This window comes from Poecilia reticulata, chromosome 5 (genome assembly GCF_904066995.2).
Source record: "Poecilia reticulata chromosome 5, P_reticulata-male-v2, whole genome shotgun sequence".
In the NCBI taxonomy this organism is placed as follows: domain Eukaryota; kingdom Metazoa; phylum Chordata; class Actinopteri; order Cyprinodontiformes; family Poeciliidae; genus Poecilia; species Poecilia reticulata.
Window position 1 is genome coordinate 31,114,621 of NC_088834.1, and position 72,089 is coordinate 31,186,709.

General features: G+C 39.3%; 1 non-coding gene and 1 pseudogene across 1 annotated transcript; both read right to left on the minus strand.

The window, feature by feature from the left end:
* Positions 1-16,827: 16,827 nt before the first annotated feature.
* Positions 16,828-16,946, minus strand: LOC145551783 (5S ribosomal RNA; annotated as a pseudogene).
* Positions 16,947-18,851: 1,905 nt separating this feature from the next.
* Positions 18,852-18,923, minus strand: trnaq-uug (transfer RNA glutamine (anticodon UUG)). The gene has a single exon. It is a non-coding gene; the product is annotated as a tRNA-Gln (tRNA).
* Between the last annotated feature and the right edge of the window lie 53,166 nt (positions 18,924-72,089).

A 72,089-nucleotide genomic window follows, 5' to 3' on the forward strand; every position in this document is an offset into this window, starting at 1 on the left:
TGCTTCCAGCAATACAATGTCTTCATCATTCCTCTTGTGCAGACTTCAATTGCTCTACATTTGGAGGCATGGCCAAAACGGACTGAATGGCTTCGTTCACTTCCAGTAAGTCCAATACATAATTTTCTACTAAAGTTTAATCTTTCAACAAATTTATGAGAATCATTCACAAGGGAAATTATCTTTTTTGTCTATATCAAATAGTATTTAACTAATAGCAAATAAATATCTTATGCCTCCTATTGTTGCTAACACACATTACCAATAATAAAAAATAATTTCTTATAGCACATCCATACATGAGCTAATAATACGGATTGTTTGTTCAGGCTTTATTGTTCAGTCACAAGGGTCAAGACACCTCCAAATGGTTGCCATGGGAGATTGACTGATTTCTTAAACATACATGAATGAGTCAACACTCCTGGTATGTTTTTGAAATGACATAACATGATATAAAACTCAAAAAAGTTGATTTTACGCTAGCACTCTTGACCTTAGCATTAGCACGGTTGCTAAACTAATTTAAACTCGTTACGAGCTTGAATCGAGTTTAAATTATGTAAAATGATTTTCCATCTTTAGCAGCTTTCTGAACCAACATCTTCAGTAAATTTCTAAATAAGGATTTTTAGTTTATTTTACATAATGTAAATGTATTGATATTCAATACATTCCACTTCCGTTTAGAATGGGGAAAGCAAGATGATTAAGCATGCTAACAATGTTTACAGCTCCACTAAGCTTGTTTGTTCAAAGAATTTATCCAAAAATTATGTATTGTGACATTTATTTCTGTGCCATTAATTTGAGGACTCTTCCACATGACCTTTACACCCTAAATAGTGTGAGGTCTTCAAGCTCTTTCAGTCTTGTAATTTATGACCTGTTCCTGACTTGCATGCTTTAAATTTCTCTCAAAACAGAAAAGAGAGACATGAATCAATCCTGTGAATGAACAAAATAATAAAGAATGATAACTAAGAGTAGAAGGAGTATTTGTGGATATGCTTTTGAAAATAATATATCATTAAGCAGTACACCTGCTGAAGCTGTGTTTGGGGTGGGAGTTCCACCACATGAGGCTAGATGGTGTAGTGCTTTCAGTAGCTTGTTTTCAGTATGTTGTGCCAAACCACAGCAGAACGTCTGAGGTAGCAATAAAAGCTGTTTGCATTCCTCCGGCCAAAGACTGTGGATCCTTCACTGTAGAAAAACAATTGAAACAGCAGGAGCAATATGTATATGATTTTTTTTTTTTCCCATTTGTCCTAGTTCAGATTCAGATTATGTCATCCATGTAATCGTGGTAAAAGAATAAAATGTGTCACATGTAAAAAGAAGCTAATTCTGCTGACCTGATCTCACTTAATAGACAATAAAGGTTTACTTAATTCTACATAATTTAGAACTTCTTCTCCATAGTGTAAAGCAGAGGTGTCCAAAACTTTTTTTTTGACTTGGGACAAAATTGTATAATGTGAAACACTTGAGCTAAAACATATTTAAAGAAATAAATGACCAACAATTATGTCATTTTTTTTTAACCTGCATAACAATAAACCAAGCATGCAATATTTAAATTAGCCACATTTAAATATAGTATTTTTTTGTGGGAAAGCATTGTATAAATCATTGCTTATGACACTTGTAATACAGGAATATGACTGGTTTTCAAGTGCTCACAGCTCACAGACATAAAGTATAAATATATGAAGTTTAGATTAAGTTCATCGCTTCCCTGAACACCAGTAAATGGAAGACTGCAATTTACCCAGCCGGGTCACTCTCCAGAGGATGCCGAGGTCCATGTCAGCTGCAGAAAAACATTGGAGGGCCACTGTCACGGAACCAGCAGTGACCCGGCCACCACATGAGGAGTCACGCCGCTGTGAGGCTCTGGAAGCAGTCGAATGGTTACATGAAACTTTTAACAGAAAACTGGAAATGTTGCAGATCAACCACGAAGATCAACCACGTGCAGAGATTACACAGACTCCCACAAAAATAAAAACGGTTGTATAATATAAAATGTTTTTTTTTTTTCTATGTATGGAAACTTATGGCCCACCCTGTATATACATTCGTATTTTCACCTTTTGTTTAAAATTCACACATCCTCCATTCTTACGGTCTGTGAGGCGGTTAGCGGCTTTTATATTGTGACTATAAAAAATTCTTCAAAACGTTTTTTAACCAACACCATTATAGTAAAGAAATAAAAGAAACCTGCAGGGTGGTTTCACCATTGTGAAATTTCTCCTAAAAGATTTTTTGCCATTGTTAGAGTCCAAGAATGTAGTGCATGACTTTAATGTCACCGTGGAAACCAAAATACAAAGACGCTGCTGATCGTATAAATGTGCATATGTTTGTAAAAAAAAAAAAAAGCCACCCGCGCAGTACATTAATGTGTGGCTAATGTGTCATGGACCTGAACAAAAAATCTGTCCCTGTAGTGTTTCTGCAAGTGTTAGCCAAAGAAAAGAGGTGAAACCTAAGGAGGTACTTGAACACAGTCACATAAATGCCAGTGATAAGCTTACACAGACGCACACACAAACAGGGGAGTGAAAGTCATTAAGGAGGTCATAAATCACAGGAAGCAGTTCCAGAGAGAGATCACTCTCCCACTGTCTAAACACTGCTTTTACTCAGCTTTATTAGCAGGAGTTCTGCTCTCACCCAGGCTGCAGACACTGTCCTCCTCACTGCAGATGACCACAAAGATTGCACTGCACTAGAGAGAAGTGGTGGGGGAAACCAAATGAAAACAGCTCCACTATCTTGAGTTATTATTCTGCACCAATTGTTTTTCAAATGTATCTGCATATTCAGAAATCTCCAGCTCTATGAGACTGTCTGCTTGCATGACGCTGAATTTGGTTTCAGTGCAGAATTCTGAGAAATATTTCTGCCAAAAAAGTCGCGTCTGGGACATTTCAGCAACAAAGCAGTTCAAGGTGCTTTGCACCATAAAAACATTATACAGTCATCAATTAGGAAACAGCGATAAATAGTTCATTTTGCCAAATGTCATCATCAAAATTACCAAGCAAATACTCACCAATTGTTTGGATCAGCGTTTCATTTACTCCTAATCGGACGTAACTCTTAACAGGTGGGTCTTTCGCCTTGATTTAAGTGAGCTCTAGCTGTGTTTCCATTTACTCTACAATTGTGAAATTTGATATATAGAAAATAAATCTGATTTATAAAATTGCAAAAATTTTGATAAAACTCCTTTTTTAATGAATAGTTTTGGATGCGGTTGTTTTTCGGCTGGACCAAAATCGGTTTACTTCACAAAACTGCAATGGAAACACTTTTTTCCACAATAGTTACATGATCAAGTCCCCACATCTGGATGTTGCCAGTGGCGCAAACCACGAAAAAGACAACAGGAAGTAGTTGATGGATCATGGCGTGGCATGTTTCTTTATGATTTATTGCATGGACAAACTTATTTACTTATGATTTTAACTGCATTCCTTACTTGAAACACCTCAATTGCAAAATAGTTTTTTTCACCATTACCAGAATATTGACAAAGTTTTGCGCACATTTCTAATGGAAAAACAGCTAGTGTTTTAGCTGTTTTGCAGTTTCCTGGAAGCTTATTACAAATTTGTGGTGCATAGAAGCCCAATCTGACTTGACTGATTAGGCTCTGGTCTGTCATTAAAGTTAAAGTAAACCCAACATATTTTAAAAGAGAGCCTACCGATTCTGTTTTTAGGCAATAATTTCAGTAAGTAGTGTACCTTCACCCATTTTTAGTTTTTATTTAACATCTTTCTGCTCCATCTCTCCTTGTTATAACTGCAGGATGAGTCAGATGCATATCGTCTGGGATGTGTGATTGATAGAAGCGGAGCGGGGCGGGGCGGGGCGGGGCGGGGCTGGGTGTGCATTTATTAACAGTGTGCTGTCCTTGTTGCAACTTCTACACCTTATTGTTTTGTTCCTTTCTTCAACAGGGTAAATGACAAATTCTGTATTTAGACTACTAATTAGATTAATGCAACTTTGTGTTGCAAATTCTCATATGGGTTTCTCTGTGCTTTATCTACCTCAACACACCACACCCAAATTTTGGGTCGGGTTCTGGTCAGGCTATAAATTTAAACTAACTTGGAGACAAGTAAGACTGAGACAACAGTGTAGAAGAAGTAAGAAATATTGCCCCCTGCAGGTGAGCAATAGTAGTCACAGAGACCTGATATTTTTGAGTTTTTTCAGAAAATTTGCAACAAACTGACAATTATGCATAAGTACAAAACAAAAAAAGCAGGGATCTGTTGAGTCTGCGTGACTTAGCTTGAATTTCGGAGATTGTGAAATCATAAAAAACTGGATAGACTGACTAATGTAAGTTGGCACTACACAAATAAAAACTGCTTTGGTTTGATTGATAAAACAATATTTAAGCACACAACTGTTATCTTGAAGGGTGTCCCTCGGGAGTCTAGAGAGACGCATTTAAATGGCGTGCTGGATTTGGCCCCTGGGCCTTGAGTTTGACACACGGTGTAGAGGGAATCCCATCATCTCTCTGTAAACTACAGCAATAGGAACACTTCTACTATCCTGATGCATGTGTTGGCACAAGAAGAGCCGTCTTGAGGTCCGACAGCATGGTGCTGCCCCTTGACCTCGGTGACACCATACTAGCATCAACCAGTAACCAGCCTGCACTGAGAGCCTGGGAACGGGAATGAAAAGCTGTATAAATAGCCTCAGAGGGGCACAAAGGCAACAGCCACCCAACCCAGTGATAAAACCACACACACACCCACACACACACGCACACACATGCACACACATTTGCGTGGTTATCTTTGTGGGACCTTCCATTGATTTCCATTCATTTCTACAGCTTAGACCTTACCCTTATACTACCCCTAACCATTGCATACCTAACCCTAAACAAAACCCAATTTACACCTTAGTCCTAAATCTAACCCCTTACCCAAAAATAGTGTTTCCCCTTATGGGGACCAGGCTTCAGTCCCCACAAGGAGCAGTGGGTCCCCACAATGTAGTATGTATCAGGAAAATGGTCCCCACAAGGTATTACAAACAAACACAGACATGCAGACTCCTACCGTATGGGAAACTATTACAGTTTAGTGCATACAATAAAACAGTCAACACTATCAGGGAAGAAATCAGTCAGGACTTCTGACATTTTGGAAACTGGCTGTGTGAGAAAGGTTTACTCAAGTAAGGAACGGCCTTTATGGACACTGAGGTTCACAGCAACTCTCATTATGTCGGCTGTCAGGAGGAGGATCATTTAAAATGGGAGGAATATTAAAAAAGCTTCCCCCTTTTGTGTTCAGCAGCAGAATCTGAGGTAATTATTTACTCAAAAATCCAATAGTCAACTCTGCTGCCTTGTTTGGACCTTTGGTATGTCTTCTATATAGAGTGACTTAGTGTCCAGGTCTGGATTCAACTCTTTCTGTGTTTACATTAATAATAAACTCATGTTTCTTTTCATTGCATTTACTGTTACATTCTCTCTAACTTATGCTTTTTACACGTTACATTAGTAGAAAAGACAAAATGCTTTATCTTTATATTAAAAAATTTAAAGTTTCTCCACTGCAAAAATACAAAATGTTACCAAATGTTTGTCTTGTTTCTAGTGAAAATACCTAAGTACTTTAGAAATAAGACAAAACTAACAACTTACATCTCAGCAAGATACAAGAGTTTGTTTTAAGTCAATAATTCCTTTACATTACAGAAAAGTACTATCTACAAGTGTAATCTGCCTAAATGATCTATTAGTAAGAAGGAAGTGGTGACTTATTATTAATGCCTAAATTGTTCTACTGGGACATTAGTACTTGTACTTTTTCATCAATATTAAGGAATTATTGGCTTAAAACAAGCTCCTATATCTTGCTGAAAAGCTACTTGTGAGTTAGTTTTGTGTGATTTGAAATTGACTTAAGATATTTGCACTAGCAACTAGACCAAAATACTTGGTAAGATTTTGTGTTTTTGCAGACAAAAAGAAAAGAATCAATCATGTTCCGCAAATATTTGAACCAAGAAGGCCACACTTTTTACAGAATGTTTATTTATTTATTTATTTTTTGTCTTTTACAGATTTCCTAACACTTTCAGTGACAGTACAGCATGAGACGGGTAACATGGAAAAACTCAAGTGAGGGATTTGAACAAACCTCGGTCACTCTTACAGAAAATCTAAGCTTAGAGTGGTCAAACTTGTACTAAATGACTACATCAGTTTTCATTTTGACATTTATTTTTTTTTATCACAATTGTTAGGTAAAACAGCAACAAAAAACGTAAAACATCCAACGGGGTAAATACCTTAGCCACCGTATAGTTCAAGGTCTGCCTCATACAATCTTTACATGTCGTCATGTTGATTTATTTTTAGCATAGGAACAGACATTAGCTGTGTGCATAAAACTCAATATTCTGAGTATATCGAAAAAGCACAATTTTGCAATTGTGGCATTTTCGATAAATAAACACAATTAAAATTATATGTGAATAAGTTTGTGTACGCGATAAGTCATTATAACCATGCTGCACCATGATCCTCCAACTATTTCCACTGGCACAAACCATGAAGAAGAGGACCGTCTTCATGGTTTGTGCCAGTGGAAACATCCGGTCACTGATCGTGTGCAGGGTTTCCCCCAGAAAACTTATTAAGCCGGGTGGTCAAGGTGCAAAGGCGGTCCACCGGCGGTACACCGTATTTTTGTATTAAAAGATGTTCAGGTGACAGGAAATTAAAAAAAATATCACTCTGTAATTATACGTTACAGGAAAACATCGCCAGTGAAACATTACTTAAACCCACAATTAATCTTAAAAACAACAAATCAAAATATACAATTAAAATGAATATCAATTATTTGCACTTTTGTTTAATCCAAATTAAGTCAGCAGCTCCATCAGGCCCCCCAAGGCTTCATGGGCCCCATAAATGCTAATATTTTAACACAGACCACAGATACATTAATGTAACACTTGTTTATTGAGATGATCAATGCTGCTAAATTTCATTCAATTTCAACGTACATAAATTAAAAGATTTTAAATTGTTTAACATTTAAATGTAAGATTTTAAGGAGCTGGCAAGTTTACTTTGTAAAAGTTCAAAGAACAATATTCATAGTTAGATTGTTTTGTTACCCTAGCTACAATCTGATACTGTGAGTTTAATCTTTAAGTTTGAGCTGTTTGTTCACAAATAAAATTTAGTAAACTGCATTTATAACAGATTGCTTTTTAGGTTGGCCAATTAAACTACTCCCCCTCTCTCAGATTAAATCCATCACATCTGTTAGAGGTGCTGATGTTTTTAGCAACAAAAGGGGCCCCTACATCAAATTCTGCTCAAGGCCTTTTACCGGCCCTGCATGATGAGGTAATCTGCTGCACTACACAGAGATGCGCAACTACACATTATTCAGGTGGCACCGGCTTTAAATGCATAAACTATAAACCTATCTTCTATAAACATATCGCCAGTGAAGCGCTCAGAGCAACAGAGAAGCTTGCAATCCGGCTTAAACCCCCACCCCCACCAAAACAATGTAAAAAAAATTATTATTTTCCTAAAAACATAAACAAGAATGACTTAGCCTGGCGGTGGTGTTAGTAAAGGATGGCGGGCCGCCAGGCCTATAATACACTGGGGGAAACCCTGGTGTGTGATTTAGAAAAAAAACTATTTCCATAGCAGTTTTGTGAAATAAACCAATTTGGATACAGCCAAAAACAACACCTCATACAAGCGTGAAAACAGATTTTTTTTTTTTCAAAATTGCTGTGAATCCATTAAACAAAATAATTTTCGAAATGTCAAATATGTGGTCAATGGAAACATACACCTGTTGTATCTGTTGATACAACAGATGTAAGAAGCCATGTTCTTAAGGTGCCAGGTTAAAGAAACTGAATCTTTTCCTTCATCAGTACTTTAGTCATTATACCTTTCCATTCCGCTATAAGGATACTTCAGTTCTGTTTCTTCAGGTATTTAATTTGCAAAAGACAAACACGATTTTATCATTCTAAACTACTGACATGTTTCTGTATGATTTTCACATGATATGGCAGATTTTATCATGCATCAATTCAATCCATGTAACTTTTTTTGTCCCCAAGGAACAAGTACAAGACACATGAGTAGTATAAAATAGACTGAAAAGTGATAGCTTCAGTTGCCATGTGAAACTTTAAAGAGAAAAATCAGAGAATAAACAGAAAGTTTGCTGGATTTAAAAAACAAAATCTCTGTTGTTTATCATGGCCTAACTTATGTGTGAAATTCCACACATAGTTCAGCACCAGCGATGGACCAGCATGAACTTTCAAAAGCCACACCTCAGTTTGATTTGTTGCACGGCTTGCGGGTTAAAGCATAGAAACCGAGGAGCTTTATGTGATTTTGCTTTTCCTGTCTCCACTTTCACCTCGTCCATCATGCTCTAACTGCCTGTCTTCTCCTCACTGACTTTCAGAAACAATAGGATCCAGCTGGGAGGTTGGAAAGCCCTCTGGAACAGCACTAAAGAGGCAGCACGGCCTCCGAATGGCTTCCATTAACCTGCCACATGGTACTGAAGCTGGCTAAGATGGGGACAATTAGCCAAGTCACACACTCATACACACACACTTACAAAGTTCAAGTAACTGAATTAGAATTAGCATGACAATCTGAAATGAGTGTAATGCAGATTTTTCAAAAAATATTCATTACCCTTGAAGTTTTCTACTATTTGTCACATTACTACTGTAGTGATTTGAGTTCTCTGTGTGTTTATTTTAGGTTATGTTTCTTGTGAGTCTCTGTGCTGTCTTGTCTTCCCCCTGATTGTCCCCAGGTGTCTCTCGTTCCTGGAATTACCCCATGTGTATTTAGGTCACCTGCTGTCTCCGTCTCTTGTTGGATCCTTGTCGTTTGTTTGTTAGTGTCTGCCCTGTCTTCTATGGGTTGTCGTCACAGTAGAACTGTATAGTCCTGTGTTGGCTTGACTCTCGTATACAGTTGTCTCGTCAGTTGCTACCAGTGTTGGTGCTTGCCTATGCTCAACTGTGCTGCCTGTATCTTGGACTGTTTCAAGCTGCATTTTCAATATTAAATTCATCATTCATCTTTCAACCTGGGTCCTTGGCGTCCTCTCTCACCACCATCACCCACAACTCATGACAACTACTCAATGTTTTTCATTGGCATGTATTTGTGTTCACTCCTCTACTGTAATTCCTCTAAATGAAATCCAAAGCAACTACAAAATAAATCAAAAGATAATACGTACTTCAAGTCCAACTGTGAAGGCCTCCGAGGTTTTTGTTTGTTTTTTCTAAACTTCAGTGATCAAACATCACAAAAACCTAGAAAGAAAACAGAGATGTCAGGGATAAAGTTTAAAGGTTTTAAATAATCAAAACTTTTTTTTTTTCATACAAAAGCTCAGGCCGGACATTGTATTGGCATGTTTCTGGTATGCTCGTAACTCTGGCGCATAACCGTTGTTCGTAAGAGTGATGGACAACAAAGCACCATCTCTTGGCTCACTGGGGATTTATTTTTGCTGCAAAAACTGATCTGATGGGACACTACAAAAGACTGTTGTGTTCAAGTTGTGCTAAAAGTAGTCAACCTATTCAAGCGTGAAATAACATCTCAATCCTAAACAGCAGCAGCACAGACGTCCCCGATACTGAACCCACAACTTTCAGAGTACCCACAGACAATGTTGAAGTACTCAAGACCGGTCTTGGGCTCAAGACCGGTCTCGAGACCATGTTTTGATGATCTCGTCTCGGACTCGACCCTATTTGGTCTCGGGCGCTGAGGACTCAGGATTTTATTTCAAGACCGCAACAGTGGAAATATCACTAAACTTACAGCATACTGTCCAGTTTATTTGTTTATTTGTTTTCAGTGGCTGCAAAACGCACTGATTAAAATCAAAGCAATAACGTGACTTACCAATTACGTGTTTGTTACTCACCCCTCCCCCTCGCCACCATTCACTCGCACGCGGTGTTCCAAGACAGATGTCTGTCTAACCCTCAGTAATAAAATTGCGCTGCATAAAACATAAGAAATATGATGACAGCTAAATCAGCAGCGCTTTGCTTTCACAGACAGCATTGACTGCGTCAAACTTTTTTCGTCACTTAGAAAAAAAGCTCAAAGAAAGGTAAGCTCAATAGACTGATGTTAGCAATGCTAGCTGTACAGAGACACATAAGCATTTGTGATGAATGAAAGTTGTCACTCACTGCGCTGAATTATTGTGAGGAGGTGTTGACTATAACGTGTCACATATATGGGACAACGCTGTGTCCAAAAGTCTGCAATATAGTGATGTGACATTCACGAACGATCCGATTCTTCTGAACAGCTCTTTACTAAGAAAATAGACTGGAGCCTCACTTAGAGACGTTCTTTGTTCTTGTAATGCTCTGCGTACACTGCAGTAGCTATTATTTTATTTTATTAGCAAATAAATAAATTATCTCGGACCCTAAAAGTCTTGGTCTTGTCTCGGTCTTGATACACTCTGGTCTTGGTCTTGTCTTGGTCTCGGATTAGTTGGTCTTGACTACAACACTGCCCACAGAGTCACAGTTGCCGGGGCAATGGACAAAGGCAATCTACATCACCTATCTGCCTACCTTAACATATACACCTGAAATGTACTTATTTTTTATATTTCATACAATACTGTTTCAGTATTTTTATATTCACTTGTATTTTTTGTATATAGAGATTTTTAAATTGGTTCTGCTCTGTCCTCTGTACTGCTCTAACAATGTAAATGTCCTCACTGCGGGATTAATAAAGGAACATTTTATATTACAGGTACTTTTCCAGACAAATCGATCTAGTTTGTATAGAGAAATATAGACACAATAACATACAGTTAATGACATAAAAGACCATCTGTGAGGATACTACTTGAGGTCTGATCTTTTCTGTGGACAGACATAAACGCACTTCAGATAAATTGAAGTAACTGGGACTATACAAAAAGGCTTTTGATAAGATCAGCTGTTTGAAAAGCCAGTCTTTATTAGACTAGAGAGACAGTGAAGCAATTTTCAAGTTTGGACAGAGTAGACTTCTGATCACCCGAGGACATCCTTTCTATCTACACACATCAGTATCTACAAGGAACCTTTTGAAGAAACTTCAACAACAGGAAGAAATAAAATAGAATTTGGTGCTGATTGTTCTACCAGCCTTCAACACAGTCAAATAAAAACAAATCTTATGGTCTCATTGCATGCATGCATGAAGGATTATGTAGCAAGCAAAAAAAAAAACGTCATTGTTTTTTCTGGGTATTTATGGATACATTTATAACTCTTAACATATGGTATTTAGTCTTTCCCCAAAGAAAGTGATGGTATCCTCTAAGTAAATAACTTGAAGCCAGGAAAAAATCTTAGTGTCTTATGTTTTTGTTTTTGCACTATCTAACAGGAAACAGGAATCAAAGAGTATCCTGCTGTCTTCCCTCGGCCGATTGGTTGGCACCGTCATGACTTTGACATCAGAGGAAAACCGCTCTTATGGACAGCTGACAGTGTTAGGTTGAACATGAATTACACGAGTACAGCACCATTGTTTTACGTGTCATGGGAATAAGCCTGGTGGTTATTTATTATCCCGTTTTCCATTCCCAGGGATGTCATGTCGGAGTATGCGACTGGTTAACACAGTGATTCTCAACCCTGGTCCTCACCGCCCCCTGCTTTGCATGTTTTAGATGTGCCTCTATTCCAGAACAGCTGATTCAAATGATTGCATGACCATCAAGTACTGTGGAAGCCTGTTAATCACCCAGAGATACAATTCAGGTGTGTGGCAGAAGGGAAATACCTAAAACATGCAGGACAGGGGGGTGGTGAGGACCAGGGTTGAGAAACACTGGGTTAACACATCCTGGATTTTTGTTTTGAGAACAAAGGGGTACTATTTTGAAAATACATTACTTTTACGTACATAACTGAAATGATATAGCAAATAGACTTACTGAAAGATGATCCTTCTCTTTACTAATTATCAAGCCAATATTCTTACATGATGCATTGTCCGTGTCAATTACAGGATCCTTTTCTGTTATTCCCCATTCAGTGAGAGCCTTCCTCAGATCTTCTGCCAGGTTTTGTCCATTGTGGCTCTAAGGCATGTCCCGGGTTTGTAAGACTTGGGTAACAAGCTCCCATTCCTCATTGATAAAGTGAGCCATGATGGTCACATAAACTTCTGTTGTTTGTGAGGTTCACCCGTCGCACGTCAGAGCAACCCTCTCCGTACTGGCAAGGGAGGCTTTGACGTGCCTTTGTCTAGGCATACAGCCTGGGAACGCATACTTTGGTGAGGTGTTCATGGGGCAAGTCCTGACAGTGGGGCTCCATCGCGTTCACCATGCGCCTGAAACCTGCATTAACAACCACCAGGTAGCTTCTCAAATCCTGACAAATCATCTCAGTAATCTTTTGTGACCTCGGAGATGGTAACTTATGGAAGCACCCGCCATCGCTGCCCAACATAGTTTGTTTTGGGTCATAGTGTAGCTTCCTTGGCTAGTGTGACGTTTCAGGTGGGCTCGTAGGGTTGGTGGTATTTCCCCGAGTATTAAACATTTGTGTGACACAGCTTGCAGACCGCCAGTTTTATTCAGAAAGTTGCTTTATTTCTTTTCGAAGCCAATGTGCTCCCACACATCTGCTTTTAAGCAAGAAGGTGCTGGAGTGATGTTCGCCACTATTATATTAAATCTCCTTGCTCACATTTCTTCTGTGTAAATCAAGTATCTAGGCGGGTAACTTGATAGAAATGCTCTACAGCTGACTCGAGTGGCTGGATGACCTAATCGCTCTCCCTACAAAGTGAACAGAGGTGAGGATGGGCAGTGAGGAGAGTGACAGTTGGAACACCAGGGATTTGAGTAGGATTTAATGTATCGATACTCGCGGATGAAAATTCAATACTTTCGGAGGAAAAAATATCAATAAATGTCATAGAATCAATAAAATTACACAGCCGTACTGCAGAGGAGGATCCGAAATAAGAGCCACTTCAATGTCCTTCCATCGAGCAGCATAGTTTTTATTACAAAGGTTTATCCGAGGTTTAATTTGTGCAGAATAGAAATAATTCTTTACATGTGTACATCCCTGGAAATGCTTATGCCTTAGATGTTGTCAGTTTGCCTTATTAACTGGGCTAACAGTTCTATATAAAGAGCTAAAAGTAAAGGACAGAGTACCAGTGGCAGGTACTGCAGTTCTGCCGTTTCCCCCTGAACCTTTCTGGACTGATTTATGGTAACACTAAAAGAGGAAAAGATGCATTACTTTACAAGATTACGAATCATTTGGCACTGTTGGCTTATCAACCACATTAACAGCTCATCATTCATGCACGGTAGCAGCATGTGTGTGTGTGTGTGTGTGTTTACCTGAACAGCAAAGGAAGTCCTGAATACATTAACAAGATATATGATTTAAACAAATGTCCTGGGAAACACACACGGAAGCATTTGCAAATGTCCATCTCTTTTGCTCTTTTGTCTGAATCCTTCGCCAACTGAGTCCAAGGAGATCTGGAAACCATTCAGACTTGTGCTCACAAGACAGCAGTAGGCTTTTCTCCTACAGTGTTTGTCAATGGCCTTTTCAACAACTCACCAGGACCAGGCGCCAAAGGGTCAGACTGCCCAGCGTAGCTGCACAGATGGCCTGGCCTAGTGTCCAGCAACAGACACAAGCTAGGATTGGCTTTGTGCAGGTAATGATCCAGATCCAACAGGGCTGACAGACTGCTGAGCAGAATGAGTGCTCGGGATCAGCAGTGAAATGGGGTTCAAGTAGGAAGAGCAATGAGGAGGAACTGCCAAGAAAGGAGACTTTCATGTGGTGGGACCGACAAGCTGGGCCGACTCTTTTAATCCAAAACAACACCAAGAATCTAGCCAAAAGACGCGACTTTCATGTTTCACAAAGTAGTTTGATGAAAATAAGTTTTGTGTCATTCCAACATGTTGAATCTGTAGCCGTTCCCAAGTAGGCCAAAACAGAAGCTGATCACCTTTAAATTACACAGATGACCATATCTCCTCATCAGGTGGTTTCTTTAGGCAGTTGTTTGCAGTGGACTTCATTAACGGCATCCAAGTAAAGAGGACAGAGTAAAATGCCATAGTATATTTAGGTTTCCTTTGACTTCACAATTATCTGAAAAATCAGAAAATACTTCATCAATCCCTAAGAATATTTAAATATTCTAACTCAATATTGTCCAGGTTTCTCTGATGAATGATTCATCATTGTTCACAACTTCTCCTTCTGTTCGCTGATCGATTTAAATTCTAGGGGAGAAATCAAAATCAATGGGAGAAATCCCAACTGGAGCACTGAAGGAAGATGAAAATCGAACAGGATTACACAAGAAGGCGAAGGGCAGGCTAGACATATTCCTGTTCCTCATAAAATCCGTAATCACTGACCCACAGACCAAAGATAAACATTTTTGGGTCATTTGAGATTTTCAATTGCCTAAAGCTGAGTAACTGAGCATGGTGTTACATACATTTAGTCTTTCTAGGAATCTGGAACAGGTGAATCCCAAAGGTTAAAATCCACTTCGACATCTTTTGCTCTCTTCATAATGAGCCAAAGACTTCCAGTTGTTAAAGCCGTTTGAGGCTCTGGTGTGTAAGGTTAAATGACTTCAAGGATTTGCATGTTGAATAAAAGGTTATATTGTGTCCATCTCCTGAGCCAACACTTTTCCCACAGAGCTAAAAAACACACAAAGACACACTCTTGGTTATGGTTTTCCCACAGAGCTCGGCGCTCCAGGGAGAGTAAATTGCCGTAATCCGGGGCAGCAAATTCAGACACAGCAATTATACCTCCGTGAACGGCCTGAGAACCTGCACACACAAATGCACGAGCGCCATGTTGCAGTGGCACCTTGCGCCATAATTCACATTTTAAACAGATAAACAAATGGCACCAAACAAAAGCATAATACACTCTGTGTCTGTGTTGTACATGACCAGAGGTTCTCCAACATGCTCATGCTGACATGCACAGAAGCAATGTTATGAAACTGCATATGTAACTACACACACACAAATTGTCATTCACCTCTCAACACTGGAGCAAATTAACTGACATCAAACACCAGGACACACAGGCTTTAACATGTAAGGGACACTGGCTTGCTGGGAGAAAAGGAGCTATGGGAAGACAAACGGGAAGATGGAGGAAGTGGAGGTGGAGAAAAATGCCTAAGAGGGTTACGTATAGTAAGAAAAAGAGAAAAAAGGGTTACAAAAGGTTTATTCTTTAAAATTATAAAAAGTTGAACATATATGAATTTCTCATTGAAATATGTACGTATGAGCGTGGCAGTGGCATAGGGAGTGTACAAGTCTTTTCCCCCTCTCTACATGTACATAGTTCCAATATAAAGGACCGCATAATAATGTTTTTCATACACATTGCAGTATCTCCAACTCCTAGCTCTATTTTTTAAAATGCATCTAGAGCATACAGACGACTAAACGTTGAAAATAAATTTTACACCACATATGAAGAGCCATTTTTACTGCATCCATGTTTGGCTTCTTAGACTGTTCAAAAGTTGCAGATGAGCATATGGAAATGTACCTACGTAGACCTGTGTTAGCTCTTTGTTTTGCTAATTTGGAAAAAGTGCAAACTGAGCAAATAAGAAAATAAACAAAAATAACATCGTTCTACAAGAAACCCCCCCAGAAAAACACATTTGAAATGATGTTTGAAATAAAAAAAATTATAATAAATAAAACAAATGATCAGACTAAAACTTGTCCTTTAACTTGGAATTTATGTATAACATTTTGTTTATGTTGCCAGGTGACTATCACATTACCTATCAAAGTAATCAAAATCCATAATAATCTAGATTGGCTTGAAATTCAACATTTTATGTCACCAATTAACATTTTATCAGTGAAATTTTAGTTTTAGATTGATGTGAGTTTTTGTATATATAAAAAATATATAATCACAATGACATAAATTATTTTCTGAATGAGCAATTTTGTACATTTAAGTTGGTTTATTTCTCCTGCAGCCACCTGCCACCTACAAATACATCACCTTTACTCTGAACTGAAGATATGCACATAGCTTAATAAGTGAACTATGATACTTTGTCAGTTAACATGACAGCAAACACCAATACCGATCACCAATGATCTCTGCCGATCGCCTGGATGGACTGTTAATATTTTGCTTATAGACTAATCTCTTTCCTCCTTGAAGTAAAAAAAACCCTACAGCACCGGGAATTCCAAGGTTACGGAAAACGGAAAAGTTTGGCTGTGGGTGAAATTGTTTCAAGAATAAGTCTATCTTATAGATTAAGCTGATTGTTTGACAAAGTAAATTAACGTACAGCACCTGGAATTCCAAGGTGGTCTCCCATACAAGTACTGACCAGGCCAGACACCGTTTTGCTTCTGTGTTCAGACGAGAACAGCCTTAACCAGCGGAGGTTGACTGTAGATGACAATGTCTCAAGAGTAACTGCATTTTCAAGACTAACCTCTGTCCTAAGTAAAGTACAAAACCATAGAGCACCTGGATTTCCAAGGTGGTCTCCCATCCAAGTACTGACCAGGCCTGACACCGCTTTGCTTCTGTGATCGGACGAGAACAGGCTGAAACTGAGGAGTTTAGCTGTGGGTGAATTTGATTCAAGACTAAGTCTATCTTATAGATTAAGCTGATTGTTTGACAAAGTAAAGTAACCTACAGCACCTGGAATTCCAAGGTGGTGTCCCATTCAAGTACTGACCAGGCCTGACACCGTTTTGCTTCTGTGATCGGACGAGAACAGGCTTAACCAGCGGAGTTTGGCTGTAGATGACAATACATCAAAAGTAACTGTATTTTAAAGACTAACATTGGTCCTATGTAAAGTAGAAAACCCTACAACACCTTGAATTCCAAGGTGGTCTCCCATCCAAGTACTGACCAGGCCTGCCACAGCTTTGCTTCTGTGATTGGATGTGAACAGGCTTAACCAGTGGAGTTTGACTGTAGGTGACAATGGTTCAAGAGTAACTGTATTTTATAGACTAACCTTTGTCATACAGTATGTAAACATATCTTATGTAAAGTACTGACATCGCTTTGCTTCTGTGATCGGACGAGAACAGGCTTAAACGGAGAAGTTTGGCTGTGGGTGAAATTGTTTCAGGACTAACTGTGTCTTATAGATTTTGCTGATTGTTTGACAAACTAAATAAACCTACAGCACCTGGAAATCCAAGGTGGTTTCCCATCCAAGTACTGACCATGCCTGACACCGCTTTACTTCTGTGATCGGACGAGAACAGGTTTAGTCAGTGGAATTTGGCTTTAGTTGACAATACCTCAAGATGAACTGTATTTTAATGACTAACTTCTGTCCTATGTAAAGTAGAAAACCCTGCAGCACCTGGAATTCCATGGTGGTCTCCTATTCAAGCACTGACCAGGCCTGATACCGCTTTGCTTCTGTGATCGGACGAGAACAGGCTTAACCAGTGGAGTGTGACTGTAGATGACAATGTCTCAAGAGTAACTGCATTTTCAAGATTAACCTCTGTCCTAAGTAAAGTACAAAACTGTACAGCACCTGGAATTCCAAGATGGTCTCCCATCCAAGTACTGACCAGGCCTGATACTGTTTTTCTTCTGTGAACGGACGAGAACAGGTTTAGTCAGTGGAATTTGGCTGTAGTTGACAATACCTCAAGATGAACTGTATTTTAATGACTAACTTCTGTCCTATGTAAAGTAGAAAACCCTTCTGTCCTATGTAAAGTAGAAAACCCTGCAGCACCTGGAATTCCATGGTGGTCTCCTATTCAAGTACTGACCAGGCCTGATACCGCTTTGCTTCTGTTATCGGACAAGAACAGGCTTTATCGGATTAGTTTGCCTGTAGGTGACGATGTTTCAAGTGCAACATGTTTTTCTGCTAGAAAAGTTACCTGTGACAAGCATAACCTACAACATCTGTTTAGAGACCTTTTGCGTGTTAAGCAACCGTGATAACCTCTATAATACAGGTACTCATGCACCTTTAAGTGCTCCTGGTAGACGATCCACAATTTTTTTAAAGACTAATGTCAACAAGTGGCATGCAACAATGTCAAATAGTTATACCACATATCCTATCAGAAAGCACAGTAATTTGGTCAACAAACTGCTTCTGATATCTTCATAACATTTTTTGATCTCAGGTTTAGTTTATGGACTGTAAACTGAAATTAAGCACAAGTTTAAGTCTGGCAGAGACAAAATGTTCTACTCAAACTTGAACTCAGATTCAGAGTCTTGAGTGCTAACCATTACAACATAGAACATAAAAATTATGTAGCCTTGATTTAAAAAACGTCTGCATTAAAGTTGATTGGCATATGAAACATCACTAAGGAGTTTAATTCTTATTGTCTCACTACACCCTGTGACAAGTATAATCCTACAAAAATTGATTCAGTCTAGTTTCAATCCAGGGACCTTTTGTGTGTTAAACAAATGTGATAACCACTACACCACAGAAACTCATCCACTTCTAAGTGTTCCTGGGTAGATGATCCAAAATTTGTTAAAGACTAATGTCTGCATGCAACGTCAAATAGCTATACCACAGATCCTCTCAGAAAGCACAGTGACTTGGTGAAGAAACTGTCAGACTTTTACTTGTGCCTAATTTCACCCAATAGTCCATAAATTAAACCTGACATCAAAAAATGTATTGAAGAGGTCAGGAAAGAGACAAATGGTTCTACTAAGACTTGAACTCAGATCACTGGATTCAAAGTCCAGAGTGCTAACCATTACACCATAGAACCTACAAGTGTCAATGAAAGTGACGTAGCCTTCATTTCAATGAGGCCTTCATTAAAGTTGATTGGGATGTGAAACATCACTAAGGCGTTCGAGTCTTGTTGTCTTACTTACACCCTGTAACAAGCATAACCCACAAAATCTGTTTTTGTCTGGTTCAGAACCAGAGATCTTTTGCATATTAAGCAAACGTGATAACAACTACACTACAGAAACTGAACTTCTATGCTATGGTTCAGTTTGAGATTCCAAAATTGAAAATGTCAGACTCGACAATACCTCATCAGGACACACTGCACATCTGGTGACACCATGGAGGAGAACCTTTGGAGTATATACTCCCATTTACAGTACAGACCAAAAGTTTGGACACACCTACTCATTCAATGAGTTTCCTTTATTTTTATGACTATTGACATTGTAGATTCACACTGAAGGCATCAAAACTATGACTTAACACATGTGGAAATATGTACTAAACAAGAAAGTGTAAAACACCTGATAATATGTCTTATATTCTAGTTTCTTCAAATTAGCAACCTTTTGCTATTATTACTGCTTTGCACACACTCTGCATTCTCTTGATGAGCTTCAAGAGGTCGTCACCTGGAATGGTTTTCACTTCACAGGTTGTGCCTTGTCAGGTTAATAAGTGGGATTTCTTGTCTTATAAATGGGGTTGGGACCATCAGTTGTGTTATGCAGAAGTCAGGTGGACACACAGCTGATAGTCCAACTGAACAGAGTTTTAGAATTTGTATTATGGCAAGACAAAAGCAGCTAAGTAAAGAAAGACAAGTGGCCATCATTATTTTAAGAAATGAAGGTCAGTCAGTCCGAAAAATTGGGAAAACTTTGAAAGTGTCCCCAAGTGCAGTCGCAAAAACCATCAAGCGCTACAAAGAAACTGGCTCACATGAGGACCGCCCCAGGAAAGGAAGACCAAGAGTCACCTTTGCTGCAGACAATAAGTTCATCCGAGTCACCAGCCTCAGAAATCGCAGGTTAACAGCAGCTCAGATTAGAGACCAGGTCAATGCCACAGAGTTCTAGCAGCAGACACATCTCTGCAACAGCTGTTTAGAGGAGACTGTGTGAATCAGGCCTTCATGGTAGAATAGCTGCTAGAAAACCACTGCTAAGGACAGGCAACAAGCAGAAGAGACCTGTTTGGGCTAAAGAACACAAGGAATGGACATTAGACCAGTGGAAATCTGTGCTTTGGTCTGATGAGTTCAAATTTGTGATCTTTGGTTCCAACCACCATGTCTTTGTGCGACGTAGAAAAGGTGAACGGATGGACTCTACATGCCTGGTTCCCACCGTGAAGCATGGAGGAGGAGGTGTGATGATGTGGGGTTGCTTTGCTGGTGACACTGTTGGGGATTTATTCAAAATTGAAGGCATACTGAACTAGCATGGCTACCACAGCATCTTGCAGTGGCAGGCTATTCCATCCCGTTTGCATTTAGTTGGACCATCATTTATTTTTCAACAGGACAATGACCCCAAACACACTTCCAGGCTGTGTAAGGGCTATTTGACCAAGAAGGAGAGTGATGGGATGCTGCGTCAGATGACCTGGCCTCCAGTCACCGGACCTGAACCCAATCGAGATGGTTTGGGGTGAGCTGGACCGCAGAGTGAAGGCAAAAGGGCCAACAAGTGCTAAGCATCTCTGGGAACTCCTTCAAGACTGTTGGAAGACCATTTTAGGTGACGACCTCTTGAAGCTCATCAAGAGAATGCCAAGAGTGTGCGAAGCAGTAATCACAGCAAAAGGTGGCTACTTTGAAGAACCTAGAATATAAGACATATTTTCAGTTGTTTCACACATTTTTGTTAAGTATATAATTCCACATGTGTTAATTCATAGTTTTGATGCCTTAAGTGTGAATCTACAATTTTCCTAGTCATGAAACATTTTACAGACCAAAAGTGTCCAAACTTTTGGTCTGTACTTTATATTGGAGTTTGAAAGATCAACTCCAATTTTATATCAGAGAAGATCTTTCAAAATAACTAAAGTAATGATTTTCTCATAAAATCCTTTTTTAATTTTTTTATTTATTAACAAATCTAGTTTTGGAACTCTGACATAATCCAGAATAGTTTATGTTAGCAATGCTTGTTTTTTAGACAAGTCTTTAAAAAAGATAACACGTATTAATCTACTTCACTTCAAAATAATACTCTGTTAGGTCTTGTAACTAATGTGAAGTCCCTGCAGTCTTTACCTTTCCTAGCTTAAAATGTTGAAATGATTTCTTTAAATATTATAAAACAAACAATGTATCAGTTAAGGTTGTCACTGTTCCTCAAATAATTCAAGTACCTCAATTATTCAAATTCGAGGCATATTATCTGCCTCGAAGCTTTGTTAAATTATGTTTTACTCGTTAAATGCACCATGTTTCAGACAGGTGCTTATTTAAGTTGTGCGATGCTCTTGCTTCCGCCAATAAGTGCTGGCAACATAACGTCCAATTTTCACGTTTGATCCGGGGGATATCACTGATTGATGATAACATCCAGGTTTTTAATCATTCTTTGGGGGACCCATAGGAATCCTTAAAATGACTGACGCATTGTGTAGAATATCACAGCCTTTCTTCTCCCAAAGCTTCTGTCTAATAGCTTGTTCACAGTTAATCAGTGGCGGAGCTAGAATTTTAAAGTTGGGGGGGCCAGGACTACTCCTGGCCCCCCCAACTCTCGGGGGGGCAAAATTTTAGGAAGCTCTGTTTGGACAGGTAACAATAGTTCGGGTCGGACCAGAATTATTTGCCTGATGGTGGTTCGGGCTTCTGATGAGTTTACATTAATGAGTTTGGAGCACACAGAGAAAAACTAAAGAGAATTTTATGATCTACTTATTATAGTTTAAGTAGAGGAATAACAGCTGACTGTTGAGAGAGGAAAGAAATTAAAGTGCAGATCCGTTAGGCAGAAACAAGCGCAGAGCGCTGGGCAATAAATGCGCATAAATGCTCCAATTAATCACACATGAGATGACAAACGCCAAATATACAATATATAGTTACACTGCTTACGTTAATGATGTTTTAAAAATAAAACCAGTAAAAACTTAACTGAGTTAATATGTCAGATTCCCTCCTCAGCCTCATTTTGATAAGAACAGAGAGCAGTTCGCTGGTTTCTGTCCAGACTGTGATCAGCTGACCACTTGGTGCTCAGACAGTTTCAACTTTACGCACAGAGAACATCGTGGAGCTCATTATTAATCAGACTAAGAACAATATCTGTCACAGAATCATCTCTGATCTGGACGCTTTAACGGACCAGAGGCTTTGAAGCGCCTAGCGCAGCTGATCCGCTTCTGCTGGGTTTTCTCCTGCAGAGGGAAGTGATGCGGGATCAGGAAACGATCAGAGTTCTGCCGTCTTCTAATCACGTCATTTCGGGAAATGTTACCTGATTTCAAAAACGTTCTCACAGAGAAATATCAAACTTTAAGGTGGAACTGCGGAACAAAGAAAAAAACAAAAGCAAAAATTGAATTGTTAATGCATGTCACCATGAGAAAAGCCTACTAAGTTTTGCTTAAAAAAACTTTTTTAAACATTTAAATCACACATTTGTCTCATGAACAGCCGTCTCATGTCTCATGTCTCTGTGATTGTTTTTGTTAAGCAAACTTATTTGTGCATGTCATAAATCTTTTCTTGATATTCTAAGTTTTTGTTTGACTCAAAGTTTTGCTTGTGATTCTCACATGACGTTGTGAGCAGTGGCGTAGCCAGAGAGGGGGGCCAGGGGGGCCATTGCTCCCCCTGTCATCTGATTGGCCCCCCCTGATGATTGACATGTAACGGCACCAGGTTATTCCTGTATATTATTTGGAATCATTCTAATTCAATATATCTAAAGAAGAAAATAATAAATATATGAAAAGAAAATGTATAAAACTTTATATAAGTCCATGTGATGACATAAATAAAAAGATTTTTATCAGGCGCGATACCAACCTCCTTTATACTCATAACAACAAGCTGATATTCTCCTGGATGTTTCAGTTGTGCTGCGCTGTGGTGCAACTCAAAGGCTAAAGCACTTCATACCTGGTGGTTGTAAAACACCAATAAGTTATTTATTGATCCTCCGCAAAAAAGAGAAAAAATCGAAGAGGGGCCGACAATGTTCGTAGTTTGGAGCAGAGGTGGCGCTAGAGTTTTTTTTTTGTCCGTCAAAGAAAAAAATCATTTTATTTCCAAGTTGTAGTCATCAAACAAAACATTTATTATTTCTCTGCGAGAACGTTTTAGAAATCAGGTAACATTTCACGAAATGACGTGATTAGAAGACGGCAGAACTCTGATCGTTTCCTGATCCCGCATCACTTCCCTCTGCGGGAGAAAAACCAGCAGAAGCGGATCAGCTGCGCTGTACACAAAAGTGGGCACTGTACACAAAAATGCAGCTCTTTATGCTAGTACTTTAAACATTCAAGTTAGGCTGAGATTTAATCTTTTATGCTAAAACTCATTGTCATACATAAAATCAACTACTGAAAAGTCACAGTAGAGTTCAGGAAAATGTTTTCTGTATGACATTCTTACAGAAAACCAGTTCTTACAGTTCTGCACAGTAGCGCAGGGCTGCACAGTGGTGAAGTTGGTAGAGCTGTTGCCCTGCAGCAAGAAGATTCTGGGTTCTGGGTGCATGGAGTTTGCATGATCTCCCTGTGCATGCGTGGTTTTCATCGGGTTTCCTCCCACAGTCCAAACACATGACTCTCAGGTTAATTGGTTTCTCTAAATTCTCCCTTGGTGTGTGTGTGAGTGTGTGCATGGTTGTGTGTCCTGTCTGTCTTTCTGTGTTGACCTGTCCAGGGTGATCCCGCCTCTCGCCCGGAACGTTAGCTGGAGATGGGCACCAGCAACCCACCCGACCCCATTAAGGGACAAGGGTGTAAGAAAATAGATGGATGGATGGATGGATTACAATTACTAATTATTCACATGTTGTATTCAATAATTTACACATGAACATGAAAGGTACAACACAACATGTCAAAGAACATTACTAATAAATTGTCAAACAAAAACTTAGAATATGAAGAAAAGATTTATGACATGCACAAATAAGTTTGTTTAACAAAAACAATCACTGAGACATGAGACGGCTGTTCATGAGACAAATGTGTGATTTAAATGTTTAAAAAAGTTTTTTAAGCAAAACTCAGTAGGCTTTTCTCATGGTGACATGCATTAACAATTCAATTTTTGCTTTTGTTTTTTTCTTTTTTCTGCAGTTCCACCTTAAAGTTTGATGCAGCTCTGCTTTCCTGATTGGACCGTCTTCATCTCCACTGCAGCAAACAGGAAGCTCTTTTTATAGATTACAGTCCACTAATCTGTAATCTATAAAAAGATTACAAGGGCATAAAGGTTGCTTTGTGCCCTTGTTCATATTTTAATAGTGTAATTCTGTAAAGACAAAATATGTAAACCAGAGCTAGACCACCAGCTCTGATTTACAAAATAGATCTGCAGAAAGAAATTACTAATAAAATATCTTACATATGCATAGTGTTAAGGAAGAATTTTTATATTACTGGTAAATTTAGCAAAACTCTGGCTCTGATACTTCCTTTTGATCCCGGGTTTTCTCGCGTGGCCACGTGCGGGAACAAAAACACAACAATGCGTGTTGACGTCACAGAATTACAGGATTTAATCCAATCAGAAGTAAATATAAGATAGTACAGGAAACTAAAGAAAGACAGATACAAACATTGTTACCTGAGACAAGAAGACAAAGAAATATCAAGGACGTCCTTGGAGAAAGAGCTGGTGCAGAAGTAAAATAAATCAGCTTTTTTCTAAAATGTTTCCCTTGTGCACAAACTTTTATACCCTGTAGGTGTGTTTTCCTCTTTAATGTATTCAAATAAGGCGTATCTCTACTTGACCAATTGGAAGACATCTCTGGCCCTGTTAAATTTTAGAAAAAGTCCCGCAGTTTGGTCGCAAGATCAAACACCTTTTGTTAAATAAGGTAGAAGCAGACTCTCCGAATTCATGGTGGTTTATGGCTTTCACAGATCAGTGTGAAAAGCTAGAACTTCCTACTGATTGTTTCCCGACAGACAAAGAGCAGATCAGAAGATCTTGGCAAACAATCTGCTTTAACTACAGTAAAATATATCAATAGGTCAGAATATGTTATAAATTTTAAAACTATAATTATGGTATTTCAATCAAGTCATGATAAATTCTAAAACTAACTTATTTTAAATTTATTTTCTTAACAGTATCCGGCCTCCTGTGGCTCTACAGCCATCTGGGCAAAGAGAAACAGATGCAGGAACCTCACAGGTAGCTGTGAAATTCTGGTTTCTCTTCTGCTCTGCCAGGAACAAACCTTTAATTCTGTATTTTAATTCAATGAAAAGTTCTCCAAAAACCCAATTTGTTATTCTGCACTCAGCATCTCCAAAGTTTAGTTCTGATATCAAACCAAAAGCAATAGATAATAAACAGAAAATAATGAAGTACAATTCCTGTTTCTAATTAGGAATTAGAAACAAATAAGAATTAAGACATTCATTCACCATAAACCTAAGTATTTTCTAATACTAAACAAATCATTTTCATGTGATTCTAATATAGTCAGAAATAATACAATTTCAAATACATTCATCATTAACTAAATTAATTCTAAAACAAGATAATAGAATTTTTAGTCAAAACATATTATTAATAACTAAGAAAAATGTCTTACAAATTAAATGTTAGTGATTTAAAACATTTTATGTTATATTCAGTTTTTGCACCATGTCAGATGTTAGTTCTGGAAGATTTCTCATCCTGGTTACGTGAACCGACCAAAGTTCCCCTTCTCAGAGTAATTCAAGTGATACTGTCCTCCACCTTCCTGCATATGTTAATTTATGACCTCCTGTCTTTAATGATAAGACCCCAGGGGTCTGAGCCGAGGCTCTCCTGCAGATCTATTTCAATACTTACCCAGCAATAGTATTTGTTTCAAATCACTAACAGAAACCTGTTCAAACTTAAGAAATTGGTTCTAAAAGGTTTAAACTGTGTTAAACACTCAAAATAATAATTTTTCTCAACAATAGTGTTATGCTCTATGTAGAGATTTCCTTTAGCTCTGATTGTATGTCTCACAATTTTGTAATTTATCATTGTTTATTAAACTCTGAAAGCTGAGAGGCTGTTAATATTCTGTCCTAGAAGGCGGTTAGATGGGCCCTTTTTTGTTGTTGCCCCTGTAGTGGTCTCTGTACGGCCCTGGCCATATATCTGCCGTAGCTAATACTAGGGACATTCTGTCATATGTGCATGGTTGTAAGTGAGGAAGACGCCGGTAAACCCAGGTAGTAATGAGGAAATTATGTATTTAATAAAGAATCAGGAACAAACTCAGAAAGACATGCGGCACTGGAAACGGACAGACGAACGATGAACTAATGACGAGGACCCGACGAAGGACAGAGACAACAGGTGGGGATAAATACACAGGGAAGCTAATCAGAAAGACATGGACACGCTGGAGGGACTACGTCTCTCGGCTGGCATGGGAACGCCTTGGGATTCCCTCGGAGGAGCTGGAAGGAGTGGCTGGGGAGAGGGAAGTCTGGGCCTCCCTTCTGAAGCTGAAAACCTATTAATCGTTTTTGTAGGGAAACTGGAGCACCCAGAGAAAACCTATCCATCTATCTATCCATCTTCTATCTATCTATCGATCAATCGATCGTTTTTTAAATGAAACTGGAGCACCCAGAGAAAACCTATCCATCTATCTATCCATCTATCTATCGACAAATCGATCGTTTTTGAAGGGAAACTGGAGCACCCAGAGAAAACCTATCCATCTATCCATCTATCTATCCATCTATCGATCAATCGATTGTTTTCGAAGGGAAACTGGAGCACCCAGAGAAAACCTATCCATCTATCTATCCATCTATCGATCAATCGATCGTTTTTGAAGGGAAACTGGAGCACCCAGAGAAAACCTATCCATCTATCTATACATCTATCCATCGATCGATTGATCGTTTTTGAAGGGAAACTGGAGCACCCAGAGAAAACCTATCTATCTATCCATGTATCCGTCCATCCATTTTCTTCAGGTCATGGGGGCAGCAGCCTAAGTAGGGAGGCACAAACTTCCCTCTCCTAAGCCACTTGGGTCAGCTCCTCCGGGGGATTCCCATCACATTCCTTGGCCAGCTGAGAAACAGACATTTATCTGGGACTGGAAATGGACGGGAATTTCACTCTTTTATTTTGCTGTTGGTGATCCTCAGCAAAGTGCACAGAGGTGGATCTGAGTAAAGGAAGTGTGACAGGCTTCCTAACTTTCTGACTACTCAGTATAGGTCTGTTCTTTGTGTCGTCATGTTTGTCAGCAGTTCCCACCGATCTTCTTGCAGATCTTCTTGCAGACTCTGCCAGGGAGGTAGTTCTCCCTGGCAGAAGTACCTCCCTGGCAGCTCCACACACTCTGTCTAATTCCATCAAGGTCTGCATGTTTTTCCTTTCAATCTCACACTGTTCCTTTTTCTCCTGCCGTTTGAGTTGAATTCGGGAATCCCAAGAATTGGTCAGACTTTTTATAGCTGCAGCTTTTTTCTCTTTCTCCAGTTTTTCACGCTTTTGCTCAGCAAATTCCCGCTCTTTCCTTTCTTTCAGTAACTTTTCCTCCATAAAAGCCCGTTTTTTAGCTTCTTCCTTCTTTGTAAGTGACAGTTGGTCGTACACTATTTTTTTACGTATTTCACGACTTCTATCCTTATCAGGAATGTCGCAGTCCATCAAGGAATCAGACCCTTTATTTATGATCTTGTCCATTTCAATCTGCTTTTGCCGTTTGTATTCAACTTGATCATCCCATGCATCAGTCAAATACTTTTGCATTTTGACTTTCTTTTCTTTCTCCTGTTTGTCAAGTAACTTTTGGGCAAACTCCTGCTTAGCTTTTTCTTGATTAAGCTTTTTCTCCTCAACAGCTTCTTTGACATATTCTTTTCTCCTTATATTCTCTATATTTTTATAGGCCGTCTTCTTACATTTCTCTTGAAATTTTACCTGCTCGTGAACATTTTTCTCCCTCTCGTCATGAACATATTCTGACCGTTTGCCTTCACTAACTCTGGGTGTTTGCCTTGGCTTTACCAATCGTTCCTCTGCCTTCTCACTAACCTGTTTGATGAATTTTTGTTCATTTCCACGTGACAAAGACTTTTTAAACTGTATGCCATGTTTGTCCTTTCCAGAATCCTCATTGGAAAGGACAATGAGTTTTGGACAAGCTCTCAACTTGTCAGCTTTAAACTTGTCCACATCCGTGGACAAGTTGAGAAGTTTTTGCCCATCTCTGTCAATTTGCAGCAACGTTTTTGAAGGAGTTTTCTCCCGCTTGTCTCTCCAGTTTTGCACATCCCGTGCGTAGGCATTTGTTGGTCTTGGCTTCTTCTCTTGTAATTTACGAAGAGCAGCTTCGTGTCTTTCTTTCATCTCCTGTACTTTTCGAAATTTATTATGCTGGTTAATGCGTGCCTGAATATCAATTCCGTCTACCAAACTTAGAAGGAAACCGGAGCTTGTGCTAGAGTTGGAATCACTTGTGGCGGAATTCTCCTGAATATCTACGCAATCCTCCCGAATCTCTACTTTTCGTTGCGGTATGGGGGTAGGATGGATATCTTTTTTAATTTTAGGTAATTTTAAAATCGAGTTCCTTAAAGCATGGTCCTGATCCTCAATTTTGACGCTCTTCTTGAATCCAAAATCACATGGGAGGTCTGGGTCAAATATCTTTCTCATCATAGGCATAGGTGTATCAGGCCTCCTGGGGAATCGACGGGGCTCCATCTTGCGTTACAGTCTCTGGGTGAAAAATTGCACTTCTCTATAAATCCGTTGAGTTCTGCGCATCTGGCTTTAGAACACACGTAACAAGATATTCAAAGGGTTCAGAGCTGATGTCATAGAATCTATGACACAAAGCCTGGGTTCCTAGTGACATCATCAGTTGGGTAGAAGTATAACAGTTGCTATGGTAACCAGGAAAAGCTCTGAAGTGATTCACACTTCTTAGTGAAGGAGATGTTTCAACCCATCAAAACATTTCCAAATAAACTCATTCATATTAACACAAATGTAACTTTTTCCAACAATTTAGACAAGATTCAGCCAATGTGGCTGTAACTGATTTAGGCTTTACAATGTGCAAAACACAATAACCTGGTTTCCCATTAAATCTGCTCAACAGTGTTTTCCTCATCAATACATTTTTTGATGAGGAACCTAACAATAGTTTCTAATTTCTTTTGCTGGCCGCTATCTAAGCTACGGCCTAAAGACGGCGTTCCCAGCGTGTCATTTCGTTCAACCTTAGCTTCGAGCGCATGGGCGTGTGAAAACCACCACGTATGTACGAGCATGCAAAGAGCTGAGAGAGGTAGAGGAAAACAGAATGATTTATTCCTGACGCTCTCTTCCAAGTGACCTGCACAAGTTTTGACTCTCCACTGAAGACTCCATCAACAGTCTTCATGCATTTTCATGTGGTTTTGTACGTTTTCCTCCCACAAATAGCTTAATACAGAAAACTTTTCATCAGAAACAACTGATGGTCAAGCAGGTGATGAGCTTTTTCAACCAAGTTCCATTGAACAAGTGGGTAGTTTAAGTATTTCCAATTTATTAGTAATGTTCTTTGACATGTTGTGTTGTACCTTTCATGTTCATGTGTAAATTATTGAATACAACATGTGAATAATTAGTAATTGTAATCCATCCATCCATCCATCCATTTTCTTACACCCTTGTCCCTTAATGGGGTCGGGTGGGTTGCTGGTGCCCATCTCCAGCTAACGTTCCGGGCGAGAGGCGGGATCACCCTGGACAGGTCAACACAGAAAGACAGACAGGACACACAACCATGCACACACTCACACATAATAATAATCCCAATAATCCCTGCAGACCTGATGCATGAGTCAGCAGTTTGGAGTGCCAACACCTTTTGGCATGTCAAATACAAATCCCAGTGTCTTCCTGGAACATCCTCTCTGCCTTGTCCTCTGTTCTCACGAAGAATCGCAGCTTCTGATGATTCATCAGTTTGAACATCTCTTCAGGCCATCAAACCTGTTCGATGCTCTACCGCTATATATATATATATATATATATATATATATATATATATATAGGCCCCTCTGTCATTTGACATGTTATAATTAACACCTTTGACTGGCGCACATGGAGACATGATAGACCTTACGCTAAGAGTTCATTGCAGAGGAAACTAAAATCAATCAAATAAAAGATCCTTTCTGAATATCATCTCATGGACACTGAACTAAATGCGTCTTTCTGACCGGGAGCTGACAGCGTGTTGAAGAGTTATGGACACCTTGGTTAGGAAGCTCTGTTTTGACAGGTAATTTGACAGGTAAAAATAGTTCGGGTCGGACCAGAATTATTTGCCTGATGGTGCTCGGGCTTCTCATGAGTTTACATTTAATGAGTTTGCAGCACACAGAGAAAACCTAAAGAGAATGTGATCTACTTATTGTAGTTCAAGTAGAGGAATAACAGCTGACTGTTGAGAAAGGAAAGAAATTAAAGTGCAGATCCGTTAGAAACAAGCGCAGAGCGCTGGGCGATAAATGCTCCACCGTTACGCTCCAATTAATCACACATGAGATGACAAACGCCAAATATACAATATATAGTTACACTGCTTACGTTAATGGTGTTTTAAAAACAAAACCAGTAAAAACTTAACTGAGTTAATATGTCAGATTCCCTCCTCACCTTGTCTTGATGAGAACAGAGAGCAGTCCGCTGGTTTCTGTCCAGACTGTGATCAGCTGACCACTTGGTGCTCAGACAGTTTCAACTTTACGCACAGAGAACATCGTGGAGCTCATTATTAATCAGACTAAGAACAATATCTGTCAGAGAATCATCTCTGATCTGGACTCTTTAACGGACCAGAGGCTTTGGAGCTTCTAGCTCAGCTGATCCGCTTCTGCTGGTTTTTCTCCCGCTGAAGGAAGTCAGTGCGGGATCAGGAAACGATCAGAGTTCTGTCGTCTTCTAATCACGTCATTTCGTGAAATGTTACCTGATTTCAAAAACGTTCTCGCAGAGAAATAATAAATGTTTCATTTGATGACTACAAATTGGAAATAAAATGATTTTTTCTTTGACGGTCAACGAATAAACTCCAGCGCAACCTCTGCTCTGAACTATGAACATTGTCGGCCCCTCTTCGGTTTTTTCTTTTTTTTTTTGCGGAGGATCAATAAATAACTTATTGGTGTTTTACCATCACCACCAGGTATGAAGTGCTTTAGCCTTTGAGTTGCACCACAGCGCAGCACAACTGAAACACCCAGGAGAGGAATATCAGCTTGTTGTTATGAGTATAAAGGAGGCTGGTATCGTGCCTGATCTAAATCTATTTATTTATGTCATCACATGGACTTATATAAAGTTTTATACATTTTCTTTTAATATATTTATTATTGTTTTTCTTCTTTAGATATTAGGTTGACTTAGAATGATTCCAAATAATGTGCAGGAATAACCTGGCGCTGTTACATGTCAATCATCTGGGGGGGCCACTAGGGGGGCCAATCAGATGACTGGGGGGGCACTGGCCCCCCTGGCCCCCCCTCTAGCTCCGCCACTGCAGTTAATGCTGGCGCAAATGCAGAGTATAGATTGACCACAGCGGGCTGCTGAAGCTGGTGCTCAGTGTAGCTTTACAGACGAACCGGAAAATAAATGTCCTACCATCCACAACCAATGGGTTGCAGATTGCACTGCGTCACTATGTGTTTTGTGTGATGAAGGAGTCAAATGCGGTCGTGCTCCGCTGATTCCAGGGTTTCAAGTGTAGATAGGACATTGCATGTGTTTCACTAATGCCTTGATACTTTTATTCTGTTGCACCACCGTTGGACAAGATATGTCACACAACCAATTAAGAACTTGGATAAGAAACGTTTCAAGTTACACCACTGTCACGTTCTTAAAAAACTGAATGTGATAAACTTAGATCTTTTTTTTTTTCCAAAATAAAGAAAAAATCTGAAAATATTTTTCAGATTTTGCATGGTGCACCGTACAAATGGTGATTTTTCACTTGCATGATGAAAAATCACCATGCAAGATTCCTTATGAGCTCAATTGTTTGTTTGTTTTTTTGCTTATTCTATATCTTAAAACTTTTTACGCAGACACTCCTGGAGCATCCAGCATGTACGAACAACCTTTTTTTGTTTTAGCAGAATAAAAATATGCATCATGTCTGATGCTTGATCTCATCACATGCGATCAAGCAGTTTTTAAACAAGGACAAACTTTACAGTTATGTCTGATTGCCACAATTTGTCTTTAGCAGTGTGGTGGTTTTGTGCTTTTTGTTGTGCTTTTAGACATCTTAATTAGTGTTATGTTTTTCCTTTGTTTGTACTTGCATTTTAGAGCTTGTCTTTTTTCCATTTATATAATCTTAAGCCCAATAAGAAACATATCTCATTAAAAAACCCCAAAATAAAAAACTTAATATTGTTCCTTATGAAAGCAACATTATTCTGCCAAGTTGAACTCAAGACTGAAAGGTAGTGAATTTCCTTTTCACTATGACTAACATATGGGTTTGGAAAAAAGAATCAAAACTATTCAAAGAAGCTATTTTAACATTTGAAAGGTTTTTTTTTGTTTGTTTGTTTTTTTTACCTCTAGATACCTGTTTTTGTAGGCCAGAGCTTCTGTATACAGTGTAGATAAAAACACACCGACATGCAGAGTATTCTGCACGATTTGTAACGGGGTACTTTTGCTCCTCTGTAATATTGCAGATGCAATCATTCTACTGAAGTTTGGCAGATTTGGTTGATATTGTCACATTAGTTATTTAATCTTTGAAAATAATAAGAGGGAGAGAACATTTTTAGCACCAACATAATTGTTGCCCTTTAAAACATATCGCATTGCCTAAGAAAGCACTTTGAACAAACAAACCGAATAACTGATATCCAATAAATCACCATTAATGCATCTTCCAAATGTAATTATGACTGACATTTACTGTAAATTAACACCATAATAATAATAACGATTTTACCACAATGTGAAAGGTAAAATATTTTTTGTGAAACTGAAGCCTGTGGGTAAGCCCCACAGAGTGGGTTCATTGGACCTGCTGAAATAGTAAATTCTGAGTCTGTTTAACATCCAGAGTTTGGAAACAGAACTGCTGAAGTTATTAATTCCAACCCAGCAGGTTCTGATCACAGAGCAACACAGCCTGGTACCATAGCAGCATCTCTGCATGAGGCTGCTGCTCCCACTTACAGGACGTCCCAAGACAGCACTACTCTTACAACTGATGATTTCTTGAGCCAACAGAAAGCAATGAAAGCAAAGATATGTGTATATGTGTGCATAGGTCTACCAGTGTGTGTGTGTGTGCGGGGGGGGGTAGGGGGGACTTAGGAGGGGCAGCAATTAGACCTTTTGACAGGTACATGTTGGTTCTGTAACTGATCTCAGGGGTGTGGGGGTGTTCTCCTGTCAGTTAGGGTTGGACGTTCACAGAGAGTTCAGTCTATCATAGCACCACTGCTTTAACCATGAAATGTATTTGACTTTTTCTGGTGTGGTTAAAATAAAGAGTGCCTGTTTAAAATAATGATGGAGTTCATCCAGTGTTTTAATATCCAAGTTACCAAACTATGTATACTCCAAAGGTTACTGCAAAATAAATTTTAAAAATTTTGTTACATTTTAATTACCTAATGACTATTTGTAATGTTACTGACTTCCTAGTTTGAAGGGCACATTTTATAATATAATTGAGTAACTAAGTTACTTTCAGTTCTTATAGAAATGCCATATATGTCAAATGAATTTAAATAAATTTGACTGCGTGAATTAATGCCTTGAAATTGGGTTTCTGTTATTTTAAAACTCCTGCTCTTTTTGAAACATTGCCTTCAGGAAGTTATTAAAACATTCACCCTTTAACAATGTTTTTACCTGCATTTCACTGAGAAGTAGCTCCTATTATGAGCTTAGCTGATGCACAGTTCCATCAGATATTTCCTAATTGCTGCTGGCTGGTCTGAAGAAGCTGAGTTGGGGAGTCACGGGGAAACAGGTGCTTAGTCAACTGGAAGGTTGGAAGCTTGTAAATTACATCTCCAAGGAGAAGCTCTGCCTCATAGGTGGAGTTAGGTCCACCCAGGCACTTTGTACGGCTGAATGATTGCCACAGGAGATTAAAGGATTTATCAAACATGCATGAAAGAATCAAGGAAGCACTACAGGTAAGATTTGATGAGGGAATAACATAACATGATTACATAATACTGCCCCTTTAAATCAAATATTTCCGATGTAATAGTTGTACTGCTGGACAAACTGCTAAAACAGTTAGTGATGTAACACTTTTGGTGTGATATACCATCTTGTCTCATTTTATTTTATTTCATTAGTTAAGTAGGCTAATGCCCAAATAATTTTGGGCATGTCAAAAAATTCTGCAAGTGTTACAAAAATAATCACTACTGCAATATTGACACATGCTGTGCTATACAAACACTCTGTCTGCACTGCTGAAGATTCACTCACCTCAAACATGCTAAGCTCTCGAAGTTGCTCAATCTAATTAACAATCATCTTCTGTTATAGATCATAATTACTGGGTCATTAAAGGAGGCTAATGGATGAAGCACAGTAGATTAAGCGTTTACATCAAGTAATACTTAACTAATGAAATAAAATGAGACAAGATGGTACATCACACCAAAAGTGTTACATGACTAACTGTTTTAGCAGTTTGTGATGTAACTGCTAAAACGCTAGGCAGTGTAACATGAGAACAATAATCTGTAAAAAGATCGGTCAGGGAGGTATATCGATCGTATGTACCTCCCGGAACTGTTATTGCCGTTTGAATAAATGCACCGTTTTGACTCAAAAATAACCAATCAGAGTCAGGAGGAGGGTCTTAGTATTGACAATCAATTTCATGTACTTACTGCTGAAAGTGCTGATGGTGGAGAAATGACTCACTGATCCAGGAAAACTGTTTATCCGCCATCATTGTTACTAACTATACTAACTGGCCTTAGTGGAAAGCTGCGTTTTGGTGAACCAGCTGTAGTGTAGCAAAGAGCAAGGGTCTTAGTATTGTGATAGGACTCTTGTCTTGGCTCTGATTGGTTGTTTCTGACTCGGCGACGTATATCTGCTGGGAGCACTGGGAGAAGGAAGTGGAGCTTGAATTTTTTTCACAGATTATGTTTTATGTTATAATGCCATGAAATTATGATAATTTTAACAAATATGTTAAAAAGCATATGCCTTTATAAAGGCTACATACCGCAGCTTAAGAAAGTTGTTTATTTCTTTTCACCATGTAATAAATGGCTGGAGTACACACTCAGACTCTCTCTCTCCTCTCTCTGCTGGGTGTGAGTTAGACTTGTATAGTGAAAACACTTGATCTGGACCAAACCTTCGCCTGCAGCTGGGTCCTGTCTACTCCCCTGTCCTTCCTTCACTGAACAGCTGCTTCACTGTCTGGGCTTTCTCCTCAGCATCCATCTTTGAGTATAAATTAGGCATCATCTAGTGTTAGTGTCTCTTCTTTAACACTAGATGATCAGTCATGTAATAGGACTGCAAATAAAAGTACAACTTACTGTTTTACTTAATTACACAAACCTGGAAATTTCCCTCTGCCACTTATATTAGGATATAATTCCCACAATAAATTCCTGTATTTTTACAGGCCTCCTATTGGGCAGCTTCTACAAACAACCTGCCACAGGCACATTAGAAGCTGTTGCAATCAGGATTAAAGTAGTTTTGGGTGTTTCATTTTATGTTGGTTTTATTTCGTTGTCACTTTTTGTTAGTCTAATTGATTTAGTTTTTATTTTAATCTAGAGTGTGTTTGCTAGTATTTATTAGTTAGATATTGTTTAATTTTAGTTTGGTTTTCATTAGTAGTTTTTGTTTTTTTATAATTTTGTTCATCTCTAGGTGCAGAATTAAAAAAGCCATTATTTAATTTATTGTCATTATTTATGCATTTGGGCAATTAATACTCAACAGAAGACGCTATTTCAACAAATGTATTCAATTATTATTGAACAATCAACTGACTCTGGAGCTTTTTTTGAACTTTTGCTATCTCAATTTTTTAGACTAGCATAAGAGCTGCCAAAAAGATTATGTAGTAATGCAATTTGCTGAACTACTTGTGCATGTACTTTAAATCAGTGTGTGTGTGTGTGTGCGTGCGTGCGTGTGTGTGTGTGTGCGTGTGTGTGTTGTGTGTGGGAGGGAGGACAATTTCACATCAGTTCAAACGACTATTAAATATATTAATTTATAATACAAAAATGAAGGAAATTATTATTTTTTTCAGTATGTTTGCTTTATAATCACACAATATAGTTCAAATTAGTTGTAGTTTCCCCCCCAATAATTACTTTTTATTTATTTCAGTGAATAAAAATGTATTCTGAATTTCACTTTTTGTTATTTCATTAGTCTTAGTTAACTGTAACAACCTTAGTTGCGAAACTGTGAAGAAAATGCTCTGCAGGATAACCTGCTGCTTCAAAAGCTTTACTGATCTGAAGACACCTCAGCTGAGTGGCCAGATGGCCAACGTGGTAGTTGGCATGGTTACCTTGCATTATGTTGCCATGGCCTTTCTGCAGAGACCTGTCACATCTTTTCTATGCATGGGTTATCCCTTGTGTCTCTGTTCTCTCCTGTGATTGATTGGTGGAGATCAAAGAGACAAATGGTAAAGTCAAGTCTTATAGTAAATATTGTGTGTAGTTTATGTATGTTTTTATGTGCATGATAGTATGTGTTATTTTCATCTAGGGGTCTAGGAGTACCTTAACGTTTCAGATTTTGAGCCCCAAAATAACTTGTGATCTCAACAGTCAGGCACATTCCACAAGTCATACCAGTAAGTGTAATAACACAAAACAGCATCAGCTGCCAGTGAATTGTTTTTTAACATTTATATGTACTGCTTATGGGTTTTTTTGCAAGACAGTAACATAAATATGCATTAAAATTGTATTTTTGTTAAAGGGACTGAAACCAGCACGCTCATGCGCCTTGACGCTGCTGTCTACAACACTTATTCATGGCTTAACACTTTCAGAAAATGAACTGGTTAGATCAACACGCCCACATAGCCACCCGAGAGCAGCAGGAGGGTGTTTACTCTGTAACAGAAGCTGAACAGTTTTAAATGACAGATTACAAACCAATGTTGTCAAACACTTTCTCTTTCAAACCCTACCACAATCACACTACCATCATGTGAGGAGCCACTTGTCTCTCAGGGTTGGAGAAAAAACTTTTCCATGTACCCAGATTACCAGGGGGCTCATGCATAAAAGAGTGTGCAGTTTTCACAATAAAACTTTTCATACGGACAAATTCAGAAAAGTGCCGGATAATCTGGACGTATAAAGCCGCACGTGGCTGCGCACTTTCCTTTATACATCCCAATTTGCGGGAAATAGAGAGCAGCTGCTGGTCTGCCCTGTCCTATATATATATAAATTCCCTTCTCACCCTCCGCGGGTGGTCTGTTTCATCCTCTGAGCTCGGGTCCTCTACCAGAGGCCTGGGAGCTTGAGGGTTCTGCAGTATCTTGGCTGTGCCTAGAACTGCACATTTCTGGACTGAGATGTCTGATGTTGTTCCTGGGATCTGTTTTAGCCACTGCTCCAGTTTGGGGGTGACTGCCCCGAGGGCCCCGATGACCACAGGCACCACCTTCACCTTCACCACCTGTGGTCTTCACCTTGCAGGTCTTTTCCAGTTCCTCCCTGAGGCCCTGGTATTTCTCCAGTTTCTCATGCTCCTTTTTCCTGATGTTGTAGTCACTTGGTATTGCGACATCCACCACAACGGCTTTCCTCTGTTCTTTATCCATCACCACAATGTCCGGTTGGTTCGCTATTACCGTCCTGTCTGTCTGGATCTGGAAGTCCCACAGGATCTTAGCTCGGTCGTTTTCCACCACTTTTGGGGGTGTTCCCCACTTCGATCTCGGGGCTTCCAGTCCATATTCTGCACAGATGTTCCTGTACACTATGCCCGCCACTTGGTTATGTCGTTCCATGTACGCTTTCCCTGCCAGCATCTTGCACCCTGCTGTTACGTGCTGGACTGTCTCAGCGCAGGGCATTCTGGGTAAATTCAACAAAAATAATTGTGTGAATTTAGAGCTAGAGGGACAAATGGCTTCTTTTTTGCCAAATACAAAAAATAAATCTTACAACAGATAGAACCTATTCAGTTTTTAAAAAAATATATTTTGTTATGAAGGAAGTTGTGCCCTGTGTCTTCTTCAGAGGTTTCTGTGTAATTTCCTTCAGTTGTTCTTGGTATAGCAACAACACATGCCACGGGGAGGAACAGGTTTTCAGGGGGTTTGGTTTGTTTGACACAAACCAGTGTGAAAGAGAACCACACCAGCTAAAAATGTATCAAATGTCGCAACTTTAGTCCCCAATCAAACAGAGACTATTGGACTATTGGATGGGAAAACACCACTCTAGATACCCTACAAAGTAAGTTCTGCTCAACTGCTTGTATAACAGATCTCACTCTTTTGGTCATGGTTCTTATGACCATGTGATGGTCAGAATGTAGACAAATCAGTAAATCAAGTACTCAGCTCTTTCTTCACCAAGAAAGAATGCTCAATGGCATTCCATAAAACAATGACCTGTCACTAAGGCACATCTTTTGCAATAACAAAAAGATAACAGTTTTATCAGCAATATTTGAACAAAGAGAGTGATGACCAAGCTTCTAAACTCAACAGATCCATCAGTCGGAGGACATGGAATTATCTGGACTCCATGGACCAGAAGAGGCAGTTAACAGGTGCTCTGCATATGTGGGAACTCCTTGAAGACTGTTGGATTAGCTCCAGGTGGCGACCACATGAGCCTGCCACACACAATTAACAATGTATAGGCCTGTTATGGAATCACAAGGTGGCTACTTTGATGAACCTTCAATCGAAAACACATTTTCAAACTCTTACACTTTGTTTTGCTTTCCACAAAATCCCATTTCGTTGTTTCAAATCTTGGGTGTCTTCATGTTGCATTAAAATGTAGATATTGATAAAAAAAATATGAAAAACAACAACAAGCCATATTAGGCTTTCAACAGCTGTTTACACATTTCTTTCTTCAAGCAGCATCATTGAGAAACCATCATTGCTTCATTCATTTCAGGCCTCAAATGCAGCAAATGTTATCCTTCATCAAGCCTGTCAGAGGACACATCTCTGTCCAACTTTCAGCTCTCAACAGCCAATTATCTTTCCACATTTTCCCAATTTACAGCAGATGTGAAATTGTTTACTGAACATCTCTTTGACCTGACAACTTCAAAACAGTGAGACGAGATGAGAAGTTGATTATGCCTCTTCAAAGCCTGCCGGTTGTCTGTAATTTTCATAGGAAATACTAGAGAAACAAACATCTGAGTTGTTTGGAGAACAAGTCGGTTCAACTGGTTAGCTGTCAGCTGTTTTCAGTTGTTTCTGTTTTCTGCTGATTATCACTACCTTATTGACTCACCATGGCAGAATTATAGAAGAAAGCAACCTGTATGTAGCATCAGAAATAGGACCACTAAAGTTGATGAGGATGCCATGAACAAGAGGATGACCACTTATAATAAAGACCACTCAAACCTGCATCCCTTAGAGATGAGTATATACATGTAATCAAACTAGAACCACATCACAGAGCTACCAAAGTGCTTTTATCCACATAATTGCTCCAGTCAGTGATAGTCTAATGTTGCACCTACATGAACCAACCAAGTCTATTTGCAAACTTCATCCTCAATAGGTCGGAGTTGCCTGGACAAACTGCTGGCTCTGCATGTTTTCATCAAGAAAATGAAGATTTGAATTCAGAACTTGACATATAAGTGTCATGATCTGTGTTTCTGTGTATTTATTGTAAGGTTTTTCTGTGTTCAGTTTCTGTCCTGTGAGTCTGTCTCTGCGCCTTCCCCGTTGATTGATCCCAGCTGTATCTCGTTCCTTGATCACCCTCCCAGTGTATTTAAACCCACCTGTTGTCTTTGTCTCTTGTCGGGTCCTTGTCTAATGTTGTTGTTGCATGCTGTGCATCAGTCTGTGTCTTAGCCTTTCCAGTAGAACTGTTCAGTCCTGGTCAGCTTAGCTCTCATTGTCAGTCTTTTAGTTTCAGTTGCTACCGGTTTAAGCTTGCGCTTAAGTTCTATGCCGTGCCGCCTGTACTGGACTGTCTGAGCTTCTCCTTATTAAATCATTCTTCATCTTAAATCTGGGTCTCTGTGTTCATTCTCACCACTACAAACTCACCACTTCATGACGATAAGAAGAATTTATTTTATTTAAAAACAAAAAAACTGTTCATCTCTACAGCTGTTTTTAAGGGTGCATTCATACCAGGACTGCTGGTTTCACTTTAATTGAACTGTAATTTGTTTACCTAGAAAGTCTGGTTGGGTGTGTGTGAATGCGTTTTCAAACTCTGATGTAAACCAAAGAAGCGGACGTTAGTCTGTCTACAAAACTCAGTCTCTGGTTCGGTTGAAGTAAACTCTTGTGCGGTTCGAATGCACATGTGAATGCCAAGGGGACCAGAGACCGCTCCAAAAGCAGGAAGCAGACTACAGCACAGGACATTCTGGGTAAATGCAAGCAAAGGAAATGCGAGAGCATGGACAGATAAATGGCTTGTAGTCTTTTACCAAATACAAAAGAGAAATCCTACAACCACTAAAATCTGACGCCACTAAAGATGATGCCTTGAAATAGTCTCTGTTGTCCAGAAATTTAGCTGTTAGCTTACAGCAACAGTCATCAGTCAGAGGTCTCTTTAGATTTGTTGTAAGACTGACTGCTACTGACATCTCCTCCCCACAGTGTCACCGTCCACGACTCTTAGATGAGTTGCAGCAATATTTAATTTCACTTTGGGTTAAATAAAAAAACTTTTTAATTTGCATTCTAAATTCAAGCTTTTAATAAATGAAAAAAAATTGATGGGATTTCTGGAAGCTTTGTCTTTGTCCTTATATCAGTTTTGAAAACATTTTTTCATGCCAAGTTTCGAGCCTGAAGTTGGCTTTGTGTAAGCATTCATCCCCTGGTTGAAACTAAAACAAAAACTATTAAGACTTCATCTCATCCCTGTATGAACCTCTTAATTTATTCAGCATGTCTGACCTAAGGACAAGATTTTGACAAGTTAGTTGGAAGTAAGGTCGCATTGTGGAGGCAGCATAGTGGGAGGAAAACAGCCACGCTGCAGATGTGGTAGAGCAGTGGTTTCCAAAGATTTTCTTCTGGGCCCCCCTATATGGATTACAATAAAATCCCCCCCAAAAAAGAAAAATTAATCAACTGGGCACACATATCGTTCAACCGGACATAAACTTATACACATATTTTGTTTACAAACTCCACTAAAGTTTATTTCACACTTCAGGTGAAACACTTTTGTGTAACAGTGTTTTTTTTTAGTTCTATACTGTAGAAGAGTATTCTTTGCTGTCAGTGTTATTTCAAACATATTTCCTTTTTTTAAATTTGTTACAATACAAATATTTGCTATCATCAATGCATTTAAAAAAGCCTCTGTGCAAAATGGGGTTAAAACATAAACGGCTCCTTGAGAGGAAAATAAATTAAAATAAAGGTTTGTTGTGCAAAAATTACTTTAATCCTCCCTTCTTTTCAGTGGCTGGGTGAGCCTGCTTGTTGCTGCAGATCTTCTCAAATCTGGGTTTCAGTTGTGACACTGCAGTTGTTTCAATGTCCAGTATTTGATCTGTATTTGATCTTGATTGAGGCCACTGCAGGAAAACCTTTTTCACATAGGTAGGATGTGGCGAAAGGAAGAACTGTGGCCAGTGCTCTCTTTCCTAGCAGAGGGTAATCTTTCTCTACTCCTATCCAAAATGCAGCCAGTGTCTTTGACCTAAACTCATTGTTGAATCGGAGGTGATATCAATGATTTGCTCCTCTTCTGATGTGCTGAAGTCGGCAGGTGGTGTTGCACTGAAGGGATCACAGATCCAGTCATGTTCTTTTGAATCCTGCACCAGGAAATATTTCTGGAAATGTTTATGGAGGGCAGAGATGTGTGCGTTCCTGCGTTCTAGAGCTTGTTGCCTTCAGTGAAGGATTTTAAATCCTCAAATGAGTCCACATTTCCGTCTTTCACCCGCTGCCCATTTAGTTTTCTGATAAATGATGTGACTTTATCTGCCAGATGTGGAAGGTGTGTGTTTGAGCCCTGCATCTGCAAATTCAGTCCATTGAGTTTCAGAAACATGTCATTGAGATATGCAAGTTTCATGAGGAACTTGTTACAGTTAAGTTTGTGGGCAAGATCCCTGCCTTCCTCCTCCAAAAAGATGTGGATCTCATCTCGCAGTTCAAAGACCCTGGACAGCACCTTCCCACACGACAGCCATCGGGACTCGCTGTGAAATAGAACAGCTGTGTGGTCGGAGCCCACTTCCTTCGGGCTTTGACAGGTCGTGTTTTCATGTAGTTGACTGTGGCGATAATGTCGTTCATTACTTCATTCAGCTCGGGACTCAGCTGTTTAGATGCCAGTGCTTCGCTGTGTATCATGCAGTGTGTCCACTGCACACTGGGGCAGACGCGAGGGCTTGCAGATCTCCTCGTTTCCCAGTCATGGCCTGCGTGCCGTCTGTGCAGATTCCCACACAGTTCTCCCATGTCAGATCGGCCTTTCAAGTAAGCGTCAATGACTTAAAAGAGTTCTTCTGCAGTGACTCTGCCAGGAATTTGTTTGCAGAAAATCAATTAATCTTTTATCTCATTTCCAGCTATGAATCTGACATAAGTTATCAGTAAGCAGTCTTTGTTACCGTCAGTGGCTTTATCCATCTGGAGCGCAAAGCGGACGTCACGCACCTTCTCATTAAGCTGCTCCTCTATGTCCTTTGACATGTCATAAATGCGCCTGCCGATGATATTATTGGACAGAGGAATAGCCCATCATTTGCTGGCTGCTGAGTCATCAGTCATCGTTGAAACCATGTCCATTGCAGACCGAAGTATTTACACTGTGAAACTCGGTAGAAAACTTTATATGAAGTGAGCTGAGCATTTGCCGACACGGATGACAGACATCATGATGTCTGTCATGACGTCATGACAGACATCATGAAGTGGAGATACAGAACTCTAGTACACATTGTCCCTTAATTGTATAATAAGACAGATTTGAAGTACTTTAATCATCACATAACTAACCAAAAGACTTCACTTATGCTCCTTAGTAATGTTAAAATTATTGCTTTATTACAAACTATATATATATTTTACAAGTAAAACTTTTTGTTAGGCCCTTTTCCCTCAGAAACTGCTCAGTAATGTTTAAACCTGCTTGTTCTCCGTTACTCTGTCAGACTACAAGTACTCCCATCGGTGAACAAGCTCCACTAATCCCTCACCACCACATAATGGTAAAAGACACTCAGTCTATATGTGTGCTTGTGTATGTGTGTGCTTTGTGTGCATGAAAGAAAAGGAGAGAGTGTGTGTCTCTGCCTGAAGACCATTGGGATTTCCCTTTTTAATTAATTCAGGATTTGTTTGGGGCACTGGGTCATAAATGGAGCGAGAAGCAGAGACATTTTCTCATGTAAAAGCCTGAGGTGTGTGTGGCTGAATGAAAGTGTGTATGGGCCTGGAGAGAAGAAAAACAAGTTTATGGACAGTCAGAAAGAGGGAGCAACTTTTTAGGTGATGCAGGACTGTATAATGTAGGTCAAAGAGAATACACTTAAAATTTGCTGTCCGACTGTAGTCTCCTTGCTCATCATCATATTTCCTCCAATTTTTCAACCTGAGGAACAGGAAGAAAAATCTTAATGACCAGAATTGTGGGACGGGGAAAGGAGAGGCTTTTTCAGGATGCTGTGATGATCTGTGTTTCTGCTTGAACCACAGTTACAGGTGCATCAGAATTATGTTTGAATAATGTTGAAAAGCTAACTTATTTCAGTTACTTCAAAAAGTCTCACCTGTGTGGTTTGTTCCTCGCTGGATGCTTGAGTCACTTTGTGTCACTTACCTGCTTACCAGTGGTGGGAAGTAATGAAGTACAAGTACTTCGTTACTGTACTTAAGTACATTTAATAATGGATACTTTCTACTTTTACTCCACTACATTTTACAGTAAGTATCTGTACTTTCTACTTCACTACATTTCTACAAAACTGCCGCGTTACTCGTTACATCCAAGTCGCGATGCTCTTTTTTCCCTTAGAATGTGAAGTTCAGGGACTTAAGGTGGCGCCGTAAATCCAAGCAATAAACGTGACTTACGTTTCTGTTGTCACCCATCGCCTCCACCTTTACTCGCACGCGGAGCTCCAGACATGCGCAGTGGTTTCCTCTGAGAGGGAGAAGATGTCTATCTAATCGTCAGTAATATCATAGCGCTGCATAAATCATAAGATATGGCGACATGTAAAATCAGCAGCTTCGCTTTCACAGATGGTTGGGACTTAGTCCAACTTTTAGCGTCACTTGGAAGGAAAGCTTAAAGGTAAGCTCTGTGGACGTGATGCTAGCAAAGCTAGCTGTATTGACTGAGACACATGTTGCATCTGCGATGAAAAAAAGTTGTCACTCATGCGCTGAATTATTGTGCAGAGGTGTTGACTGATGTGTCGCATGTATGGGACAACGCTGTGACCAAAGTGCAATATAGTGATATGACATTCATGAACGATCCGATTCTTCTGGACGGATCTTTACTAAGGTTGATGGGACTGAAGCCTCACTGAGAGCCGTTCTGTGTTCTTGTAATGCTCTGCGTGCGTACACTGCAGTAACTATTATTTTATTTAATAATAAAAAAAACAATATATATATATATATATATATTTAATTGGCGAATAAATAAAACAAGAACGTAAGAACACAGAGCATGCTCATTGCTCTTAGTTTTCGTCACCTGTCTTGGTGGCAGACATTGCAGCAGGAGAGGGAGAACAGTCGCCTCCTTCTGCTTGGTTACTTCTTGCTCATTGCGCCTTGGACAGTGTTCATAGTTGATCGTTGTTTACCATTAATTGCCATATTTAATGGTGCAGACATTTGTGGTTTCTGACATGTGCAGCGTGGGCAACCGCCCAGGGCGTTATTTTTTTAGGGATGGCAGGAGACCTCTGGATTGTGGCACAGAGATGAAAGCAAAACGGAATGAAGAAGAGTTTGAATTGATACTGGTTACATTTATTTCAGCTCTAAGGATTTCATATCTAGGTGTTTTTATGGTAATGTGGATCTTTCAGATCAATTTGAGAAGCAATTTTGATAGGTGCACTTAGTTTTATTGTGTCATGTAGCGTGGGGTGCTGGTTTTGATCTTGACTTGGTCTCGGGTTCGATGGTCTTGACTACAACTCTGCTACGTGGCTCCTCGGTTGCATGTCCTCTCCCACCCACCCTCTTTCCATCCCCTTTCAGTTGCATTTCTTTCAAAATAAATGCCACTAGTGGCAAAAAAAAGTGAAGTTCATGCTATGTTAGGACAGGAGACAAGATGTTTCCATCCTTGAAATTATGATGCATAGAATCACTTATCTAAGTCTAAACTATGTTACAGAGTAAACACAACATGCTTTATCTGTGGCATTGATCATTAAAATGGCACATTTCTGATGTATTAAAATGAAATACAATCGGTTCACTTGATATTAGCGATTAGGTAATGCCTTCAGCAAGTACTTTTTACTTTTAATACTTAAGTATTTTTAAAAGCCAGAACTTTTTTACTTTTACTTAAGTAAAATGCTAATGTGGTACTTTTTCTTGAGTACATTTTTGTCTGTGTATTTGTACTTTTACTTCAGTACATTTTTTGAGTACTTTCTCCACCACTGCTGCTTACCTCTTGCACCGACTCTTCGACTTTGTAAAATGTTTTGACAACATTAAAATAATTTTTCTCTACTTCACTCTGTCTTCACCTCTTCTACCCAAACGTATCATGACACTGCGTGAAAGGAAAAAATGTTTTGAATAAGCAAAAACACAGCAGCCTGGAAGTAAGATCAACTTCTTAACTAACTCTAAATGAAAGTCTTTCCAAGGTAAGGGTCTGCATGAGAACCGCTTTTGACAATGCCTGGTGTCAAAATCGGTTCTCATCGTCTCAGTTGCATTCAAAACTATTGTCTGATTGGTCAGAATTTTGTGGGTGTGTTTGTTAAAGTGAAAACAGTTTCAACTACTCACCTTTTCTGAATATTTTTGTTATTTAATAAATTACCTTAAGAAAACAAAATTGATAGAATTCCAGTAGATGGCGGTAATGCGCATCAGTAAGTTGCTTGATAACCGCCATAAAAAAAGAAGAAGGATGACTAAATCATCTTCCAGGAGCTGGTTCTTCCACCACAGAACAAAACGGACAGATTAAAGACCGTGATGAAGTGCTACTGCTCAGCAACCACGTCAACCGTGGTACTTCGACCCGACAACGCGGGTTAGTAGTTTGTTTGTAAAATGCTTTGGTCTGACTTCAAAAGCAGAAACTAAAAAGTCATATCCACATTTCTTTTTTAAGATATGCCTGATCTTTGTTAAATAATTTCTTGACATTAATGATAGACGCAACAGAAAGTTTCTTTTGGTCAAAAGAGTTTTAAAACAGACAATTGTGCCTGTTTATCACGTGTTAAATCAAGAGGTTCTTCATTAAGATTAAAACATGTCCAAGTAGTAACACGTTTATTGCTGCTAGGACGGCCCAGAGGATGCCAGGACTAACTTTTATTGTAGGCCGGTGGATTCTGTCCAGCTAAAAGGAGCTCCAGCAGTTCGATCATTAGGAGCGGATATAAATGCCAGTGGGTAGATGCAGCCCGTCAGCAAACCACCACAAACATGTTGACTGAAATGAGAACTTAGCACACTCACACACTTCTGTCCATAGTTACTGGCTATAATTGCTCTGTTTAAAGTGGAAAGAGTGTGTTAAGTGGGACATCAAGCTTTTTTTTTTTTGTCCCCCACCCCATCACCTCAACAAAAAAAATGTACGTGTTTTCATGCATGGATCTTCTGATTTTTAGTGAGCGTTTAGTGAGCTCTCACTCACCAATAGTGTTGATGCTTTCCTCCAATACTGCAGTTAATGTGAATATGTGAAAGAAGTGTGTGTGTTTACAATACTGTAAATGATTCATCAACAGATGAAATATGGAGTTTACCTATTTGCTATATCCTGGCCTGCTCATGCTGACTGTAAAATGCTTCTCTTTTTGTGTCTGATGTGAAAATTGTTTGTGTTTTCAGAGAGAAAAATGTAGCCCATTAAGTCATGAGTGAGAGTAATGCCTCGTATTGAGATGTTTTGACCTGAGCGTGCAGGTGTGTGTGCACATGCATCCATGCATGTGTGTGGTTGACAGGAATGTGCTGGGTGCTGTAATTGAGAGATAAGATCGCAGCAGAGGGCTTGGGCGCTGACAGACACACAGAGGGGTGATGAGACCGAGGAAGGCGGTCCTCAATCGTACTCCTCCATTTCCAGTAGCTGCATCTGTCAGGTGTGCTCCCACTGACCCATCTCCCAGCCCTGACAGCTTTCTGTGAAATTTCCATTGCGGCATTTTGCCCCCTCAGTCATAACTTGTCATAAAACTAAAGGTCTTTAACTTTAACCGACAGACCTAAAGGAGTTGTATTATGTATTTTCGAGATGCACAGTGCCATCTTATAGCACAAACAAGTAACTGTTACCATCAGTTGTTATAAAAATGTCATACAATGACTTAAAAAAAATTAATTCGATATTTAACACCTTGAAGTTGGACCTCTCTCTAAAAATTCCTGCTTTTTCTGACAGGAATGATGTAATGACTTCCCGCCTTCAGGAAGTCATCACATCATGGCTTCTCTAGCCCTTGAACAACATTTTACCAGCGTTTCAGTGAGAAGTAGCTCCTATAATGAGTTCAGCTGATACACAGCCCCTCCAGGTGTTTGCTATTTGCTGCTGGCTAGTCTGAAGGAGCTGAGTGGGAAAGTCATAGGAGAGGGCTGATCTGTGAGGAGGAAGCTCTGAAGTTTAGAAACTGCAGGTCTGAGGAGGAGTTGTGTCTCAAAGGCGGGGATAGGTCCAACTAGGTGTTTTGCACAGCTGAATGGCTGCCATGGAAGATTAAAGGATTCCTCAAACATGCACGAAAAAATCTTGGCAACCTTTTTGAATGTGACAAAAAGTAAACAGTTGAATTAGAAAAGTGTATTCATGCCCCAAAACCAACTGCTGCAGAGAAATTTAGGTGACTTTAAACTGAAAAACTTTTTATCTGTTGTGACGTTATCTGTGCCATTTGTTTTCATCGTTATGGGCTTCCTTTTGTCTGTCTGTGCCAGCTGTTGTCGTGTGACGTAGACCATCGTTTGACTGCAGCAGCTCTGACCTTTTTAAATGTGAGTGCCGCACAGCTGCCAAAGTTTGCTAAAGTTAATTGCATCAGTAGCTAATGTCGAACACGTGCAGAGAGCACGCTCATTACAACAAGCCTCAAACCATCGTACTCTAGAACACACACATGAGAGTTGCTGCGAATACGATTTAATTTATCCGCTCATTTTAAGGAGCAACTCCAGCCAAGACCTCTGTGTGCAGATGGGAAAAGCGGACGTGTGAACCGGAGTAATGGTTTTCCAAACTGCCAGCGTTCATGTGAGATGTGACTCGTCATAAGATCCACAGGGGGAAAAAAGCATGAGGCGGGTTCCATGTTGAGCTGCGTCCAAGCTCACTTCACATTCTTATTGGACTCGCAAGAGGCGGGAGTGTGCACACGCCCGAGTGTGCACACTCCTGTGTGTGCAGGTGCATGTGCGCGCACACGGATCCTGCGGGACTGTTGGAAGTTAATATGGCTCGGGTCAGGGACCTGGTGGGTTATGAAACTTAATTCTCCCCATAAAGCGACTCATTTCCACTGTGACACGGACGAGCACACAAGGAGGATGGAGGGAGAGAGAAAGTGAAGGAAGGGGATGGAGAGGGAGGCAGAGGAGCTTGTTGAAGAAAAAGAATAATAATGCAATAGAGGCACAACTGGGAATGAAGCTGAACATTTTTAGTAGTAGTCCTGCCAATCGATTAAAATGTGTAATCAGATTAGTAACTACTGCTGTGATTAATCATGATTAATCATTATGCTTGACTTTGTGAGCTTGAAATGTAAAAATGTAGGTTTCAAAAATCCTTAAAATATTTCAGTGCCTCAAACAAACATCTCAGTTTTCCTGGTTTTTATATTGAGGAAGGTTTATAAGAAGTCATTTTGTTTCAAAACTTAATTTAATAATGTTAACTACAAACTGATTGTGCTTCAGTAATAGGTCATGTGATCAGGTGTTAACATGTTTATGTTGACAGCCATCATGTTGAGCAAAAAAATTGTTTGGAAAAAAAAACATGCAAGAAAAGAGAATGAGGAATAAAAAACTAGATATTAATAAAACAATTTAAAGAAGATGTGGAAGAAAAGAGATAACAGGCAGGTTTTAATAGGAACATAAATAATAAAAGGAACTTGTTGAAAGAGGAAAATAAAGAAGAAAGATTTTGCTTACAGTCTTCATGACTTGAGACTAACCGTCTCAACGTGCCTCATCCACAGTGCAGGAATCGGTTCACACTGACGTGACAAAAATTGCGTCACTTTGTTCGGAGAGAGCGATCCACCTGCCAAACTCGAGTCCAGGCTCAGGTTGAACTATTTCAACAGAGCTCTGTGCAAAGTGTTGTGTGATTGGTCAGAAGCTTGTCACTATGTATTATGCAACACTTATTCATGTGTGATTTTAATTGTGTTCATTTAATAAAACATTGCAATTGTGAAATTGTGTATTTTCGACATTAGCAACATATAGGCAAAGTTTTGCACACATTTGTAATGGAAAGGCCGCGAGTGAAAATTCTTCTGAGCAAAAGCAACAGTCAAGGTTGAATGAGGAACACAGAATCATATGTGGGAGAGCGGAGGGCTCTGATGGAGGAATGCCAGCCCTAATCCGCATGTGAGAGCTGCAGCTCAGTGTCAGGTATCCGTCTGTGAATGGGCCTGTGTCACTGTGGTATCGCCACAACTGGGCCAGTCAGGGCACAGGAGGCTGGGAGAAATAGAAACATGTCACGATGGCGGACCGGCAGGCAAACGGGAGGAACAAACATCGGAGCGACTCCCCATAAAGCGACTCATTTCCACTGTGGAGAGAAAGAAAGAGCGGCTGAGAAAGTCACATTAAATGTTGGCCTGGACCGCCTGCTGGCCGGCTTCACCACTGTCTGTCATCAACATGGCTTCTGTGTCCTGAATGGGAGCCAATTTGTAGAGAATTTGTTCCCCTCCTGCTGATTTCTCCCACTCTGGTTCAGACTGCCTGACATTTTTATGCCTGGAGATTGTTATCACAACACCAGAGTCCAACACGCACCAGGTCTCCACCAAGCCGCAAGGCCTCACACAACGGAATTTCTATTAGGAGAATTTTTCCAAAGTATTGTTTTACTTTCTAAAATTGTCCCCTGGTCCCCAAGAAAAAAAACCAAACAGCTGTCTTGTTTGGTGAGTTTAGAGAAAACGCCGACAACTGAGAGGCATTGTCCAAGAGTTCATGATTTGTATTTATTTTTAAAATAAAATTTCTTTATTGATTTTAACAAAAGCAAATTAACATAATAGCTGGTCTTCTCAAGGGAAAAGTAAAAAGTAATTATTTTAATCCGTTGTAGAATTCCGCATAATGGATGCAGTACATCGCTTAGCTTCCAAAAAGCAAATATTGTTTGGGATAACTAAGACAATTCATAATTTAATTAACAAAAAAGGATGATTTACATGAAGAAAGGTGCACAAGCAAAACAGAGTACAACAAAAAGCTAATGACACCTGGGAGGATAATATCCAGAGGAGGGAGTTGAAATGACAAAAGAGCTAATTGAAGGTAAATGAATGCAGCCGAGGAAGAGAAACGGTAGACACAAATGAGGAATAGTGGATAAAGTTCTGAGTTTCATTTCTTGAATAAAGTACTGATCCTATCGGTCAAATATTGCTGCGATAAAAGGAAAAGTTATTTCGTATGAGGGGCTGTTTAGGACAAAAACTATGTTTTGTCTCTCACCCACGACTTTGTCTTGACAGAGTTCATTGGAAACAGAGGGGTTGAAGTCTGTAGCAGATGAACTGGAGCTGATAGGTGTAGGATGCACAATGGCAGATGACTGACTTGCATTTTCAACAGAAGACGCATTGCTGGTATAAGATGGGCCATGGGTTGAATGGCAGCGATACTTCATCTGCACTCTGAAACATTGCAGAAGATGGTCTCTATAGTGTTCTGGTGTCTACGTCTTGTGGCTCTGGTAGACCGTGGAGATGTTTCATATGTTGTTTCACTGCTTACTTCAGGAAGTTCCTTTAAGATTTAGCAAAGTCAACACATTTCATTTGGAAAACAACATGTACAAGTCATAATTTCTTTCTCTCAAAAAACATGTTTATGAGATAATATGGTAACATTTATTTATGGACTATCAATATGGCAAACAATACTTTAATCCCAAATCATGTAGCAAATGGTGCTCTAGAGCAAAAATGTTGCCCGTTTTCAAAAATATCCAGAGATGCTAGCAAATGCATATAAAAATGAATATAAAATAAAGTATTTGTGTACAGAGACAAAACCACAGTAATAAATTTAAACATAAAAACTTACAAGAAGTGTTTCTGATGGTCTGATATACAGAGCCTTTGATTTAAAGACCTTTTGAATCAGCTGACCATGGAGTTGTTGACCGTGTTGCAATTTTGGACAGATCAGTTTCTTTCCGCACCCCACCAGGATTTAAAGGCTAAATTTATTTTTATTTATTTTTATTTTTATCCTTATTTGAACGAAGTACTTGAAATACAGTAACATAATACAATAATATAAACATAGGCTTACCTGACATTTTGAGGAATTGTAGAGCCAAATTTGTAGAGCCTCTGATTTGCTGGATCACCATATGAAAGTCCCAAGACTTATGGAACTCAAAAGCACTCAGTATGTGACCATTCTCATGCAAGTAAGTATTGCTTGAAAGGTGGCTTGCAAATCACTTCGCAAGTAAGATTTGGTTAAAGCATTCGTGATATGGGACACCTCTGGGTCTGAGAAACAAGGAAAGTACTTAACAGGTGACAAACCCCAATATCACAAAAAGATACTAAACATGTTATGCAGAACATGAGTGTTTGAATTTGAATGAACACGACACTGTAATGCAGACCATGTTAAACATGTGGACCAGGAGTCTTCAAGCCCAGCCCTCTAGGGAACGTGTCCTTCGAGAGGCAGGTGTGTTGAAGCCAAGGCACATCTACCAGTTAGGTATAAGTCAATTAATGGAGCCATTAGAAGGACTCTAGACGGCTTGGATGCTTGTTGTGAAGATGATTCAACCATATAAATATTGTCCATTGAACCAGGGACAAGTCGTGGGACATGGTCTTAGAAAACTGGAATTGAGGACCCATGCTTATAGACAGTGCCATTATCTATGTGATGCCAATTATCAAGGCAAAGTCTACTACATTCTCTATTAAGAAAAGACAGTCATCTGTGCTGACAATCTAAATGAATCATGATTACAAAAAAACAAACTATATTCTTTTTCGGTTACAAGACCAAGGTCCAAAGGACTGTTGGACTTGATAACGCGGGGGTCTAGGAACCCCCGAGCTTGGTCCTGCCTCACTTCCTCTCCTGTTGGAGAGGAGGAAGTGTGTGAGGTGGCGGTGGTGAGGCGAGTGAATAAAAATTACAGCATTTATTTTGAAAACTATATCTGTACCGCTTCAACAACAACAAAGTAATAATAAAAGCAATTGTTTACCTTGACAATCTGGGGGCACCGGCACCGCAGAACTTTCTCTGGCCTCTCTGGAACGAAACAGAGATGACAGTTCTGCATCCACTATACCACTGCAGGCAGTTGTAGAATTGTTTAAGGCGCTTGTCAAAGTACTACCGTGTTTCCCCGATAGTAAGACACCCCTGATTGTAAGACGTATCGGGGATTTCAGGGGGGTCGGCTAATATAAGCCGTTCTTTCGGGGAAACACGGGGGTATTGCCGCCTCCCTCTCATCTAGCTGCACGCCGCCTCCTGCCCACGTCCGCACCGTCCCCCTCTCCATACGTCACCATGCCGTCCCCTGCACTTGTCACTGCCACCTCCTGCTTAAAATACGGTAATGCACACAGGAGACTGTGATACGGAACCACAAGCAGTGCTTATACCGTATGCTATATTTTTGCCCCTAGACATGAGCGCTTCCGGTTCCAGTGGTAAAAGGAAGAGTTACACCGTGGAGTATAAAAAAGCGATTGTCGAAGAATCTTGGGGCAAAAATGTAGAAAGGAGAAAATGAGAAAATGTTGGATCACCGACTGGTCCAAAAAGGGCGTGCAGAATACACTAACCTGAGTGAAAAAGTGGAGAGCGGAATGGCTAAAAAGCGAAAGATTGGATGTGGTCAGCAACCAATGTATACAGAGCTGGTTGTTAATAAATGTTAATTTTATGGTTAAAACAAAAAATTCGACAATTTTTTTTCCAATATAAGACAAACCCCGAAAGTAAGACATAGTGGGGCTTTTGGGGATAAAAAGAAAGTAAGACACTGTCTTACTTTCGGGGAAACACTGTAGTTGCCTCCGGAGAGGATAGAATGATGTTTAAAATGGCAGCTGCCTGACCAATTCTCTCTCGTTGTGAACTAGAGTTAGCCATGTTCGGTATGGCAAACTCTTTCTTCTTCGGCACTAGTTGTTGCCGGTTGATAATTCCAGTAATGCTGGCACCCAGTGGACAGACTGTACTACAGCGATTTTGCTCATTTTAATCAATCAGATTTATTTATTTCTATAGCACATTTCAGCAACAAGAAAGTTTAAAGTGCTTTATATAATTAAAAACAAAAATATACTAAGTCAGTGAGTCAACAATCAAAGCTTATAGTTTAGGATCAACACATGCGCAGTTTGATCAAAAATTAAGCCCCGCCTCTTCCGTGACAATTCTCACACATTCAAAAAATGAGTCTCTCTCTGACGCATAGATGAAACGAATCTCTGTCATACGTACAAAAAAACGACTTAGTACTGTGTGTGTGTGTACCTTTAGTCTTGTGTGTGCGTGAGAGAAACATTGTATGCGTGTGTGACTTGTTAGTACAGTGTATGTGCGCGAGAAAGATACAATTTGTGTGTGTGTGCGACATGTTAGTGTTGTGTATGCGCAATTTTGGGATTTTGTGTATGAGTGTGGGAGAAAATGTGTGTGCTTGTGTGACATTTTAGTAGTGTGTATGCGCAATTTGAGCATTTTTTTTAGTGTGTGTGAGTCTTTAGTAGTGTGTGAGAGACCAAACAGTTTTTGTCCTCAACGCCCCCTTATACTTTCAAATTATTACTTATCTTAAAGTACTGGAGCGTGTGCTTTTGAAAATACTTAAGTATTGAGTGCTTTTAAAAAATTGATATTTAACAGTACATTTCTCTTCAGTGTAGTTGAGAATAATTGGGAAAATGTTATGCTACTTTGGAAAGATCCAAAAAGCTCAGACTCTCAAAGACACTTTACATTTTCATGCATTATTTATTCTGTCCTCACTCACATTCCACACAAGTACAAATTCTCAAAGGCTGTAGTTTGGTACAGTAATCACATACATTTTATTTACATTTTATTGGTTACGATCATATCATTACAGCTTCACTCACGTCACCACGTTTTTTCAGCTGTCTGAGAATTTGTCGTATTCACACATTTGAATTGAACAGTTACTACGGATAACGAGCAGGACATAAGAGAGATGTGTGAATGACACTTAGGTAAAATTCTCTGCATGTATGGCATAGGTTTTGATTGTTATATTTGAAAAATTCAAATGATATCTGTTAGTATTTAATCTTAAAATGCACATCCATATCCTGTAGAATAACAAGCTTCATTTGTGTATGACAAGTTTGGACAGCACACCTTAAATATGCTTGTCTAGACTCCTAAGGAGAGGAGGGATATTTGCATTCCAGTCATCATACAAACTGGGATCATTAAAAACAGAGAAATGCTGCTTGAGTACACAAGTTTGTCTTCCGATAGCAAACATCTGCAGGCGAGGTGAGCCTACAGCTGCTTATCTATAGACATAAAGCAGCATAGAACTGCACAAAAAATGTTTTGGATTTGTACTAAAATCTTTTATTGTTTATATAATTATGATAATAATAGTAATAGTAGTAAAATGTTGCATTCATATACACATGATGTATAAAATGATTGGGGAAGTTGCAATGACTTACAATTTAATTATTTGAATAAAATAAAATAAAATTACAAAATAAAAAATTCACTAAAAATAACATTTGAAAATGTAAACATGTTTTCACTGGAAAAACAACATACATAAATTTAAAAATATGTAAATTAAAACATCTATTTAAAAAATTAATCAAATTGTTTAAACAAAACAAACAAGGAAATTAAAAATAAATACAAATGATTTAATCCAATTTATACAGAGAAATGTATGTGTGGAATGTAATTACTGCAGTTATATTTTTATTATTAGGTGGAGGAATTTGCAGAGAAATTCACACATAAAAGTATTTAATTCTCCTGTTATGCAACCAAATGGTAATCTTACCAAAATCTGATAAAATTATAACTTTATTCTGGTAATATTATGTCTCTGTTCTCAAAAGAATAATAAAAAAATGTTTAGTCTTGCTTTAATACTTTTCCATTCTTTTCAGTTTACTTTTAGTTTTAAAAAAAAATGATTTCATAACAATTTTGCCACGTTGTGTTGGTCTTTCTGACCTGCTGCTTGTGGTGGCAGCAGGACCAGAAGAAGCACAGACATTTGCACCATGTGCTGGAAGTTAAACCGGATTGATGCGACTGTAGCCCCAGCTCTGGAAATCTATTTCTATTGGTAAATAATGTTTTACTCTAAGAACTCCGTAGTACATTTCTCTCTATTGCAGTGCATGAAAAAAGTCTGATTGACGTGGCGGTTCCACTGATTAATGCTCAGACTCTTGAAGCTGCCAAACACAGTGCAGCCCTCTAAGAAACTGTGTGTGTGGTACTAATTACACTCAGTCTGTCTACAAAACAGCTTCCCCATTTTTCACCTGCCTAACATGCATACCAGCCTGACACGCACAGCCAACCATCACCGGAGTGTCTTCTCTTTTCTCCTCCTGGTCTTCTCCCTGTTTTGTGTGTGTGTGTGTTTTATTGACACTCTACTGATGGAGGGATGTCCATCTGATCCTCCTGCTGTCTTGGGTGTCCCTCAGCGTCGCTCACAACACATCCGTCATCCTAAAGCTGCCCTGCAGCCTCAAAACACACTCACACACACCACCAGCAGTCATACACAACTGCACAGATAAAATCACTCATCTTAACACAGACACCGTGGAAACATCACAACAATAACCCACACACACACACGCATCCTTGCTAGTGCCGCTCTCCATCTGGATGGTGGGGAATGAGGCCATAGGAAGGTGAACAAAGATGGATACACACACACACACAAACTAAGCCTAAGGGAGATTCCTTCAGACTACAGCTCTACATCCTGGGTGGCAAGATTCACACACACACACACACACACACACACACACACACACACACACACACACACACGCTCAGTGAGCCTGGAGATGGAGAAACGGTGTCAGAGCAGGTGATTGATTAAACTGATACCAGGAACAAATCATGGACTGGTAGTAAACCGAAGCTGGAAATAGTAAAAGGTCCATCATGTGAGCGCTGCGGGTGGATGCATGTGCCTGGGTAGAGGGCTGGTAATTCCATCCGAAACCTGAGGGGTGACCTCAAAATGCGTACTGACCACCCTTCACTCCCCCAACCCCGCCTGAGGCCACACACAACCCAGAACAGACACACACACACTTAGTAAAACCACACGCAGTTACAGCTAACCTCCCTAACATGAGTACAGCAGCAGCAACTTTTCCTGTCTGGTACAATGACCAAACATGTCAGAATGAACATGTGCTGTACTTTTATCTGCACATAAATTCAGTCTGCCAGTGTGAACTGCAGATATATAAATACACAGAATTAACAGACTTTTCAAAAATATTAACAAAATCACTTTTACGATTCATTCACTCCATCCCTGTTCAGTCCAAACTCTGGACCATCTGCATAGAAAGTCTGATTCACTTGGGTGGGTGTGAATGTATAATCAAACTCTAATATGGAACAAAAAAGCTAACTTTGGTCCACCTCAAACCTCAGTCTCTGTACAATTTAAGTGGACTATAGTGCCGGGCATTCTGGGTAAAAACAACCAAAACAACAATTTCTCTCACTGTGCCAACGGGAGAAATGGCTTGTGGTCTTTTACCAAAAACAAAAGAGAACTCCTACAACAGCTAAACTGTGATGCAACTCCATTTTGTTTCCATTTGGTGAAGAAGGAAGTTGCTCTCAGTGTCTTCAGAGGTTTTTGTGTCATTTCCTTCAGTGGTTCTTGTGCAGCACCCTCACAGACAAGGAGAGGAACAGGTGGGCCATTTGCGACAGTACTGCAGCAGCTTGGTTCAAATTCCTTAATTTATTATTCTCATTTGAACACTATCACACATAAAACATAGAGATAAGTAAGGTTTTCATTCATTTGTACAAATTTGTCTTATTTGTGCCTTTAACTACGATGTATCTCTTTAGCAAACTGTGCTACACAGAACTGCAGGATGCACTCCATGTATTAAATAGCATCACACTGATTAGCTTTGGTTTTAGAAACGGCTTTCAAGCATTTGAAAAATGTTCCATAGTTGCACTAAAAACTGAACAAAATACCAGAAATAACAACACCACGAGGCAAACAAGTGAACCTTCACTGGGGAGTGTCTGTAATTCTCATGTTGCTGGACTGGCTTTATCACGCTGAGATTTTAATCACTTGTTGTTGATTCAAGCCTTTGTGTCTTTCATCCCTGACACTTGCGCTGATGCCTTCGGTAAGCTGCGCTGCGGCGTCTGACTCCATGTGTGGAAGAACTGTTTGCTTTAGGATTGAGACTGGATTAGTGAAATTGAGACAAAACAAACTAGGCACACATGTTGACATCATTTTGACTCCTCTACATCTCAGGAACTCATTAAAAAAAAAAAGTTAAATAACAATGTGTTATAGAAAGTTATGTTATTTATGAGGCCGGTAAGAGAACAAAAAACAAATCCAAGTACCTACGAAACCTGCCAGTGTTGACATGAATACTCAACGCTAATTTAAAAAAATCTAATGGTGAAAATAATTATTGTATAACCACCGTAAAATGAGTTTCAATATAATGTATTGTTTTTAAGACTAGTTATTGATAGTACAGGTCTGTTGATTCACTATATTGTTAGCCCAGAGATATAAATAGCTGTTTATGGAGGAGTGAATGCTTAATGTCAATGACTTGATGCAATCTGCTGAATTTCCTTAGAAAACTTTTTACACTTGAGCTTGATGCACTGTTTGATAATTAGGATCAATTGGAGTGTGTGTGTGTGTGCGTGATTGAATTAAAATGACTATTTTAAAAAGTGCCTTGAGATGACCTGTATTATGAATTGGCTTTATATAAATAAAGTGAAAAGAATTGAGGGTCCTTCATGGTGGGGAGCCCCTGGGGAAGACCCAGGACATGCTGGAGGGACTATGTTGTGATTACAAGGACAATATGAGGACATTTTATGGTAGTGTGTTTTACAAATATATAACTGTGTTTAAAAGTATCTCAGTTCAGAGTAGCTTTTATTAATTCTTTTGTACTGACAATTATTTAGATGGTATGAAAACTAATTTTAAACTTTGAAAAATCCCTTGAGTTTACAGCCAGCGAGAAACTTTAAAGTATGCTAACTTTAGCTTAGTTAGCGGCTAATAACTAGTCAGCCGAGGCTTTCTCCTGGTGTCCACCACAGGTTTGGGCCTTGCTTATAACTAATTTTCCATTTCTCTTTTCTACCTGAAACATCGCCACAGTAATGATTTAAAAGTGACTTCTACAATGGGTTTATAAGCAAGTGTTGTTGGCTTGCCTGACGAAAAGTCTTTATTAGCCAACTGAAAACACAACACAGAAACTCAGCAACTTCTTCCGTTGATACTTCAAAATTCTAGTGTTAAAAGTAGTAGTGGAAGACCCTATGGTTCCATTAGCAGAAGAAAACAAAAATATGTCACATCCAGAAAGGGCTTTTCCTCATTGTCTGGACCGGTTTCTGCTGGATTCTGTGGTGGTTCAAGTAGCGGATTAAAGTAAGATTTCTCTTGACAGCTGATTCAATAATGTTTCACAGTTTTAGAGATTTAGTCAGGTTTGGATCCCACAGAAAAGCACTGAAGCATTTAACTGCCAGAGCTTGTAAATAAAATCAGGAGCAATGTCCCATTTAAAAGGGAAAACCTTCTCACTTAAACAAGATGCAAATTTTATTAAAACAAGAAAAGCTTCTTGTTTTAAAGGGATGAAAAAAATGTTATAACGGAATGCATGACTCATTAATATCAAAATATTTTCTCTTTTAAATAAAAAAAGGTTGCAACATTATACAGCAATAAATACCTATTGGGATTTTTAGAACTATAAGAAACAGGGTGACAAGAAGAAAAGTCAGAGCAAAAAGTCCTGAGAAGTATCTTGACCAGAGTTGTTTGTGTGTCAGTGACTGAAAAACTCAAACGATTAATGAGTTGGACAAGAACCTGTTTTGTTGTGGCTAGTTAAAGATAGGTCATCATTTACAACAAGACTATTCTATTCAATCCATCCCAACTTAGTTCAATTCACAACAAAAATCATCACAAAACACAAAAAAACGTCATTTAGTTTATATACAGAAATATACAATTAATTCAAACCAATCATACAGATAGATTCAAATTCAGGTACACATGTTCTGATTTGGTCCCATTGTACCCAAACATTGCAGTCAAGTTCAGTTTATTATTCAAAAGAGTAAAAACATTTCTATTGGGTGACTGACTTGCACTACTCTCTCCTCCTGTACATTCAGCTTTAATTAAAAGTGTTGTGGAACATGGGCACTGTTATCAAGCCAGATGTACTGTATATCCACCACTAATTAGAACATGTTGTTTCACGTGTCTCTACCCAAGGCTGATGTTTCTCATAAAGGCTGCGTTTGTGTGTAGTTTCCTTGAAAGACAACAGTTTAAAAACAAATAAGACAGATTCGCCGAACATGGAAACAAAAAGTCCAGAGTCAGCGGTGATCAGATCTCGTCCTCTGCTTATCATCGGACAGCATGCAGAACCGCACGGAGATCCCACATCTGCTCGGCATATGACCTGCAACCGCGCCACACGGCCCCGCAGAGCCGCCAGAGACAGCCGGGCTTTGATACGCCTTCACAAAGGAAAGGGAATCAGCATGATGGAGACGAGACATGAGGGATGAGGCTGTAGACGTGGTGTGTAGAAAAGAAGAGGTGCAATGATAGCACATGGGCCAATATCACTTGTAGATTCATGATGAATTTTTCTAGCGGATGCATTGTTTAAGCATGAATGTGAGCTATTGAGAGTGAGATATTCCTTCCAGATGACGATATCTCTCTGCCTGCTGATCATGTGACCTACAGGATGATTTGTTGCACTTGTATAGCCACCCTGCATCCTCTATGCCATCACTCTTCTGGACTGGCCTCATCAAATAACCTTTATTCTGTCCAACTGCCAACAGAGTGACCGCCTGGAAGCCATCACTCCGACAGGGGGTTTACCCGGCCACAGTCAATGCATACACGTGCATAAACCAATCCACGCATTAGCAAACCGGTGCGTGAGTTTGTTGTATACAACATTGTTCCATATCTGTCAGACCGGAAACAGGTCTCTCATCCTGCCAGTAATGTCCCATTAATCACCCATGAAGCCTCCGCCCCCTACCACAGCACAGCAGGCCGGGTGGATGGGACTGTACATCTGTAACTCTAAACCACAATGCCTCGCTGCTCAGGAACATTGCCCGTCCTCCATCGATCACGCATCTGGATCCCATTGTGTCATGCCCCGACATTGCAGTCATCTGGAGCCCACAGAACATGAGAGAAAGAAGGGCACTCCGATTACTGGTAGAGTGATTAATCATAAACAGATTGCTAACAGGATGAGGCAATGACAGAGTTGGACCACAGGGCAGAATGATAATGCTGCCTCCTTTGGGTTTGAGGTGTCAATATTTCTCTAATACTGAGGGCATAAAGCCAACCGGGGTGAAAATGAGACCTGGGTTAATACAGACAATGAATTAATTCTTTCTATTGGTAATCGCAGAATTAAATTCAGGTAATGAAGTTAAGGTTTGATTTTTATGCTTCTTGATATCTTTCTCAACACACAAAGGCTCGATCTTTATTGTAAAAAATTAAGGATAGTGAAATACACATACACACAAACTTGATCTGTGTGTATGTGTATGCTGCAACTGCACAGTAATTTCCTGTCTGGGATGAATAAAGTATTTCTATCTATCTATCTATCTATGCTTTTGGAGGGGGGTTATTTTATGCTGGAAGTAATCTCGTAGAAGAAAGCTGGCAGGAGTTTACTGTGTTGGGTACCAATAAGTCAAGTAATGCAATAGTCAATGTCCAATTAGATTAGAAAAGTGTGCTTAAACGTTGTTAGTATGTCAGATAGTTAAAGTTTAGCTTCTAATACTTAGAAAAGATTTCAAAACACAAGTTGATATTTTTATGCTTGACCAGACAAACCATAAGGTGAACGCGATAACCACTCAAATGTTCAAAATGTTTTCAGGATTGGTTCCATGAACAGTCATGTAACTACTGTAATCTAGTTGCATGATACTTGTAATTAATTATGTCACACTCGTAGATGCTTTACTACATCTCCAATACATCTCTTTGAATGATGTCATTCTTTACTGAGGCAAAACCATAAGGAACTAATAATAGTGCTTTAGTTTTTCACACGACTTTCAGAAAACAGTATTCAAGCTCTCTTGATGACTTTTTTTTAAAACAACGGAAACAACTTCACCATTTTTGCTCCATATAGTCCGAAAGCATATTTGATGATCCTTTAACCCTCTGGACAAAATATATTAACTCTAAAAGAAGAAAAGATTTTAATTGTTAATAGTTTAATCAAATGTATTTGCTAAATAAATAATGGTAACTTGTTCAAATCCAGCTGCTGCCATCAAGTAACAACATTTATATTAAGGCCTATAAATAGAGAAGTTGTGAAGTGTGAAGGATAAAGGCCTCAGTGGTGTCAGTGGTGCAGCTGTAACACAACTTTTGGGGAGTGGCTGAAGCCGATAGGAACAATCTGAGGCCTTTGTCTGAGAGAGCGCAGTCCAAGGAACAGCTAAGAATCAGCACAGGACCCTTAAACTCTCAGGCGTCTGGTTGAAGACCTGAGCTCAGTCTGCTGAGTAACAGGGAGAACAGGCACAAGGCGAGGGAAGTGCAACAGGGTACATATGCATTTCTGAGTTTGACAGGATGTCATCTGAGTTGTGCCCATTGCCTCCAATTGAGTGTCTTGAAATAAATATATTTTAAAAAAAGAGCATGTCTTTTGAACAGCTCTTTAAAGGAACTGACTCTGGCTCCCTTTAAAAACCGTAAATCCCATGACTTTTCCTCATGAAACTCGGATTTGTTTTATGATACGTTGAAGTTACTTACCAGTTTGAATCCACCCATCTTTATTTGCTAAAATTACCAAAACAGACTAACTTCTCTATAGATAAAGCCAATGACAGTGGATTAATAGTGGACTGCTAAGGTGTCCAAAGCAAGTGTTGGCAATATGTGTGGGCAGACAATGTTGCTGTTCTGTTCTAAGTCAGTCCGTCCATTAATAATGTTTTTCAGTGCCGTACACCTTTACACCATGGAACACATATTTTGTGTACAACTGTATCTCCATCCTTCATGTTTCCCTCTAAATGTTAATCTACATGAATGTTCTCTTTACCTCCTAGAGAAAACTGCAAGCAGGCAATTAATCATGGAAAACCTCCTTCTGGACCTCGGAGCCAAATTCCTCCCAGATTTTCTCCATGACAGTCCTGTTACATGGCAGGGAAAGGAAGAGAGCCGCTGACAGTTAGAACTTATAAAAAAGAAGAATTTCTGTAAAAGTGTCTCCTGATTCGCCTGAGGCTTTCCTGATGCTGGACCCAAGACAAAACCGTCCATCTGCCTCTCATCCACTCAAGAACGTGTTCAAAGAATTTGTGTTAACAGATGAACTGTGAGTTTTACCTGGCTTTCCAAATCTGTCACTCTGTTTATCAGGAAGACCCAAGATAACAATCAGCATTAAAAAAAATCCTTTTAGGGTTGGAGTTTGGCTTGAAGACAAACAATGGTTTGTTTAGCAACATTTCCAAATGATTTAGTTTTGTACATAAACTTAAGTGGTTTTCAAGAAGAAGTACATTATTGATTTTTCTTTTAAGATTTGATCTTATTCCGCAGTACTGACTGTTTATGTCTACTTACTCCTTTGCTGTTATGTTTACACACTAAAAATATTTTGTTAAATTGAGGTAAAAACTGATGATGATAACCATGATTATGTTTTAATATGAAGTAGCACATACAATATATACAACTACACATCCTTGTACTTTTATCCAATTGAGGACTTTTTATTGACCTCCATTCATTTTAGTAACTGCACTTAAGAGTAACCCAGACATTTTTCCTAACCCTAACCATAGTCTATTCCTAATCCTAACCAAAACCTAATTCACAACATACATCTAAATGAGTGATGTGAAGCAGAACTGAAAAAAGTGAGAACCAGCAAAATGTCCTCACTACCACAAATGACCTCTTTGTTGGTAGAAATTGTGAATGTGGTCTTCTATGTTTAGTACATACAAGTACACACTTGTCCATACCAAACAAAACCAAAAAAAAAAAAAACTTTACAGCTCCATCTTAGACTTTAGAGCCCTAACAAAGCAATCATTAGCATTTGTGACCTTTCACTCACAAAGAAAAGTAAAGAAATATGGCGTGGTTGAAAAGATGTTTTAACATGAACCCAAAACTCAAACCAAACTCAAATTTTTCTTTTCTCCTCCCGTAAATCTCAACCTGTTTGCTTCAAATTCTTGACAATCATATAGAAACTCAGCTTGAGGCTATTGAAATCCTGTAAACTTGTCTTGCTTCTATCAACTTGGACGTGCAGCCATAAAGGTTGGCCAATATTTTATATGCTAATAAAACCGACTGTCTGCTAGCTGTTAGCAGGCGCAAACGGAACCTATCAGTGGAAGCAGATTGCAGAGAATCTGAACAGATGAGCAGGCTAGATCAAACATAAAAAAAACTTTCCTTCTATCTTTGATCTATCTTGATGCTGAGTTTTGTAGGTTGGACAGTGTTCGGTCTACGGAATATGTGAGGCTTTGCCAGTAAGAATGCGGATGAGTCATTACAGCGTCCCCTCCTTGCTTCCCATTCAACTCCAGCTCTGGTCAGACGCTCTCAATCCCACTCTGGCACCTCTTCTTCGGCCCTGTTCAGGGCGATAAGCCCCAATTATGAACCCACAGTTCACACACACGCACACATTCAAAACCTACATGTTGATAAGTCAGCATATACACAAACACGCAGTGAGAGGTCTGGCAGTCAGGTGACCTAGACAGCATTCTGTCATGTGATTAGGCTTAGCGAGACATCTCCTCTGTCCAACTTGTCGCCAGTAGCTCTGCATGGCCTTCACACCCGGCCGGCCCGGCTACACAACACCAGCGTCTGCATCTGTGTGCAGGGTGTGTGTGTTAGCATGGTTACACAAATTCAGGCACTGCATGTGTCAGATTTCTCCTCCACACACAACGATGTGCTCTGTGTTTGTCTGCGTGTGAGCGCGCGTGCGTGTGTGTGTGTCTGCTGTCTACAGCCCTTAATGCTGTGTGGATTAGTGGCAGGACCCCACCAAAGCATGACAAGCCTTTGTCTCTGGAGCCCAGAGGTTTTATGGCTGGCTGGATGTATGTGAACCAGGTTTTTATATCCTTATGGGAACCTATTTCTGTCTACAATGTGGGGTTATGGGGACCACTGCTCTTTGTGGGAACATTTCCTTGGTCCCCATGAGGGGAAATGCTGTTTTTGGGTTAGGTTTAGGACACTGGATGTGTGCGAGAGTTTGTGTGTGCGTGCATGTGCGTGTGTGTGCGCATGTGTGGTGCAGGGTGCTTTGTATGGGATTTATCTGCCTAGTCTCAGCTTTATATTCTACGATAGGACTGAATTTAGCCCCGTCCATCCTGCTCTGTGCTCTGACTAGCCTCCATATCCCTGCCGAAGGTAAGCATCCACACAGCATGATGCTGCTAGCACCACCTTTTACAGTAGTTGGTTTTACTGCACACATTGTATTTTGAATGTAGGTCAAAATGTTAAACTGTATCCTCATCTGAGCAGAGAACCTTGTTCTAAATGTTTGCTGTTTCCTCTTCATGGCTTGTGGCAAACTGTTAATAGGGATTCCAATCACCTTTTCTGTTTTTTGCCACTGCAGTAATGACGTCTCCTGAGAACATTACTGAATTTCTGAGGCATTCACAGAACAGCTGCATTCATTCAGAGATTAAACTACAGAAAGGTGGACTCTGTTTTCAGGTTTGCCTGACCATTGTCTTCCTATGCAATTCTACTCAATTCTCATCTCTCTCTAGTGTGTCGGCTCCCATATCTCCCATTGAGCCCAATTTCTCTGGTAGAACGTCATCCAAACGTACCAGTCAACAGAAGGAGGAATTGAGCAATAACAGAGTTTCTACTACTAAGGCAGAATAACAATTCTGTTTTGGAATGGTGCCGGAGGAAGTGAGTGTGAACTTGGACACCATGTTGGCCACGCTTCCAAATACTGAGCAGGTGAAGTCAGAGCAAGAGGAATGTTTAAGACATTTTATTGCTGGCAAAGATGTCATGTCCCCGCTCTTCATTCAGTTGTTTAAAGTGCACTCAAATATTTGGTAAGCTTCACTGAGCTATAGCGCATTTTATACCGTCATGATTCGTGATTAAAATTTTAAACTTCAACAGAGTTCACGCCTCCAGCAATTGTTTCTCACCCCCTCTGCGCGACGCAAAGGGCAGAACAAAGCTGGTTTTTACCAGCAGGCTGCAGGCCTGCACAACTTTTCACTGGTTTGTCACATAAAATCCACTCTCCACATGTAATCAGAGCAACTCATAAGCATAGCAATAAAAATACAATGAACATTGGGACAACTAGCCTTCCTTCATGTTACAAGATCTATCACTCTATTATTAATTTTGCTATTTTTCTTTTTTCAAAACGCTATTGGTAAAAAAAAATAATTCTGCAGTTTAGTTCTTCACATAAATGTGCTGCATGTAAGCAGAACAAAAACAAGGCTGCATTTGCTTGGTACTGGTGCATGACAAACCCAAAGACCTATGCCTGAACTTCTTTGGTCTGTAAAAAGGTTGACCACCAGCTTTGTCATGAGCAGTGAGATTGTGGTTGGGCCAAAATGCAAACAGGAGCTGGAATCCTGTTGAATTCTCTTTAATAATAAAACGGCAAATAATGCAGCAAGGCAGGATTAAAAAAAATAAAAAATAAAAAACAGGGAACAAGGAACCAAGAAGAAACAGAGAAGTAACAAGAATGAATGAGAGGAATCAGAATGAGCTCTACATAAACTGGGGAGGCTGATTACTGAACAAATAACAGATGGCTAATTGGAAAAGGGTTGCAGGTGTGAGGGGAGAGAGAGACAGAGAAAGTGGCACAGGGGACGAGGGAGAGTACACAGGGGATTAGGAAATGAATCTAACACTAAGAATGACTAGTTATTAGGAACATAGTTAAACTAGAGTAACAAAATAACTAGACACATAATCTAAACATAATAAACTAGAATCATTAATAAAGGACTGAACTAAAGTAAAAATAAAAAAGGCTGATCTAATGAAAGATAAGACTTAGGCACACAGAATAATAATGAAACTGGAATCAAAGAACAACCTTTAGGATCCTAACACGTTTGTTTTAAAGATTCTAAGGTGCACTGGGGAGAAAATAGGCCACACCCACCAAATATTGGACTGCTTTCTGCTCAGGAATGAATTAGCTTTGATTCTATTTTTTGTTGCAGTTTGAATCATCTGATGCTGCCACGGCCTCTAGGGCAAAGACTTTGTGTTTCAAAGAAAGTGAGCTCAAATAGGGGGACGCTGTGGTGGCGCAGGGGCAAAGCACAACCCACATGCTGAGGCCTTGGCCCTCATGCTGGTGGTTGCAGGCTCAATTCCTGGCCTGGTAACATTTGCCACATGTCTTCCTCCTCCCTCTTTCCTGTCAAACTACTTTCAAATAAAGGCCACTTTATTTCCCAACATGCATGAAGGTGCAGGTATATAAATAAACTGAATTGTGTCCTATAATGTTTCTGAATGTGGTCTAGGAAGCAATGGCCTCAGACACATCACCCTGTTTACTGAGAGTTCAGTGAACTTTAATTTCGTAAAAGAAATTGGTCATGTGCTTCCTTAGCTCCCTTTGGTGCATGATGATTCACGTATGATTCATGCAACCTGATTACTGAAGAGTTCAACAATCCCAAAGTCCTTGTTAGTGCTGCTGGTTTTGTTATGAATTGTGAAATACATAATAAGCATCATTGCAGTTGATCATCAACTACAGGCACAAACAACATAAACCTGAATGCTTTTTAATGCTCAGTAAAATGCCACTCCCTGAGCTGGCAAGCTTTAAGACAGTTAGAGAACATGGTCCTATGAAAGGAAGTACAGGACGGGGGGAGGGGGGGTGGGAATTAGATTGTTAAAAAAAAAACACCTAATAAAAAACCTGATGCTCCAGGAAAAACTACAGTGAAAAAGAAACTATCCGTGCTGACAGACAAGACTCCCACGTACACACCAGCACAGAATTCTCACTTCTTTACTTCTTTTTTTTTCAAGCTAGTGAGGACATAGTTTACCGGTGAGAGATGCTGAGGAATAAACACATGCATAGTTGTGGCTTCTGTCACTAAAAACAGAGGAAGTCACAGCCAGTAAATGTGAGGAGGGAGAAGGCCAAGTGCTACCAGAGCAAGCAGAGATCTAGATGCCTTGAGGGTCCGTCAGTTCTGTTTCTGTTCTGCTGGAAGAACCACATTCAGTACTGAAGAGAACTGGCTATGCTGATCTTCCTCTGTGTCGAGGCTTTTCCTCTGGATTTTCAGGTTTCCTCCTCTATTGCTAGTTGTGAGTGTGTTTGTGCATGTACACAGAACCCCCCAGTTACTGGCAACAAAAAGTCATTTAATCAATATTTCTTCTTGGAGTTGGGTGAACCCGATCATCAAGGTTGTGACACCAAACAAAGCTGCCTATCTTCAGTTAGTCATTTAAGTGTTAAGGTATTTCACTGTGGAGACAGTTTTATTTGCACATTAGAGAAAAAAAGTCCAACCTTCACAAATCCAACAAAAGAACAAAATGATTTACATGACTTGTACCTTGATAGTGTTACAAGTTTAATATCTATTTATTACATAACTGTCAGGATCCTGAAAGGACAGATAAATCCCTGTGGAAGTTCACACTTAATTGAATCTCGACTAAAAACCCAAATGTTTAGAGTCGTATTTGAAACATAATAAATTATGAATTTAATGATGACACTTGACTTAATGTCATGTTTTGATTGTTGAGTCGATGTTGCATGACTTTGTGTTTTTGTGATGTAAAGTGCTTTGAAATGAGTTGCTGCTATACAAATGAAATTTGATTGATTGATTAAATGATGTCAAGCCATTAGTCCTACAACATGTTCAATTATTGACACAGCATCTCTGTCAAGCCAATTGCTTTAAACAGATATTGGTGACGATGTAAAATGTCTCCATTAGAATAAAGTTTACAATTGGGAGAAAAAAAACATTTGACTTGCATATGGGATATTTATATTTGTAATTTCATAGAATAAATGTAAAAATAAATAAATAAATGACAGTTTCACAGTTCTTTCTTCCTGAGAACATTCAGGGAATGCTTTCCAAAGGTCACACTATTAGAGCTGTAAATAACCATCAAGGAAACTTTAAGGAACGTCCCTTGAGGTTTCCTTCAAAACTGGAAGATTTGTTACCTTCAAAGAATGTTCCTTGAATGTTCTCTAAAGGTTGGATAGGATGCAAACTTTAAAGAACATTCAGGGAATATTCTCCGTCTAGCTTGCCACAAACTGTCCAATCTTTACAGAAACCTTCGGGAATGTTGCCTGAACGTTCCGGTTAGTGTTTGTTGAGTGCTCTGGTCCAAAACAGACAAAATTTTATGAAGCAAAGACAGATTATTTCTGCAGTATATTAAATCACAGAGAGCAACAACGAACTGTTCTTAGTAATAAAATAGAGAACACTTCCAGGCAGGGCTGTGCAGACAAAAGATTCTTCACTTTAAGATTCTTTGGTAATCCCAACATGCATGGAAGAATCAAAGCCACACTCCAGCAATGTTTTTGATGAGGGAATAACATTATGACATAATGTAAAGCTCAAATCTGTCAATTTTGCATAATACCAGCTCTTTAAAAGCCACTCATCTTGACTTGTTCACTCATGATCAAAGTCCTAGTCCAGTGTCTTCACCAGCTGAGTGAGAGACACACACTGGAGCTGCTGATTTTACCAGCCTGAGTGTGTGCGTGTGTCATGGAGAAGTGTGTGGTCACTGTCGGTTTTTCCTGAAAGCCAATGTTCGTCCAAAGCCACAGCAGGTGGATGGGTAGTAGTGTGGAGGGAGGAGGGCGATTGTGAGGACTCTCCTTAGAACACTCCTTTACTCTGAGCAAGAGGATGACTAACCGGAGCATAATGGGATGGAGGACATTTAAACCAAAGCTACACTGACAGAACAGAGGCAGTTCTAGTTATGTCTGAGCTGCTTCACATGGCGGTTATTGGGGGCTGAAGAATGACGGGAATCACCCTCTAGTAGTGACAATAGAATACATCAGAGTGCTTAATTTTACGAAAATAGTAAAAGTAAATTATTTTCTGTCAAAATCAGGAAGTTTTGAGTTTCGAAATGAAAAAGGATGCTGGTTGTTTTTACCCCCCAGCATTGGGATCTCTTGGAATGGAGATTAGGGTGAAGGCTTTACTGAAGCTACTAAAGGAAAGTAGTAGTTCATCAGAACAAAGCTGCCATGAAGACTGTTGACACACATGAATACATAGTGATAGAAACTTGCTTTGTCTAATTATAGATTAGACAAAGAGATTTACTTGTACACTCCTAAATAAACTCCAGTCCAACAAACTGCTTGTTAAAATCACCTAATGAGTAAACAATAATGTGATTTATTTAATCCCACGCTGTAGAAAAGTGTCTAATTTACGGTAAAATCTGTATTTTCTTAATTTTACCGTATAAATTTTACCATATTTATAGTGTAAAATTCTGGCAACCATAGTTGCTGGTATTTTACAGTAAACTAGAGACAGTTGTTTTGACAGTGCAGTATGAATCAAGTTGTTCTGTGAAGGACTCAGAGGTTTGTATGGAATCCCAGAAGGGCAAGTCGGAAAAAGTTCTTAACAAATGATCTTTTTCACTTAACATTAAAAGTCGTGTCTCTAGATTAAAATATTGTAAAATTGTTCTTTTTTTCTTTTATTTTTTATTAAATGTTTCTGTCTATAAAAACATATTTCTTTCATTTTTTTAGGTAACAACCAACAGTGGAAAAGGAAAATGTTTTTTATATCTTATTTTCCCCCCTTGCTCAAGTCCTGAAGGGCAAGTGAAAAAAAAGTTATTCTGTTGTGTGATTTTTCTGAGTCTTTTGTTTCTTCTCATTAAACACACAGGAAAAAAAAACTTCATAAATTTTGGCACAAAAAAATTTCCCCCCACTTGTCTTCAGGCCTGAACCAAAAAAAAAAACAAAAGTGAAAAAAATATATCCTAAAATATTTATTTCTTTTCCTCTGTGTTGGATGAGAAGTGGAAAAAAGTATTAGAAAAATAGCACGACAGAATTTCCTTCAAAAAATTTTTTTTTTCTTCTTGCCATTCAAGGCATCCGCATTGTTTGTATGGAACAAACAGCATCATAAAGACCAAGGAACACAGCAGAGAAGGTTGTGGTGAAAATAAAAGCAGTTTGGTTATAAAACAATATACCAACCTGTGAACGTCTCATGAGGCTCCATTTAACCCATCATCTGAAAATTTTACCCTTTTACTCCTACCATTATAAAGGTTCACATGAGCTTATTTTGACATTTTTTGATGCTCCAGAGCCATTATTTGGAGCATTTCAATAACCGATACATCAGTACAATCCTTATATCCAAATCATTCACAATTTATATGTTATTGATCCATAACAACTAAATAAAATGCTAAAAACTGCACACACAAAAATCACAAAAAACTTAGAGTACACAAGTGGAAGTCTGCCAGAGAAGAACCAAGAGCCACGGTACATATGGAGAATCAAACTGCAGCAACATTTATTGTTCTACCAATCTAGCCTTCCCATAACAGAATTTGTAAAAAAAAAAATAAAGAAAAAAGAATCATGGGACTAAGCAAACATACGGAGGAAGATAAATCAGTCAGAAGACACTGACACCAAATGTTGTCTTGGCCTATATGCAGCACTCTGTTTGGTAGAAACTAATACTGCACATTACATGGTGGTGGCAGCATCATGTCATGGGAATGCATCTCTTCAGACAAAGACATTTGTTGAAGCTGGTTGGGACAGTGGTGTACCCAGCAGCACCATGAACTTGAACATACTGGCAGACCTACACATTAAATTTACAGATGTGCATAAAACTTTTTTAATATTCCGCTAATGTCGAAAAACAAAAAA